General features: G+C 39.2%; 1 protein-coding gene across 4 annotated transcripts; it reads right to left on the bottom strand.

The window, feature by feature from the left end:
* Positions 1–29,901: 29,901 nt before the first annotated feature.
* mapk6 (mitogen-activated protein kinase 6) lies at positions 29,902–55,007 on the bottom strand. 4 transcript variants are annotated; one of them, XM_079620148.1, is made up of 6 exons: positions 54,843–55,007; positions 43,269–44,445; positions 34,107–34,251; positions 33,267–33,431; positions 32,811–33,012; positions 29,902–32,489 (listed from the first exon to the last, which is right to left on the bottom strand). In XM_079620148.1, exons 2-6 carry the CDS (start codon positions 43,821–43,823, stop codon positions 31,370–31,372), a joined length of 2,187 nt encoding a protein of 728 aa, XP_079476274.1. In that variant the 5' UTR covers positions 43,824–44,445; positions 54,843–55,007; the 3' UTR covers positions 29,902–31,369. The 4 variants fall into 4 exon arrangements, with proteins under 4 accessions (XP_079476274.1, XP_079476276.1, XP_079476275.1 ...); XM_079620150.1 differs by lacking the exon at positions 54,843–55,007 and adding an exon at positions 53,256–53,272; XM_079620149.1 differs by lacking the exon at positions 54,843–55,007 and adding an exon at positions 47,587–48,002.
* Between the last annotated feature and the right edge of the window lie 11,452 nt (positions 55,008–66,459).

The raw sequence follows: 66,459 nt of genomic DNA, 5'->3' as shown, positions 1-66,459 counted from the left end.
CCAAATAAATCAATAATTTGACACAAAATATTGATTTAAAAAGGAGTTTATTGATTTAAAAACGATTCCGTTAAAGAACACCGTGTCCATGGCAACGCTCTGTTTTTCATGGCAACGGTGTGTTATACTTAGCAGCGGTCTGTTATGTTGCCATGGACACGGTGTTCTTTAGCGGAAGCAATACAATCGTTTTTAAATCAATAAATTTAAACGCATTTAGTGTGATCGGGTTAAAACATATATATATATATATATATATATATATATATATGTATCAACCCGATCACACTAAATGCGTCTCTATAGCACGCAGTGTGTTTTTCGTGTAATTTATACGCGAAAATTTTTTTTTACGTGCATAAGATACGCATGGGTTGGTAAGGGTAGGTTTAGTAGTTGTGTGGGGTGCGTGTGTATTATACGTATGGGTAGAATTAGTGGTGTGGGGTGCGTGTGTATCAAATGCACGTGAAAAATGCATATCATATGCACGTAAAAACTCATTTTCACGTATAAAGTGCACGATAAACACACTGCGTGCTATAGAGACGCATATATATATATATATATATATATATATATATATATATATATATATATTGCACATAACTTGTCTGCACACTCTTGCAGAACTCTCCCTCATCAAAGCATCCATCTTTATTCAGTTGTGTATCATTTGGCATCATGCTTCAAATCATAACATCAGTTTTCTCTTTGAATATGTTCTCTAGATACCTGCATCAAAGTTCTCTTTGAGTTGTCCGTTGTCTTTTGATAGTATTGTAATAACTGTTTCTGCAAAGACATGTCGGTCCTGAGAACATGCTAGTTGCTGTGTGCTGTATATACACAAGAGAAAGTGGTATGAACTGCTATTGTTTCCCAGCATTCTGGTTCTATTTTGGTAATCAATCCAACACTCATTTCACCCAGATAAACGTTTTATTGCTCTGAGGATTCCTTTGAAGATTACTTAGAAAAATGTAAAAATAGACATAAATGAGTCTGATGATGACAGTAAGATTATGGAGCTGTACAATTGATGTGTAGCACATCAGATCATTTGGAGGAATTTGACGAGAAACATTTGAGTTCATGTTGACTTTTGTTTGCTGGCTTTGGTATGTTTGAAAATCTGAGCATCTGTCTCTAATGATTCACTAGTTGCAGAGTTTTTTTTTTTTTTAAACATTACTGCCCACTTGCAATACAACACCAATGTTTGATATTATTGATGTTGCATTGAGTCTTGTTTGTTGTTAGGGTGACAAATAAATGTTTCCTCAGTGGTCTAACAGCGACCAACAGTGTCAAAATGATTGAAATGGCCAATCAAGTAAAAAAGGCGTTACCGTTTACAGAAACTGAACCTAAAGAGCTGCAGTGATGAAGTATTTTCGGAAGACAATGTCTTTTTCTATTGGATTTTAGATTATTGCGGAAAATAATCTCTGAATAACAAACGTTTATGATTCTTACATTTCATCATGATCATCTTCACAAATTAATGCAACTTTTATGGATTTTGAAGCCTAAATTCTAGGGATGCACGATATATCGGCCACCATATTGGTATTGGCCGATATATGTTCATTTTTGATGTGTTGATCGTTATCGGAGCCGATAAATAATGGATTTCCTTCAGCTGAGGCCCTTCAGATGCCATGATTTTTTTTAATTGCTTGACATATGATTGGAATCGCTTGAAAAAAAAGGGAAAAAGGGGAAAAAAAGGGGGGGGGGAGTGTCATATAGAACATTTTAATGAGAACATTATAATTATAAGCTTAGGATATGGCTTTTAAGGGTGAGACTTTTGTTTTTGTAATCAGGCTCTCAAAAATTATATAAAAATTTGTATTCAGATTTATCGGCCAAAATATCAGTTATCAGCTTTCAAATTTAAGAATGATCGGTTATTGGTATCAGCCAAAATTTTCGTATCTGTGCATCCCTACTAAATTCAATAGCCATAAGTAATAAGATAAACGTCGGCTTAAACAGACTACACAACAGTCATGTTACTGAATCATCACCACCACTAAGCTTCCAACAACTCTTTCAGTCTTTGTTTTAAAAACAATTTCTCTGAAAGTTTGTTTTAGTTTGCAAGAGTGGGATTATACACACAACGAGGTTGTGAAAGCAGACCAGTGAGAAGATGAGTTTTCCTGTTTAGTGTGGTGATGTTTAATGTCCCCGAAAACCTCTTTAGTCTTATTTAGTTAGGAACTGTCTTTTTCAAGAATTAAAAAAAAATCACAAGGGGGTAAATACTGATGTTTAATGTGATAGAATAAAACTTGAACATATATTGAGCTTGTGCTAACCACATACCTTATTTTAGGCATTTAACCAAAACCCCATTTTAAAAAAAAAACATCGACTTCAGAACGATGGAACCAGAAAAGTTAAAATGCTAACGCATTTCCAGGTTTTGGCCTACAAAAATACATCATCCCTTGCAGAACTCTATTCAAGCGACACATCAGTTAATATAGTAAAAATTCAGGGGTAAAATATAAGTGGCTAAAAAGTTTATATTTATCATCTGTTTTAAGATAGAAATGTTAAATGGTAACAACAGTAACATCTAATGATGCAAAATATTTAACTTTTTTGTCAAATGTCGTCCTTTTAATTTGAATGTCAACTATTATCTAAAGTGATTCATAATTCATCACAGAACGGGATATGGTGAGACAAGAAACATTAAAGGGGGGGTACAATGGTGTTTCATGTATTCAGAGTTGTTTACAGTGTTAAAGAGATGGATTCTCATGCTAATAATGGCCAAAGTTTGAAAAGTTATTTTGAACGAATAACAGAGAATTTCTGTGCTGAAAATCATACTTCCGGGGTTGCAACACGTTTCGGCTGGTTTTTTTCGATCGTAGATCTAATGACGTAGACCAGAGTGGAACTCCTTATATGAGCATTGCTCTCGGAAAAGCGCGTTCACGCACACGTCGACCAGAGGAGAGAAAGACCGCGCTCATCGACGCGCTATACCGGAAATCATCATCAGCAGTGCTAAATAGGAATGGTTGATGTCAAGAATGTCTCCAAAAAAGTGTGTTTTGGGATGTGAGGGAAAGTTTACCTTGTTCAGCTTCCCAAAGAACCCAGTGTTACTGGAACAGTGGATGCAGTTTGTATGTTGTGGATGCTCCCGCTTGACTCTATAGCTCCGCCCACGCCCAGAATCAAGGACCTCGGCTTTTTCCGGATAGAATCGGAAAGCTGTATTTTTATTTTATAAATATGATGAAACTAAAGACTTTTTGGAGATATGAAGGACGCACTATTACTCTATAGGTACTCAAGATTAACATGAGATTGACTGAAACTAAGTATTTTACCCCCCCTTTAACAGAGCTATTTTTTTAGCATATCTGTCATATGATTAAGAGTGAATGTGTGTATATTTTGAAATAAATATATACACACAACTCCAAAAAATTAAAAATGGTTTGGTCCCCCTAATGTTCAAGACATGGTTACTGCCTTGACTGAATACTTCTTAAAAACTAAAAATAGTGAGTAATGTTTGCTAAGCCAAGCAACATGATGACTTTCTTTAGGAAAAGTGTGCTATTACTTTTTAAAGTGATCAGATTTGCTATTTTCACCTGGCAGATGATAGATAATAAAATGGAAGAAACAAATCCCATAGACTTACATTGTTGGTGGGACCATAATATAATAGAGACTCTTTTGACTTGGGTCATTAGGTAGTAATGCACTACCCATTCAAAACACCTACACCTTAGCAACACCCCAGCAACCACCCACAGAACACTAGCATCATGGCGTTCAGCTCAGTTGCATAAGCAGGTACCAACCACATTTTCCCCATTTAATACACAATTATAGTATGCCTTCTTGTAGATCATCAGTAATCAAGAAATATACATGCAAAAGTTCAAATATATCACATGATGTAAGACTGAATATGCTAGATCGACTAACAATTCATCATAAATCTTGTGTCAGACTGCACAGCTTACAGCTGCAGAACATCTATACTGAGCACTGTGATGTGGAGAGCCAGAGCGCTTTTTCCTGTTACAATTCTAAGAACTTCTACCAATTAAAGTGCTGAGCTGTATCCTGTTCCTGTGCTGCTTCTGACATCACAGATGTGTCCTGTCGTACACTTTCCTCAAAGATACTGTAAGTCCACTTATCTTACAGACACTAACACAAAGTATACACTGTCAGACCTTGACCTCTGAAGTAAGATGTTTTAAAATCTAATTAATAATCGTTTTGTTAGCTCTTCCTGTCATTTTCAGTTCTTTAAGACAGCATGTAGCAGCGTGTGAAATAAATGTGTCTGTCCTCTATTTAAAGGGAGTTTAATTATAGGACTTCAGGAAAGAACCAGAAGGACTGAAAATGAGCTGGAACAATATGAACTTGGCCTGTCCCTGAAATCATAAGACTTTATCATCCAGACAGGCTGGTGGTCTTATCAGCTCATTTTATGAAACGCTGGGTGGGCCCTTATCCTGACCGACATTCCTGCTGTATTTCTGTGAGAAGAACAATCTTAAAGATCTGCAGTTTGGACTTGTGGGGTCAAGAAGCTGGAGACTTAAGAGAGAACAGAAGTCTTGTGGGCACAGAGGCAGCGTGGGAATCTGTTCTTAGTGGCCAAACTGCAAATGCTTCAGACCATAGTAGGACATTTTCTGAGTAGACTTGGCGGTATTCTTGATAATGTGCAGCAAAACATCGCCGGCCTTTTAACAAAAAGTGCTAACCAATTCTAAGCAATTTTTCTTAAAATAAAATGAGACTGAAAACCTACTGCAACTTATCAGTTTTACATGTCTCTTTACAAACATATAAGAGGCTGTGCTATAATGCAAAGTGTAATACTGTTATTAGAATAATGACAGATGTATTTGATTACTTCTTTAAGCCGTTGGGAATTATTTTATTTATTTATTTATTTTAGAAAATGTATTTATTTAAATAATAAATCATGTTTTTAATGTTTACATAGAAATGTAGATATATAAAACTGTTTTGCAGCCATGATATAATTTAAATATCACCTTTTTATGGCCAAAATAACAAATGAATACTGAAGGTAAATCATTATCTTGGATAATTATAAATATAACTATGTATATTATAATATTATTTTAAATATCATCCAGTGATTTAATGTCTGCTAAATGTATTTTCTTAAAAGGTGGCGGTAACACTTTATTTTACAGTGCCCTTGTTACATGTTACATAAATAAATATAATAAAAAAAACGTCTGAAGACGCATCTTGTTCGTCAATACTTGACCCATTCATACTACACTTATTATTCCATATATCTATTTTAAAAAACTCATGTGTAATGTGCTAGACTAACTGGGACTGGTCACCGCACTTGCATATTGTTGCCCTATTGCTCTCCTCATGTAGAAGTCGCTTTAGATAAAAGTGTCTGCTAAATGATTAAATGTCAAGTCAAGTCACCAAAACTCCATCAGGAGACAGAATGGAGACATTTTTTATTAATTTGTTTTACTTACAGTTGTAATAACAGTAAAGTATGCATAATTACATGCAACTAACCCTTAACCAAACCCAATTCCTAACCCTATAGTAAATACACGTTGTTAATTAATATTACTCAGAAATTAAACGTATAATTACAATGTAACAAAAACACCTTAACCAAGGTTTTTCCGTTTTTTAGGTGGTTTGTCAAAGTTTAAAATCACCATATTATAGATGTTTTGGTGAACATTGTTCTTGCTTAAATTCATGATCTTCTCCTAGTAAATTGAGTTCTTATATCTTTAACCTCTCTTTTTGATATCATGTTTTGATAATAGACATATTGAAAGATAGCACATCTGGATCTGCTAGGTTATCATTAGTTGATCCATAGCACTGTGAAAAGCAGTGTCACTCCTGACACTCCTGCAACTTTCTGTCTACTGTTCCTTTAAAAATTAAACAGTATTAAGAGTGTCGATCTGTACATTGTACCTGTCTGGGACACTCTGTCCGTCTCATGAAAGGTGTTTCACGCTACAGTGTCATGTTCCTCTACGGATCTCTGCGTCAATCATTTACTGTCCAAAGACCGGAGGCTGTAATGATGATAGCGACACAATGTTCTATCCTGTGATTTTTATCACGCTTTGAAATGATAGCCAGATATGATGAATTGATACGCATTTGCTTCTTGTGCTCATTCCCTATAAGAAAATGTTGTTGTGCAGGTGTTTAATCAGCAGATGAGGCTTTTTGTGCCTCTCAGTTGAGCCTTTTGGCTACCAAAGAGCCCCATATAAGTATTTTAGAGAAAACACAACATCAAAAATAACAACAAAAAATCAGTCATTAGCATGTTGCTAAGCTGTAATAAGCATACATTACTTAGCACAGATAATTTTGGTAAATAATTATATTTGTTTTCAGAATCAAATTAAAAACATTTATACTCAACATTTCCTGTACTTCATTTGTTAGATGGATGTTTTTCACCAAGCTTGTCACTAAGCATTCTGGGATTAATTTATTCACAAAACAAACATGATGTTGCCTTGAATGTCGGCAAAATAAGGTACCGGTACCTTTGAAAGCAAACTAATTTTTTTTTTTTAGTGTGAAAATGTTGCTTGTGATTTGGAATTGCATCCTTGTGTTTATTTCATAAGTGATTCTTCGGGGGATGGTCAAAAATTCATTGACCTCATTTACGTTATTACAAACAACAGATGCTACATTATGAAAGAAGCGGGGGGAGCGGAACTTTCCTTGTTTTTGTAGGTTGAGGCATGGAGGACGCTGATCCTGAGCTTGTTAGCGGTGTTTCGAAGAGTGCTAAATTTCTAAGCTGCTCAAATGACCAATACTCTTTTAACTCCAACATAGAATATCGTGTAGCATCTTGAAATAAATAAACAAGAAAACTAAAATAATACAAAAACAATACAAGACAAAACATTTTTTTGCTATATTTACTAGGCCTATATTAAATAACAATATAAATTGAATATATAATCACCCAGCGATATACTTAAAGGAACACGCCGGCTTTTTATGACTTTAGCTTATTCACCATATCCCCCAGAGTTAGATAAGTCCATGCATACCCTTTTCATCTCTGTGCGTGCCGTAACTCTGTCTGACCGCTAGCCTAGCTTAGCTTGGCACAAAGACTGGAGGTAAACGGCTCCAGCTAGCATTCTGCTCCCAATAAGTGACAAAATAACGGTGAATAAGCTAAAGTCCCAAAAAGTCGGAGTGTTCCTTTAAAGTTGGATGTAGTACACTCACGTAAAACAGTACATACTAAGCAAATCTCTGCTGCATGATTCTTTATATAATCTATATTAAACTACATTATCGTGAAGCTCAATCTGCTAAATATGGAAGCTTGTTTTCACCACGGAATAAAAAGCAAAAAAAAAAGGTATAATGCGACTTTTTATCCAGCCCGATCTCATGAAAGTGCCTATATTGAGTGAATTGTATTTATCGTGCAATTTGTATGCAGAAATACGTTTTTACATGTATATGATACTCAGTTTTCGCGTGCATATGAGACGCACTTTATGGCGTGTAATACACCCGTATTATAAATGGCAGATTCTACGCTTACGAGAATACTTGATTAGTTGGTAGAAGTAATTATACATTAATGAGCACATATCATTTTGAAAGAACAAAGTGTTTTTTGCTCAAAATCAACTTGAAAAATTACACAGTGTAGCTTTAATCTAAAATCAGCATTAAAGTCATACGTTTGGCAGGTAAGGTAAAGGCGCATTCATTTCTTTAGAAAACCTTGCAGAGTTGAGTTCCAGACGCAATAAGGAGTTGTTTGTTGACAATGTGTTTCTAACTCATTGTGTGTGTGTGTGTGTGTGTGTGTGTGTGTGTGTGTGTGTGTGGGTGTGGGTGTGGGTGTGGGTGTGGGTGTGGGTGTGGGTGTGTGGGAAAGGGTGTTCTAACAAAGCAATTCAGAAACAAAAGCACTAAGTGTCGTTAATTCTTAAGAATGCATAGGGGACATCAGTGACCTCATTTCCTGGTGGAGCAATCATGAATAGTGTATTGTTGATAATGGCATTGTTGACACTGAGTGTTGTGGCTAAGAAAATTAAGGACATAAGCCCAATAACGTCACAATGCGTTCCTGTTTATGTCTATTTCATGAAGATATACATCTAAACATCTGGCCTTCATAATTTGCAGTCGTGTTTATGAAGTTGTTTGTCTTTGGGATTACAGAGATTATTAAAATGGGGGAAATTCCCAGATTTCCAGTAAAGCCTTTTCTTCACAACATCAGTGAGAGGCTGGAGGTTAAAATCTAGACTATCAGCAATTTCACCAGTAGCGGAAAACCAAAAGCATGCTTTTAAGAGACGTGTAGTCAGCTGTCTTACAGGTAACTGGGGTTACTGGGAGGGAATCGCCTAAGTGCTGGGAAAGGGAGGACCCAGACTGACAACGAACCCTGATATTACAACAAGCTCTGGCAGGACGATCCTTTATGACATCACTCTGGTTCCGCCCAATGAGCTCACTGGGCCAGCTGATCATGCTTTCCAGCTGTGAACAACAAGTAAGTGTAAAAAACTGCCTGGCAACATCTGTGACATAAAAAAGGTGATTCTCAGAGTGTGTTATTAATGAAACAACCCTCCCCCGCAACAAAATTAGTGATGAGTAAGGGATGAAAGTCTGGGAATGTAAATAGCTCACCAAAAGCAATTCTGTCATTGTATAGCCTACTCATTCTCCTTGTAGGTCCCCCTGTGGTGAACATCCACGCTTTTAATATTGTTTATATGTCTATGTGGTGTTTTTAATATGCTTTAAGACAAACCATGTGCAAATTCATAAGTCAACACCATTGCTGAGTATTTTCTCAACCAAAGACAGTCTCAAAATCGCGGTTTGAAATCGCTGGTTTCTGACGTCACAAACTACTTAGTAACCAATCAGGTCAATGTGTGATCGTCAACGAGTGGATCTCTGAGCTGGTGCGAGTGAAGTGGAGGTGGGGCTAATTTGCATATTCATATAACTAAGTGTACTAAATGAGGCAATTTTAAGGGATACAATCATTGACTACAGAGGGTCTTTAAGACACTAAGGGACAGATTTACTAACAGCTTGCCCCAGCACAAACCCTCTTTTGGTGTTAAAAATCTTTTTTTACACAGTGAAAAATTAGCTCAGAAAAGGTGTGGGAGGAGTATTTAAATGAATCATGCAAGTTGATTTACTAAGGTTTGCGCTAGTCAACTTACTGGTATTTGCGCCAATATATACTTCCCAGACGTTAATTTGCGCTCCTCTCGCTAGATTGCATTTGTCATAATGGAAATTATCTGGCTGCGTCTGTTTTCTTTCATTTGGACGTCGCCAGTAGATCACGCACTGAACTTTCCACTCCCATCGGCACTTTTTTTTGGGGGGGGGGAATTGCGCTCTCACAATAATTTGCCCTGTTTTAGTAAATCTGGCCCTAAAGGCCATTGCACACTGAGTCCGAAATTCGCATCCGAAATTTTCGCACGTTAAAAAATAAATACGACCTCACGTTATGTCAATCACGCTTGCACACTGCCTTTAGTCCGTCATAAAAAAAATCGAAACGGGTTCGATTTTCTGCGTTTTTCGCATCTGTAACAATCAGTTTGAATGGTGTTTGAATGGTGCTTTGACAATTCAGAGCCACCGAATCACGAATACGAAAAAACGCATACGAAAATGTCGGACTCAGTGTGCAATGGCCTTAAGAGTTTACAGCCGGGACAATAAAGGTCACAGTTCCAATAACTTAAAGAGACCTTTCTAGTGAACACCAGGAGAAAGATGTCCGGGGTCCCTGCTCACCTGCATGAACATGCAATAGAGTCATGAGGACTGCAGATGTGTGTGGTCAGAGCAAGAAACTGTCCATAATGTAAGACACCAAAGACAGTGCTACAGGGAGACAAGAACGACAGTTGATCATACCTGCAGTCAGTGCCAAACCAAATGTAACCATGATGCATCCCACCAGACTTGCAAATGCCTTGGTGGAAGAGTGGAGTAACATCTCACAGCAAGAACTGGCAAATCTGTAGCAGTCCATGAGGATGAGATGCACTGTTAAAGCAACTGATGGCTACAGCAGACACTGAATGCTTCTTATGATATTGACAACCCAAGACAAAGACACACTGAGCCTTCTTCTCCATTCTGTCATCTGATGGAGTTTTGGTTCCTTGCCACGATGACGTCACTGTTTTCTCCAGAGCGGCTGTATAGAGCGTATAGAACTTTTTTTTACAACAAAAATGAACCATCACTGAACTTACTTAAAGCTGTTTTGAAACAATCTGTATTGAAAGGGCTTCATAAATAAAGGTGACTTGACTTGACTTGACACATCTAAAATGTCCACACCCTTACATCCCAATACCGTACCAAGAAAACACAAATCATACATGTTATGACCTTCATTCATTCATTTGATCTTTTTTTTTTAAACTTGCCCATAGGTGTGTAATGCAGAATCTGGAATGAGATCGCGTCATGTTTGATTATGGGTGAAGACAAGTGTTTTCCTATCTGAGGGTTATTTCCATGACGTTACATTAAGAGGCGAGCCATATGTGAGGAAATGAAAACCATTGGAGGAGCTTCTCTGTGACTGATGGCTGCTTCAGACAGAGAGATCTGATCTGTCTCATCCTCACAATACACAGATGGTATGTAGGCCAACCATGCTTCAGCACGCTCCGTTTCCCTGTGATCCCTTTGTTCCTCTTTGTCTCACTGTTTTCTTCTCCACTCTTTCTTATTTTTCTTCTTCAAAAACATCGCTGTACCATTTGTCCCAGCTGAAAAATCCAGCATTGCTGGTTACCAGCAAAAGGTATGTTTTGCATGCTGTGACTAGCATGGGTGGCTGGTTTTGTGGTCCCCAGCATGGGAAGCGAGAGTGCTGTTGGTCCAGCTACACCTTGAGAACAGCATGAATCAGCACTATAGCACAAACCAGCCTGAACCAATATGGAATTCATGTTGGTTTATGCTGGATCTTTCAGCAGGAGTGATACTTACATGCACATTCTGTAATATCAATTAGAAATAGGTTAGATTCTAAATAATTTCATTATTTTACCATGTGTTGCATTCCACAAAAGGAGAACAGTACCAAAAAGTCCTTGTGTATTGTATTATACTGACAGTAAGTTTTAGAATGGCAACAGAAAATATTGAAACACATATAATCAATCTTAGAAATGTTTGAATGCCTTTGCATTAGATAATAAAGCATCAAACTAATTTGAAGTTTTTCTCAGAACTAACACCAGAGGCATTTCTGCGATAACTCTCATTTAGCTGGTCTTTTGCTGATTTTTAGTGGATATACTGGTTAAAGTCAGTTCTGCAACATGGCAGTTTGTATTTTACGTTTTACACCTCGTAAAATAGCTAAGGTTTCTTGAGGTTCCCCTTACGTTCACACAGATGTCTGAGTAACCCAGGCAGCAACATAGTGTCGGCCCAGATCCGGCCCACATCTGGTACGCGTAGAATTCACATGTACCGGATCTGGGCCGACACTATGTTGCTGTCTGGGAACAGGTGTTGTTTATCACATGAACTATCATGTTATTATTATCAACTAACTAGAAACTGTTCAAATACTTTGTCTTCATTTATTTCACAGTATATCTATTTATTTTATTTTATTGCCAACACTTTATTTTACAGTGACTACGTTTACATGCAGCCAATAACCCGTTCAAAACCGGGATATTAGCAATAACCCGGTCGCGCAGGGCCATGTAAACACCGGCAAAAACCCGGATATGCTCATATCCCGGTTTTTAAAAACCGGGATATTATACCTGGGGTACCCCTTTTCTAACCCGAATATTTGGTCTTGTAAACGCGTTTCGGCATATCCCCATCAAAATGTGTGTTCTGCGCATGTTCTATTCGCAAGGAATCTTGGTCTTTTGAGTAGAGACGGCGCATAAAAAAACCCCGCGTGCAGTATAGCGGAAGTAAACAAGTCGAGGTTAACATGGCGAGACGCAGCACAACACCACACTTTTGGAGCGAGGAGGAGACCAATTTCTTCATATGTGTGGCACAGCTCCAGCTACATTTCCCATCTCTTGCTCAATTTCTCTCCTTCTATTAATGAAGACCATGAGGCACAGTAGTGTCAAGTGCTGCTGGTGGATCAGTACCAGCGCCAAAGCGAAAACAAAGACTATCGCTATCTGCCCCAAACTATTCATTATCCGCGTGCTGCTGCTGTTGTTGTCTTTGGATACAGTAAGAAGAATCGGAAATGACGCATATTGCGTCTTAATGTTGTCCGTACGTCCAGACGTGCGTCGCCGTTTGCATCGGGATATTTGCGACTGATTACACAACATGAGTAACTCTCTCTGCTCACGCATGTAAACGGGTTATCCCGAATGTTTCAGAAACCCGAATAGTGACCTTAACCCGACCATAACCCGAATTTTAACAGCTTGTAAACGTAGTCAGTGTTATACACATCTTACATGTGCTTAGTGAGCTACATGTGAGATGTGTAACAAGGACACTGTAATGAAACGTACATATTATAGTAATAACATTAAATTATGCATAATTACAAGCAACTAAGCCTAAACCAAACCTAATAATTACGTGATGTTTGTTAATATTACTCAGTACTTATTTCTTTGTATAATTACTTTATATATAGCACTTTAAATTGTAACCCTATTTAGAACTTGAACATCATTTTGTGGAATATTTTAAAAATAGCAATTTTAGAGGTCAAATAATTTGTTTTAAATCTTTAAAAAAAATGGAAATTGGCAATATAATTGTTTCAAATGAACTAAATACCCTTATTCATTTTATTTCGTCTGTTTATGCCTGTATTGAATCATTCTTAAGCTCTGTGTTATGTGAAAAAGAGGTTTTAACAAAATACAGTTTAATCATTTACATCTTCACATGTTCTTATGTATGTATGTATGGATGGATGGATGGATGGATGGATATAGATAGATAGATAGATAGATAGATAGATAGATAGATAGATAGATAGATAGATAGATAGATAGATAGATAGATAGATAGATAGATAGATAGACAGATAATTTTATTAAAGACACAATAGAGGAATTAAACTTAGTATTAAATTGTTACATTCATTGCGTTTCTCTTTAGACCAGGCAGTTCCTATTGGCTCAGGGGAAGCTGCAGTCATGCTGTGGGATTTTCACTAGAGGGCACAAAACCTTCATTTATAAGACTAAGCTACTATTATAACACAAAGCCCAGACCAGCAAACTCAGTGGGTGAATGTGCTAAACGGCACTAACAATGTGGTATTTAGCACATATAGAGACTGTGTGTGTGTGTGTGTGTGTGTGTGTGTGTGTGTGTGTGTGTGTGTGTGTGTGTGTGTGTGTGTGTGTGTGTGTGTGTGTGTGTGTGTGTGTGTGTGTGTGTGTGTGTGCATTGTGTGTGAGGATCTCTGTCACAGCCTATGTCTATTAATGAAAGCTGAGAGGTTAGACACGTTTACCTTTCATTCACTCTGTGGAAGAGCTGTCCCCATGTGTTTGAAAAAGCTGATGGACTATAAATAGTCCCTGCCCTTACATGTTACGGAAACTGAGATGATTTACTCGTGCCGGTAACCGATAGTGAATGACTGAGAGCATGACACATTTCAATCTGCCAGCTCATACTGATATTAATATCTATGGATTAACACTGGGGGAGCTTTCTTTTTTATTAAATTTGAACAAAAGAAAAATCATGATAAAGTTCCAGAAAGATGAAGATGTTGACGTTTTTAAGCCCAATAACCAGGTGTTAAAATGGGGATTATTTTAATAACTGACTGATTGTACATTTTTCTGCTTATTAGATGACTACTTACCAAATAATTTACATTTACATTTATTCATTTAGCAGACATTTAGCAAATAATAAATCCATCAGCAGTCAATTACAGTTTGGTGGTCATCTATATCTGAGCGCAGAATGCCACTCTTGAGTATTTAGTATTTCAGATATTTGTGCAATAATAGTAGGCCTATATGTAATATTTTAAAACCAAATGCTAATTGATCATAGTTGAAACAAGGAAGGAACTTGTCTAAAATATGATGAATTGGGTGAAGTTAGCATAACATTAGCTGTGGACCCTACTTGCAGTGACTTTTCACAGCATCTGAGCTTAAAGGAATGCATTTTATCACCTACTGACCCCACACACATATTAGGGATATCTGACTATGTTCAGAATAGCATGCCTATATATATATATATATATATATATATATATATATATATATATATATATATATATATATATATATATATATATATATATATATATATATATATATAGTGACGGATCATCTGCCTCTCCCTTGTAATCAGCGCCACCTCGTCCCTTAATTCGCCGCCCTTCACCAGGTTCCTGACTGGAGTGGGTGTGATTGGACAGGAGGGGCGCTGAAGAGGAGAATTGGCAGCATGTGATGAGGCACACACCTGACGAGAATGAAGCCTCATCTGAGCGCGCCTCTCCTCGGGAGACCGTTCTCTTCCCTGTGCATGCACACTGGTGTCCTCGTGGGTCCAGAGAACACGCGTGACGCCACTGACGGGCTAGGATGCCAGGCCGCTATTCCCCTCCGTTGTCGGGGCCTATAGAAGAGGACTAGCCGCGATGCAGAAGCCGCCGCCCCCTCGCACCTCACGGTGCAGATCCACTTGTCCGTGCGAAACTTCTGTCGCGCCGCACTCCACTTTATTCCTATGAGTGACGTCATGCGACTCTGACGAGCTCGCAAAGCATTCCGGGAAGACGGCGCTGCCTTTGAAAAACTGCTGCGCGTCAAAAAAGCTGGCCGATGCCCAGCTTTATGCAAATTAATCCGTTGAACGCGACGCGACTATCCAATAGAAGTAGAGCAAATGGAGACGGGGGGAAGTCTCTCGCGGGTCCCTTGTTCAACATACTATGCTTTGGGACACTATTTTAATCTAACATACTGTTTAGGATGGATAGTATGGACATTGAGACGCATGGTTAAAGTCCAATAAAGTGAAACTAAGATCAAACATAACTAAATATCCCTGACAATTATATAGGCCTATTGCAGAAATAGGAAGAGTAGTTTGAATGTTATTCTAAAACAGGGGTTTTCCATGGATACGATCATACGAGCATTCTAAAATGTAAAAGGCAGCCATATTTTCATGTATGAAGACCCAATTAATACCAAGAACATTATATTATAAATATGTAAAATATTTTGTTTTATTTTTGAGATTATAAATGAAGGTCAGTAAAACACATTCAGTGTTGAGGTGTAAAACACAAACATTTATTTTTAAATTAATATAAAGTATTCTGTGTAGAACTTCTAGTATTATGAAGATAATCAGGAATTTTAATAGATTTACCCCAGTTTCACAGACAGCTTAAACCAAGTCCCACACTAAAATGCATGTTTGAGCTCTTTTAACGGAAAGCGACTTGCATATCATAAAACATGTCAGTGCCATTGTTTTGTTTTGTCTTAAGATGCACATCAGTAATGAATTTTTTTTCTGTGTTTATTAAAACTACTTAAATGTCCTAATTGAACCAAGGCCTAGTCCTGCCTTAATCTAAGCCTTGTCTGTGAAACCAGACCCTAATGTTCAGGCTTTTTCAGTGCTGAGTGCATATTAAATATTCTCATGCTATGTCAGAGTGAGTTGTGGGCTGGCTATTATTGCCTGGGTCGAGTGGCCAATGTCAACTGCCTCTATAAATATCTGCAGTTGCACTTCCTCACCAAAAGAGGGTACCCTCAGCAGAACTGTATGGATAAACTTTATTTTCACCTAGTTTCTGTTGAATTTGTTTATAGTCTCACTAATCTAATGATCTTCCTGAAGTATTGCTAGCACCTGCTGAATCTCTGAATGTTTATTCTTGTGTTGTCTTTACTGGGTTTGTTAATTGCTGTTTTTTTATTTTTTTATTGTTTTGTCCTTTTACTATTTATTATATAGGCCTAACCTGTTTGGTTTCCTAGATATAATGATTTTTATTCTGTACAAACTTTATATTCTGTCTCCTAACCCTAAAACGAATTACAGAAACTAAAAACAGAAAATGTTCATTTGAATTATATTTTGAGCCAGGTTTTATTTGACCCAGAATGTAGTCATTTAGCATTCTTGCCTAAAAATTCCTCTGAGTATTTCCTGTATTTGTCCACCATCCGTTATTTTAACAAGCTGCCCAGTCTGTGCTGATGAAAAGACTCACAGCATGATATCACAACCAATTACTTTTGAATTCTGGCTAAACAGTGCAATCCTCAGACCACAATATTGTCCCACATTGCAAGTGGGTCACTACTGTGCTTTTAGACAAACTCTATATTTGGGATCAGATGGTTCTGTTTAGGAGTTCCATAAAGGCACTTGATTGTGGTTGGATGGCACTTATACACTGCTGAAAGATGAACTGCTCGACTGGTGCAACTTTACTCTGTTCCTTGATACTGATATCTGCTCTGTCTCTCTTTGACCTTGCACACTTGCTTCTGATCTGCAAGAGTTTTAAAAAAACTTGTCTGAATAATTTATTGCTTCTACTTTCTGATCATGAAACAGTGCCTACAGCAGCCACAAAACGTTTCAATATAAATTTGTTTTACAGTTTTTCTCAATTGTTTACACACAAATACTGGTACTTGAGACACAATGACCACAACATGTAACTCATTTACCAACCCCCTGAACCAATTCTGCTAAACTACAAGCACAACTCCTGCTTTACACTCAAATTGCAGTTCTAAAACACACTTTTTTCAAAACACTACACACAATTCTCTGCATTTGGCACAATTTTCATGCAGAAAATCTCTTGTTTTCACAAGGCACACACTGCCATTCAAATATGCACACTGACTCATCACATGGGCAAACACCCGTCACACAGTTTTGCAATTAGCAATCAGAGCTTTAGCATAAAAGGGCAACAGGGGAGCTTTTCAATGGAACAATGGATGCCAACATTTTTTTTTATTTTATTTTTTTTACTGTAACTTTATACAGTAAATTCTTCTGTTGTTTTGTATGTAGACCACGATATGTACAACTTTGTGTTGGGATATACACTGTGTACATTGTTTTTGTGGGAAAAATAACATATATTTGTTACCGTGTATTTGTATGTTCTGAGAAACAATATTCTCAAATATTTTACAACACACTTATGTATGTACGGTCTGTAATAAGTGTAACACTGAACAAAAAAAAAGTCATTATGATGAATGGAGAAGAAGTTTTACATTGAGCAGATCAGTGTTCAACTGGTTCTTATAAATGTCTATTCATATGATGGTTTGTGTGTGTCATTTGAAAACAAAATACCATTTTGAGAGGAAATAACATTGTTTTGAATGTAAAGTTTCATTTTGCAGGAGAATTGAGGGGTTTTGCCTGTGTATAGTTTTGAGAATATGAGGCATGATTTCTGAAAATGTGTGTAAACAATCGAGAAAAACTGTAATTGATATGCTTAAAGGAATAATTCACCCCAAAATTATCATTCTGATATAATTTACTCACACTGTTGTCCCAAACTAGCAAGACTTACTTTATTCCAAGGGACACAAAAGGAGAAATTAAAATAATTGAGCTTGTTGCTATTCAGTCTTTCAAAAGAGATGCAAAAGAATAAGGAAAAACGTCTCAGGTTACGACTGTAATCCTAGTTCCATGAGAAGGGAATGAAACTCTGCATCAATGATGCTTTGGGAATGCCCCGCGTGATTGCGTCTAAAGCACGTGTCAACTAGTCCAATGGCGAGAGTGAACGTTGCGGGCAGGGGACGTCACGGCCAGGAAAGGATAAAAGCACATCCGGAATAACCGGCGTTAGCTTTGATTTAGCCGAAGCAAGTCGATCACAGGGATGCAGAAAGTATGGCAAAGTGATGCCCTTTTGAGGGAACCTGTGCTGCTTCAATGATGCTTTGGAAACAATACAAATACCTGTCGTATGAATACTGAGAGCAGCTATGACATAAGTACTTGTAATCCAGGGGCACCCAAGTCCAAATCATAAAACCGAACTAACGTGAGTGACAAGGACCAGCCCGCCACATAGCAAACTTCTTGAAGGGAGACCCCAGAAATTAAGGCCTTGGAGGCCGCCATACTCCTAGTGGAATGAGCTCTAATGGCCAAAGGTAATGGCTGGCCAGAAGCTTCATAGGCAAGAGAGATAGCTTCAACTATCCACTTGCTAACAGTCTGTTTAGATGCAGGGAGCCCTTTCTTAGGTTACCCAAAACAGACAAACAGCTGATCAGACATCCCCCACTCAGACGCCAAACCCACAGGTTCCATATTTCTGGTTGGGGATGGAGGATCACTCCTCTTGGCTGAGATAGAAGGTCCATCCTGACTGGAATCTCCAGGGTAGAGCTGTTAAGGAAGGATACTAGGTCCGAGAACCAAACCTGGCTTGGCCAGTATGGGGCTACTAGCAGTATACAGATTCCGTCCTGGCGGACCTTCTCCATAACTCCTGGGAGCAGATAATCGGGGCAAATGCGTACAGATGCAGCCTCGGCCACATCTGTACCATGTACATGATGTGTGAGAGAGAGAGTCACAGTGGACAGTGCATCATGTTCTGAGACACAAGCAGATCCACTGTTGCTTGCCCGTAAACCACTTATATATGCTCCACCACCTCGATGTAAAGTCTCCATTCCCTGGGCCTCAGCCCTGTCTCGACAGGATGTCTGCTCCTACCTTCTGATGTCCCGGAATATAAACTGCTCTCATGGAGAGCATCTTCCCTAGGCACCTCAATAGAATCTGGTGCGCCAGTTTGGATAGTGGACGCGAATGCAGACTTGGTGACTTATGCACGAGACCACTGATGTGTCACGGACAAGCACATGGTGGCCTCTCAGGTCCGGGAGAAAGTGCTTCAATGCCTTGAAGGCCGCCATTATCTCCAGGCAATTTATGTGCCACGAAAGAGGATGACTCCTCCATGGACCCTGAGCTGAGCGTCCTTCCATTAATGATCCCCAGTCGGTGAGAAAAGCATCTGATGAGAGAGTGACTCGATGACAAAGAGCTCCTAACACTGAACCCTGGGACAAGAACCAAGGTTTCCTCCATATAACCAAGGCACGGAAACACCGTTACGTGATCTTGATCATACTCGATGAAAACCCCTTGGTCTTGAGCCACCACTGCAGGGGCCTCATGTACAGCAGGCCAAAGGGTATCACGTTGGATGCAGCTGCCATCAGACCCAACAGTCTCTGAAACTGTTTTACAGTGTGTGACTGGCCTAGCTTTAACTCCTTTACGACTGAGAGGGTCGTGGCAACAAGACCCAACTTTTTCATATGAGCGAGAACGACATCTTGATGTCGAACCGCCTGTTGTTCCAACTCTGCTAGGATAAGCCAGCCGTCTATACAGTTCAGAATGCGAATCTATGCATCTATGCATTTTGTGAACATGCGGGGTGATAGAGCTAGACCGGACGTAAGAACCCAATATTGATATGCTTTGCCCCCGAATGCAAACCTCAGGAACTTCCTGTTTTTTGGAAGGATGGAGACATGGAAGTATGCATCTTTTAGATCTATCTTGACAAACCAATCCTTGGATCTGACTTGAGTCACGATCTGCTTCAACGTTAACATACTGAACTTAAGTTTCTTGACAGAATGATTTAGAAGAAGAAGAAAGGCTATTAAAGGACACAACCCTTCATCCTTTTGGGGAACAATGAAATACCGGCTGTAAAACCTCGAGTCTCTGTCGGGTGGAGGAAACGGTTCTATATCTTCTTTGGCTTAAAAATATTTTGCTTCTTGTTCCATCACCAGAGCCTGTTCTGGATGTTCTACTGTGAGTAATACCCTGTTGTATCGTGGTGGACGAGAACCAAACTGGATTCTGTAACCTTTTCTACAATCTGCAGGACCCCTTGAGATATGTTTGGCAGAATCCTCCATTCTGATAGATAATCTACTAAGGGAACCTCTCGAGGCTGGCCTCTCATGTAATTAGAGTAGCCACTTCGGTGACCTGAAGCATACCGTCAGGAAACAACTGATTTGACTGATTTTCGGCACTCCTCAGAGGGCACGAGCCTGACGCAGCGTCGTGGTGATGTTGAATCATGGGCTCGCTGGAGACTGTTGCCCCCCCAATGCACCAAGGGTGACGGGATTGTCAGAACAGCCTCCTGAGGGCACCGAAGTGGCATGGGCACCAGGGAATGAGGTGTACATTCTCCTCTGTTGTGCTCGATATGAGGAGATAGATAGCTGGGGCTGCTCACACCCAGCAGCCCCAGGGGCCTGGGGACGGCGAGGGAGGTAGCGCTTGAATACCTCCGCTTGTCTTTTAGCCTCCTGAAACCTCAACACTACAGTGTTTACAGCTTCGCCGAGGAGGCCAGGGGGCAATAGCGAGGCGTCCAGCAAAATTCTCTTTCTTTTTCTTTTATTTCTGACAGATTCAACCAGAGATGTTTCTCCGTGGCCACAGAGGCTACCTTAGACCGCCCGAGGGCGCGAGCAGTCTCTTTGGTGGCCCGAAGAGACAAGGATGTGGTCGACGCAGTTCCGAACCACGTCAGGCCCCACCCCCTCACTATCATCCAGGTCCCTCAGCAGGTTGGCTTGCTATGATTGTAAAATTAACATTTTACACCAAAATACTGGTGTAATGTATCTTTTAAACTGGATACATGCACCAGCTCGACCTGCCGCTGTATGCGCTTTTCCCACTAATGTAGATGATGTTTTTAGGGGCTTATTGGGAAGTGTCTGAGCCTTCATCGCCCCATAACCATACTCTTTTAGCATTCTAATGTCAGAAATATACGTGAACCTGAGGACTAAATACTTGTGAAGTGTATGGTTTACACAACCTCGATATCTCTTTTTGGAGGTCAGGAAAAAAAAGAAGGCCCTGTGGTGGAGGTACTGTGTTTGGTGTCAGAAAGCGCTTGCCCAGTTTGCTTTTAGGACGAGCGTTTTGTTTCTCGGCTGGCCATTTGATATTTAACTTTGACACTGCGTGAGAAACTACCTCTACCAGCTCCTCACATGCAGGGGAAAGGGATGGTGAATCCTCTTCCCCCGTTTTGGTGCTCACCACATCAACTTCCTCAGAACTAGATGGCTGAATCACCCGGCTCTTCTCCAGGGCAGAAGAAGCCGCAGCGCGGGCTTACGATCCCGGAGAGAGAGCACTGGATCTCACGGGTAAAGGCTGAGAAAGGGCAGGGCCCATCTCAAACCCCTCTGTGAGATCAATTTGCGAACCCCACGGTAGCAGAGGCGCCCCGAACTCTCCGAACTGAACTGTCCGAACACTCACCTGAACACCCTCCTCAAAGAGTGACAGGTGAGAGTGGAGCGTGCGAAGCGGCAGCCTCTCACAATGCTCACAGTCATCCCCCTCAAAGGCTTACAGAGCATGATCCGCTCCCAAACACATAACACACAGCTCGTGTGTATCCCCAACTATAAGGAAAAGAGGGCAGGGAGAAGCACAATCTGAATGTTTGTTCTTTGTTTGCCATAATTTCTGTATTGGAGCTGTACTATTTCGGGACAGACAACAATAAATAAGACAGACAGTAAGAACACAGAGCGCTTGCTGAGGCACAGAAGCTAACACCAGTTATTCCGGATGTGCTTTTATTCTTTCCTGGTCATGGCGTCACCCACCCGTGACGCTCAGTCTCGCCAATGGACTAGTTGACACATGTGCTTCAGATGCAATCATGCTGAGCGTTCCCAAAGCGCTATTGACGCAGCGTGAGTTCCCTCGAAAGGGAACCCCTCCTATGTTTTCAGAACTGGATCAGAACAAATAATTTACACTGGTTTTGGGTTCTAGACCAACTGAAAATATCTGACTCAACAGAAACATTCTTTCACAAATTAGACATTGCTACTTCTCTCAGGAATGAGAGTTAGGGTGGATGTTATTAACAGTCTTATCCAGCATCTGATTAATGATTTGTATTGTACATTGTGGTAGTTATTATAACGATTCACATATAGTGTCCCTCATATTGTAAGAGAGTAAGACAAATGTAAAGTGTGTGAGGGAGAGTCTTATGGATAAGGCTTTGGTGGGTCTGGGCGTTCTTTGATTTCTGGGAGTGATTTGTGAGTCATCTACTTAGTGAGTCCACAGTTAACAGGTGCCCCAAATGCTGAACTACCTGTTTAACAAGCCATGTCAACCTCCTGAGACTGCGTCATACCCAACCATATAAAGTCTTTCCTCATTATGTTCTTTGACTGAATGGAAACTGCAGATCTCTTGAGTCCGATCCAAGAGTTATAGAGCCTTCTGGAAAATGTGTCTACTTTAGAACCACATGGCCAATTAATTTGACTTTATAATGTTCTGTTAACAGAGTATAGAGTCATGAGGTTTAATAGTTAATTATGTCTATTAATTTCAGACAAAAACAAGTATAGATAAGGACTGTGTGTTCTAATGCATATCACATTAATAGTCTTTACTGTGGTGTGAAGTACTATTATATAACAATGATCGTCTGTGATCAGGGCCTTGGCCTGCATCTGATCTTCTTTATTTGATACCATTTCCATGACATTCGGTGTTTGTTTGTTTCATGTCATTGCTGAGCGCTTCAACAAGTGCAAACAAAAGATCTTATTGCATCAATAGGGCCACTCAACATGGTGCTTCAGTTTTAATATGTTAACACTGAACAATAACACTTCACTTCAGGTTATGCACACACAGAGGACAGAGAGAATATTATGTAAAGCCTGTAGGGGAATAAAGCGGGGATATTTGTTTATTTACTCAGAAAATGTTTAGCCTGAAACGTTGAAATTGTGCCTTTAACATCTCTGATATGTTAGCAGTCATTACCCGTGTTAATTAAATGTATAACTTGAATCAGGTGCAGTTACAGTAAAGTTAAAAAAGATTTTAATTCATAACACCCATTCTATGTAACTATAAATGTGGTATGTGATAAATATAAAATTAAATGAAAAATGTTAACTTATATGCTGTTCATTTTCTTTTGGATATGTATGTGTGACACTGCTTTTACACAATAGTTCAATAAATATTAAAATTTTCTGAAACTACTTCACAAAGCTTCTAAACCTTTTTTTTTTTTAATCCCCGAATCAGCTCTGTGGTTGTTTCAAACTCCCCAGGTCACGTGATTTTAGCAATCAAGGCTTAGTTTTGTCATATTGTTTCGAACTTTTTAAAAATGTTAGAGGATGCTAGCTAGAGGGATTATGAACGAGTGTTAGTGGTTTCATCTGATCTCAGGTCAGTTTTAGAGAAAATTTAAAGGAATAGTTTACTTAAAAATAAAAATTCAGTCATAATTTATTCACCCTCAAGTTGTTTCAAACCTGTATCAATTTCTTTCTTCTGCTGAACACAAAAGAAGATATTTTGAAGAATGTCTATGGTAGTCAATGGGGCCCATCAACTGTTTGGTTCCTGACATTCTTCAAAATATATTCCTATGTGTTCAGCAGAAGAAATTCATACAGTTTTGAAACAACTTGAGGGTGAGTAAATTATGACTGAATTTTTATTTTTAAGTGAACTATTCCTTTAATAGATTTTAATAGATATGCATGTATAATATGACAATGATTTAATTGTTTCTAATTTGAATAGTTTGCCAAGCACACATCCATAAATGAACACACATTACACAGACTCTTCGAATTTAATGAATTATTTGCAGATTACACTTAAAAGATTATAGTTTCATGAAAACATTTGTTATTAGTTTGGGAAATATGTCATTACACATGTTGAACTGTGTTATCCTTGCTTACAGCATCTTGACCAGCAGGTGTCTCAAACAGTGACTTGTTTTGCCAAGCAATTCAAAGTTGCAAAAAGCTTTGTTTCTCCCATCACTAATGAGCTTATGTTTGCTCCACTAACAACAATTGTTTCAAACTAAGTTGAAGCAGAATGAAACATTATGTCTCACACAGCAGTGGTGTGTCTTTACTGAATATAAATGATTCGACAATTCACTCATAAAGAAAAGCTGTCGACTGTTTAGTTCCTGAATGAATCAGAATCTGCATGAATCAGTGGTTTAAAAGCTTAAAAGTCAAAAGATTATTTGACTTGCTGCCTCCCCAGACAGCAACATAGTGTCGGCCCAGATCCAGCCCACATCTGGTATGCGATGAATCTACATGTACCACATGTGGCCCGGATCTGGGCCGATGTTGCTGTCTGGGTCACTGCCCTGCAAGGCAATGACTTTGCAGGCGTAGGTACTTCTCAAAATGGATTTCAGATAGGTTTCTGAGGTAGCATAAGGGTCTAATGCAAAACAAAAAATTCAAATAGAGAGAACTTTGGTGATCTAACAGATATTTAAGTACTATACACATACTAATTTCACACTAGAAATTAATGACAAGTTGAAAAAGTTATCCAGAAATATACATTTACACACAAACTGATCACCATCCGCAACTTTTAGATGCCATTTCATTTTTTAGCTACACCATAGCATCGAATGCAATGAAGGGCAATGAAGAATACATCTATGCTGCCCTCAAAATTGTATCAGATGAAGCAATCTCACTATAGACAATATATGGCACGATCATTGGATTTGAATGTACCTTGTTGTAAGAAACATTTTTCAGCTTTCGAGTGCGGCCAGTGACTCATTCATAAAGTCGCCCCCAGTGGTGTAACGATGTAACCTGCAGAAACTGAATAAAACTTCAGTGAAAGATCACTGAACAATCCCCACCACTAATGCACAGACCATGTGTTACCAGTTCAGCTCAAGGAGGATCACTATCCTGCAGAGTTCAGCTTCAAGCCTGATTAAACACACGTGATCGAATCAAGTTCTTCAGGATTAGTACAAATTTCCAGGCATGTGTGTCGGGGCGGGTTGAACGTTGGCCCTCCAGGAGCAGGATGGGACACCCCTGGCCCATACATACATACAGTCTGTCTGGAATGTGCAAACATGGACAAGTGAAGAGATAACAGTGAAAAGTAACTAACCCCAAAAAATAAAAAAAGAAGAGAGAACTGATATATAGGCTTATGTTGTCATTGTGCATGGACCCTCGTGTGGTAATCAAATCAGAAAAAAAAGCAACACGATTTACCAAAAATGTAAGGCAGGAAATATAAACCAGGAGCACTTCAGCATTAATCAGAACATCTCCGACAGTCCAACAAGTTTCACATGCTTTCAAAAAGCAGGTTTATTAATAGCACATTTTGGGACAGTATGTTTTAAAGTAAAGGGTCACAATGACACCATCGATACTTTAGGGCCATGCTAGCAGTGCCTGTGTTTGCTGGGTTCAGTGAGTATTTTGGGATGTGTAATGGCTTCCTCCCGCACACACTGCTGTAATTGTGATGCTGTGAAAATGAACGTCAGTGACCTTGAGTTAAGCAAGTGCTCCGTTAATCTGCTATCAGCTGACTACCTTCAAAAGCAGCTTATCCGTTTGTTCCCTCGGCTCGACAGCCATTATTTTTATCCTAACGCCATCTGACAGTCTGACTGCACTCTTGTGTGTGAATGACATAAACCTGGTTTGGATCGGACAGGCATACTGAAAAGCAAAGCGTACTCTTGCACGGGCTCAGTTTAACAGAGGTCGCAGACGAGGGGAGCAGATCTGCTGGTTTGTTGTAAAAGATCTTATTCAGTTATGGGGAACAGAAGCAAGTGGCGCTTCTGTCTCTGTTTACAACCTGTTGTTGAAGAATGTGGTGTGTGAATTTCAGCTAGCCACTTTAAAAAGGAAATATTATTATTCCTTACACTGGGATTAAAGATCTGAAGAAACCCTACACTATAGTAAACTTTGGTACATAACTCATCCAGCACAGTTTGTGTTGCGCACATGAATGATATCATATGGCTCGGCTTGTTGAGGAAGGTTGTGATATTTCTTTTCTGAGAATGTTTTTTTTTTCCGATAAATGTACTTGTCACCTAGCAACCATCCAGAAAATGTTAGCTACATGCTAAAAACCACTCAGAACCCATTAGCAACTATATAGCAACACCCTCAAAATCATGTAGGCACATTTTTTCCAGTCAAGTACCACTTACTATGGCAGTGTTTAGTACCATGCAGTGTTGTAATCGAAGCCAGCTCTTCAACTCTATGCTTCTGAGTTCATGATAAGCGGAACACCATGGTCTTGGACCCAGACTCAAGACTGAAGGTAAGTTTACATGACAACAATGTACTGAAAAGTTTTCCTTTGCATTTTTCGCGAACAGATGACAACATTGTCAAAACGATCCCCGTTCACACGGATCTGCGAAAATGAGCTTTATTATGATGCCAGGCCAGTAGTTGGTGACCCCACTTTGTAGAAAAACGACGTGCCTATAGACTGAACATGTAATACGCATACGCATGACGTCACTGAAACACAAATCCGCGTTTTTGTTATTTACACGATGACGATAACGTATCGGTTTCAAAAACTTGCATTTTTAAAAGTTTTCAAAAGCTTTTGCTTTCAGGCCCTCAAAACGCTGTTTTTGTGTAAATGAATGGCCAAAATGCATAAACGATTTAAATTTTTAAAAATGTTGTAGTGTAAACTGCCCCTCAATCCAAGACCATACTTGTCATGGGCGCAGGAGCATGTAGACTTGGGCTTGACTCAGACTCAACCCTTCTTTGGACTGTTGATAGTGTTTATCAATAAGGTGAATTTAGTCTTCGCTGCATCAACTGTGTTCAGCATTTCAGAAGAATGTCCCCTTTGAGGTTACTTTTAAAGATGTATTCTTATTATATTTCTAGTTTAATTTCCTATTGCTATGAATTTGTTGCAATTTTGACTTTATTCTCCTAATACTTTAATCTCTCAAAGTAACAACTTAGTTCTTTAGACCAGGCATAACCCTACTCATGGAGGGCTACAGTTCCAACTAACCCTTCTCCAACACACCTATGTGTAATTTTCAAGTAATCCTGAACAACTTGATTAGCTGGTTCAGGTGTATTTGATCAGGTTTGGAGCTAAGGGGCCGTTTACACGACAGATAACAACTAAAAAGTATAAAACGACAACGCATTTGGGGGCCTGAAATCGCAAACTTTCAAAGTGCACATTTTTTAAACCGATACGTTATCGTCTCCGTGTAAACTACAAAAACGTGAATTTGTGAAAACAGTGACGTCATGCGCATGCATATTACATGTTCAGTCTGTAGTCGTGTAGTGTTTCTTTACAAAGTGACACCGCCAAGCCTGGCATGCTTAATACAGCATTGTTAGTTATTTTTTCTTCTTCTTTCCAGATCCGTGTGAATGGGGGTCGTTTTGACAATGCAAAGTCTTTACGCGAAAGATGCAAATACATTTTTTTTCCCTTTTTTAGTACATCGTTGTTGTGTAAACGTACCCTAAACTCTGCCAAATGTATGTAACCCTCCAGAAACAGGATTGGCTCTAGATTTATGTTCAAAATGTCACTTTTTATTTTTTTTACTTTAAAGTGACACTAAAATGCCATCGCAACACACTATCTTAAGGAAATGTACAAATCTACATTTTCTCTACACACCCAGGCTTAGTGTAGTATGTTCTGAGGGCATGAAACCCGTCTCTCTCTGGAATGGAATTCATGTCAACATCCTAATGAATCCAGCTGATTAATGCGTGTGTAGAAGAACATAACTCCCTCCAGGCTGTGTGGACATGGTAACCACACGCATGTTTTGGCTGATGTTCCTAAGGAACCGGGCATAAGGCTGAAACTCACAGCTGGGTTGCTCTTCAGCTGAGTTCTGTGGTCTGATGGGAACCATCCCCATTTTCAAGCAGCTCAGATTTTATTGGAGCATATTGGGTTCATTTGATATTAGAAAGCTTAATAGTTTTTCACATTCTCAATTATGGCGGTGAATAGGGTTGCAAATTTCTGGGAATTTTCAAAGATGGAAACTTTCCATGGGAATTAATGGGAATTTAAGGGAATTAATAGGAATTTATGGGAATAAACTGGGAATTTTCAAAGTTGAGGGTTGGCTTTTCATTGGGAACTTAAATATAGTTGAGGAAAGTATATTTTAGCATAATCTTGACTAAAACAAACAGATGCCATTCAAATACACTTGAATATCCAAGCCATTCCTCAATCACATGCACATAGCACACTGCTTACTGCATGGCTATTGAGACCACACCCCCAACTGGCACTGTGCATGCCTCCATCACATGTACAGAAGCCCAAAGCACAAGACTATCGAAGGCACACATTTGAGCTTGTGGACTAACCAAAGTGAAGTTTTCTTACTTTAAGAAGAATATTATATATATATATATACACACACACATAATATATTAATATTATGGGGAAATATATTTATTAAATGTTTAAATTGCAAATATCACATACAAATGTATTAATCTAGTAGATAGCAAGCTGATAAGTTAGATGCTAAATAAGCTAGCATAACTTTATTTACCACATAAGGCAGATGCTAGCTACCTCATGTGGCTGTTTTTCTCTGCCTCCTGCAATATGTTTTGAAGATCATTCCAGTTGTTTAGCTAGCCTTACTATTTATATATCTGTTCATGCCATTGCATTAATATTCTTACAAGCTCTTGTCTTACTTTACAGAAAAATGCCACGTTATTTCCAAAATTCCCATGGAAATTTACCGTAAATTTTCTGCCCCTTTGCAAGCCTAACGGTGAACATATAAAGCATGTTGCTGTTTGTTAAGGTGTTCTGGACGGCCGTTGTCATGCAGTTGCCAGGTGGTTCCTTACTGGCCAAAGTCAACAGTCCAAAGACTCGACGATATTCTTGTCTCTTTAAAGTAAACATATGGGATCTTTCCACCATGCAAAAGTTGCCATTCAAATTACTTCGAAAAGTAATATCACACCTCTTCAAAACATTCCCCAATATTTGCATACATGTCTGTAGCACAAATTGAGTGAGAAATGAAACTATTATATAGTAGTGGGGTAAGTACCCAAAAAAAAGTTTCTGTGCCCCAGGGTCACAAGATCTCATTCTCATCATGGGAGACTCTTAAAACATCCGTTGCTATGAATAGTCAACACACATTATAGGAGCAACTCCTCCTAAATAACCTAAAAATGATTGTGTCATATCTTTTGCATCAGAGCTCTTCATTAATGGGGCAATTAAATGTCATCTTGTGATATTGTCTGTGAAATATGTGGAAATTTAAGTTTGCAATCTTATAATCTAACTGGAAGAAATCCATTTAGCTACAGGAAAACAATCAAGTCCTTCATTATTTGAATAAATGTTTTGGGTCATTTGAACTGGTTCAATGTAAAAGGTCCTAGCCCACAAACAACAATTTATCAGAGCTCAAAATTGTACAAGACAACTTTGCATGTTATTGGTATTGCTTGGATAGTCTTATGTAACCTAATGCGTTTAGTTTTACAGCAGCTCTCATAGCATGTAGGCTTAACCTGCTTATGGTACTTTGATTTCTCTGGGCTGGAGGCACCAGGTCCATAATCATTCGCATTTGAACAATATTTAAGACCAATAATTTTTTTAATTTTCCTCAATGACCCTGTGCATAATACTATATGCACCTATATCATCAAAGAGCACATGTGATAGTTGCTGGTACTAGATCAGTGATTATAAGGCTCATGAAACTTACCCACAGTAAATAATGATCAGTTAGCTGCATAAATGTGAACGAACAGAGGGAAAACCCTCCTCTGAAAAAGAATATTTACATATTTTTGCCCATGTATTAAAAAAATAAATGAGACAAGATGACAGTCATACACTTGCTGGCCATTTTATTGATGTTATTATACAGTGGAACCAATGATAACAGAATCGAAACCAGCAATTAAAAAGGCAAAATTAACAAAACAAAAAAACAAAACAAAAACAAAGAAAAAGAAAAAAAATATTTTAAGTATTCTACATGCTATATCTGAGCCTAATTCAATCATGCGCGCTTGGAAAAAAAATACTTTAATAAAAACATACAATTAAAATAAAATTAATGACTTAAAATATACTTCACCATTAACTTCATTTTAAATGTACCTTCCATTGGTTTTCTTCCATGCACAATTTCTAACAATATGTACGTATATATATATACATATATATATATATATATAAAAAAAGAAAACAAAATTAAGACTTTTAGGCGCATAAATGCCATAAAGCAGTATTCCACTCGTACAAAGCACCTGCAAGTTAAAAAAAATTCTTATGGTGAATCCTTATGAAAACAAACGCTGGAACTTGGGAGAGCGTCATGAATTTCTGTACAACTCAAACGGATGAGCGATCATCCACGGCTAAACGAACACAGAGCGCCAAAACAGACCAGAATGGAAGTCCAATGCCTCACATTGAAAAATTACAACGTTCTTAAAATAAATATCTCACATCTGCTAAAAATAAATAAATGATCTTAACACTTCACTATGGCAAATGCAAAATGAAAAATAGAAAAATCGCTGTGCACTACATTGTTGAGAGGGCAAGTGTTTCTTTAAAGCACTACAGTTGGGAGACGGAACCTTCTGCTGTTACCTTGAGGTAGATAACGCCTTTACGAACTTAGTTATCGCATTGCAAGCCTACGGTCGACGCTTGCTGTGCTGGCATCACGTTTGAGGAAGTTTACAGTATGAACATAAAATGACAAAAGGCTTCGCTTTTAAATGGAAATGAGGTGGAAAAAGTCAAATAAATACATTAGCCTTCGTTAAAAAAAGAAAACAGGAAGTAAAAGGCCAAGACGCACTGCTTATGTCTGTCCTATTGGCTGTCAGTCAGAAGGTCACATTATGATGTCAGTGGCAGCATCTCCCACTTAGTGCATTATTCCACCCTCTTTTTCTCTATTCCTTTGCTTGCAATGAATAATCCATCTATTTCTCTACTTAAACGTTGCTCCTCTGTCTTTCCCTAACCTGTTTCTGAATCTACAGTACACTGTGTGCAAATGTCATGCCGTTAGTTTTATATATATTCATATTCAGAGTTGAAACTGAAAATTAGAGGGCAAAAAAAACATGTTTCATGTGTAGGAAAACAGTCCAGCACTTTGGATGAACTTACGAACTGAATTCATTAACATTTAATCCACAAATTTAATATATATATAAAAAAAAAAAAAAAAGTTTCCTTAAAAAGTAACCGTATGTAAAAAGATAAATGATTCAAGTACAGAAATACATAACTCTATAAAAAATAAGCTGGACTCTGCTTGAACGGGGTGGTTGGTTTAATTTAAATGCTTGAAGATGCTGCTGTAGGTTTTATGGGCGATTTGTGGGGAGCGTTTAACAGCAGAGGGCGTTAGCGTGGCCTGGATGGACTTTAGAGGAATGTCAGCCGCTACTTCGAACCCCGGAATGGCCAGAGACTCCAGCTGCATGTTAAAGACTATCTCGCCGCCACAGGATATGAAGTCACCCTCTGGAGCAGACACCTCGACGGGCTCCGGGATCTCGGACTCCGCCTCCTCACGCTTGCTGAAGAGCCGGTCTAGGTAACTGCTCTGGCAGCTGCTGTTCTCCTTCTGGAGCTGCTCATCTTTGCGGACATCCCAGCAAGCCTCGTCGATCAGGCTGCTCTCGGCGACGCCGGTGTCCGTGAAACTTTCCCAAGGACAGGGTGTCCGAACACCGAGCTGTGCCAGGTTGACTAGACACTTCTCTTCTTTTTCCTGACTGATGGACTTGGACATGGAGCCGCAAGGAGCACGAGTGTCCAGTTGGGAAACTGAGGTGTTTAACTCATTTAGAAGGTCAACGTCACCGGATTCCGGCTGGAGGCTTAGTTTGATGGTGCTGGCGATAAACGAGTCAAAGTCGAAGCCCTGGTTGTGGTTCTGATGTTTTTCTTGTTCACGATCCTTCTCGGCCACGCTGTGGTTCTGAGACGCTTCCTTCAGGGCGATCTGGGCCTTGACCAGTCCGTTCTTCTCACACTTGCTCTTGCCCTTTTTGTCTAACTTCTCTTTGCTCTGTTGCTCTTTCCAGTTAGAGAGATTGATGATGAGTTTGGGCTCGTAGTAGTGGTTCACCTCACTGTCCCTCCAGATCAGATTATCCAGGTAGGATGGGGAAACGGCTTTGTAGTTGCAAGTGTAGCTGCACTCTTGGTCGCAGTACTTGTTCTCATGGTGATCTTCCTCTTGCCACGAGTGCTCTGAGAGGAGGTCGAATGATGGATCCTCTAGGAACTTCTCGCACTCTCCATCCATGTATTTCCGTGGGTCGATCTGGACCTCCTCCTCGTCTGTGCCGTCTGACATAGCTCGAGGATCACGCTGCACATCTTCCACTTCATGGGTGCTGTGCAGGTGCCAGTCTTGATCAGAGAACTGACTGTCATGGTACCTACAGTGGGAAAAAGAACAACAAATGTTCATTGATCTGGGTTATCGGATTTTATTGCGGATCTGAGATGTTATAAAACTAAGCTTGACGAACAGTTTTGGAGACTTCTGCTTTTAATCGTTCAATTATGTAGGAGACGTACGGAAATATTGCTTACAAAGAAAATAGCTGCCCAGAAGCAATCTTGCCATTGGAAAGATGGCGGACAGGAGAACCGACTTTCCTTTAATGGGATTTGCTTACACTTACTCTGCTCTTACCGAAAGTCAAGTCTCACAGAATGACGAAATGCTGGTATTTCTCCATTAAGGGTGAGCTCACCTGTCCCAGTTGTAGATGTGACTGTGACTCTCATCCATGAGCAAGATGTCATCCACCTCATCCTCAATGTGGAAGGGGTGCGATGACACTGGTTCGTCTAATGGGAATGAGTAATCGCTCATGTATGGGTGAGCAAGAGCCTCTTCCGCAGTGAGCCGGTCCATGGGGTTAAAGGTCAAGATCTTCTCCAGGAAATCCAAGGCTGCCGTAAACAAATGAACAATAATACATCAGATTTAGCCTGCTATTTATGTTTCCTTTACCAACACAATATGGCTTAGTATCAACAGTAGCAGAACTGAGATAATTTTCTAAAATCAAAGAGAATCCTATGGATTATTGAAAAATTGGGTAATGGGAAGAGAGAGAGTGCCATTCAAGTTTCCATGAATTTAAGCGTTCATAAATTGTTTCTATGAATTGCATGCATTCTGCAAATATGCTTGTGCAACTTACCCTCAGGGCTGACACCAGGCAGTAACTTGGCAAGCGGCGTGTGTGGTTCTGACATGTCGTTCCTGATAAAGACGGGTATTACACTTTGAAGCTCCAGTCGGTCTTCCTCATGGACTACCGGAATGGATTCCAGAATCAGCTGCATCTGTTCCAGCTCGTGAGCTCCTGCGCACACAAAAATGTTTCATTCAGAAAAATTGTGCCAAAGCAAATGCACTGCCAATATTTGGCACAACTTGTATACTCATAAAAATGGTCTAGTTTAGTGTGCATGTTTGTCAAGACTGATGGCTAATTTCAACCTCCATTTGACCAATGAATTTCCGTGACTTTTCCAGTTGTTAAGGATTATTGCATACAGACTTGTAAAAATACATTTATAGAGACTGAGCTCACAAAGAGTAGTTTATAGGCAATTACATATATTGGAGCTGAGTGTAACTAAAAAAATATATATATAGAATATATATATATATTCAAGAGGCATTTCCATGACCTTTTACAATTTAAATTTCAATAACTTTTGAGGGCCAGGAAATCATAATTTTAAAATTGCCAGATATTTCCTAAGCCTGCATCCAAACTAAAATACAACCAAAACCAACAGTTCTGTCCCAGTTTCCAAAAAGTTTGAGTTCACAGAAAGAACTTCTCTCTCTTAACTACAACGCAAGAAGAAAAACGTTGTCCTAGTTTATTTTAATACATGGCCACAGGAAATTATCTTCAACTACCTGATCAGTGTGTGTGCGCAAGATAACGGAAGATAGAGTCACCAAGATAAGAACAACTAAAAAATTAGGCAGAATACATTCATACACAGAGACAATGTTTTAATACCTGCAAAGAGTGTTTTTCCAGTCAGCATTTCAGCAAAGATGCACCCAGCGGCCCACATGTCAATGGCTTTGGTGTAGTTATTTGGGGAAAGGAGCAGACGAGGAGATCGATACCATTTAGTGACCAGTCCCTCAGACAGATGCCCCTATGGAACAAACATAACCAATGTTAAGACAAAGATCCTTGGAAATAACACTGAACAAAAATCCTCCAAAGGTTTGCAGAGAAACTGTAACTCGCATGCATTAAAAAAAAAAAAAAAAAAAAACTACTGCATGAGCTGTTCATTTATGTTCCTCATGTCTCATCTTGTTCATTGACGAGGTCATGCACTATATGGCATGTATAAAACACTCGGGACAGCTGTACCAGACATTTCCTGAGTAAAGCTGCCAGCACATGGCCCAGTTTCACATCTCCCCTTTAAATGAAAAGGCTTCTAACTACATGAGCATTTAATTTTCAGTCAGTTTCGAGCTATGCTACAGTCAGGCCCATTGTTATTTTCCAAAACATTTGAATGAATTATGGGTCACTAGTGTATACTAGTGTAAATTGTTGTCTTTAGTCAGTTTTTTTCCCTTTCAGGTCAGCTACCATTATGACAGAAATCAAAAACACGCTCTCAACATGCATCTACATAACAGCAGGTTTAATGGCACAGACATTTGAGTGTAACTACTGCCCCCCCCCCTTGAGTACTATGGTTTGTTACCACCAGTGACCCAATAATTCACATTATGCTCAACAGGACCAAGGCTTTGCCAAACGAATCATTGTATGCTTCTGGCCTATAGATCTAAAGGACACAAAGATAATGACTCAAGGGCGACACAAATGGACAGACAGACAGATCAGCAGTCCCTCTTGACAAAGAACCAGGATAATCCATCTAGTGCCCGACACAATGGCAGACAGACAGACAAGTCATTGACATTAGCCTGCACCACTGGGTCACTGTTCATTAGAGCTGAACAATTCTGTAATAAATTGTGATCTCAATTTAATGTTGTCATTTCAAATAGAGATCACAATTCTCCCACAATTCTAAAGACAACTAAACAAAACATGTCATTTACAAGAGGTTCTGACAAAATTTTTATTGCTGCAGTCTATTTAAAATTGAGTAAAAATGAATCATTGTCATTTAGGAATGAGATCATGTGGGTGTTTGATTTGTGATTTCTTTTTAATGATTAATCGTGCAGCTCTACTGTGCATAGTATCAAACATCCTCACACAGACTCAGTGTCCAGCCAGTGGCCCAAAACAAAAAATGTGATTCTTGAGGCCATTTACTAATCCACAGTTCACTGCAAGGGCTATTTCTGTCTACATCTATGGTCATGTATTTTTTGCAGGGGTATCAGTCAAGCTGTTAAAAACAGATTACAGCAGACCACGTACACAAAGGACATTGAAAAACCTTCTCTGGACCAACAAATACCAACAGACTATCATGTTACATCACAAAAAGACCTCAGTGACCTTTCACCCCTCTTAAAACAGCACAGATGCTTGGAAGAACACCAACTTAAAAAAGATTTGTCATAGTTTCTGTGTCAAAGGTCATGCGCAGGGTTGCATAATGCAATGAGAGCAGATTACCTGGAAGTAGATTACGAACATTCAGATCACGCTCTACTCGAAGACTGTGTGAAAGAAAGATCCTGCTAAAGGATTCAACTTAAAATCTCTCATGCTAAGACCAGACTGATGCTCAAATGAAAAAGAAAACCAATCGGCTGTAATGGCAATATTTCACTTTAGATTTGTGCTTGCAGGAAAGAGGTTCCTTGCTGGCCCAAGTCAAAGAAGCCCATCCACAAGTCTGTAGATCTGGCTTCGGGGTCCTTCCATCTATGCAGGTTCGATCTCTCTGAGTACAACTTTCCTCAACTTGCTGCAGGACCAGGATACCATCCTAGGGGTCCATTAATATGCTTGGTCTTGGTGCTGGTAACCCAATGCATAGGACAATAGTGATACCAGAATAAAAATATTCATGATTCTGAAGCTGAAAATACAGAATTATTTTAGATGAATATGCTTGCTCTGTCACTGACTAGATATAGGCTATTTAAATAATGTGGGCCACTTTTTACTAGTAACAATACATTTGGCATTATCAAGAACCACAAATATTTCCCTATTGCATTATATATGTAAGGAATAATTGACAACAGGCCGTTGAATTATTATAAAAATAATGCACACCCGAGGTGGTAATGCGGTCACGACGCGAAGCGGAGTTATTATTTTTATAATAATTAAACGGTCTGGAGTCAATTATTCCGCTTATACTACAGTTACCACACCTCGAAATATTGTTCAGATGATGTATTTCAAGACGTTTGTAAAGTTTTTGTCATTAAAACGCTCTTGTATGTAGGACTAATTCCTTGCGCATCTAAACCCATGCTCCATTGCTAATTCCAAAACATCATTTTAGAGTTAGTAACGGAGATTTGAGCCACTGATAGCAGAGTAATGCTGGACACACTTAACGACTAGAAACATTCTCTGACTGTGAATGCAGCAGATTTTAAACATCGCTGTGAACCGACTGAACGCGCTGAAAACGCGTGCATGATAGTCATGACTCATAACAAGTATCAAATTACAAATTACATTCATAACCGGCCTTAGAGAGAAGCATGTGCGTCAATATTATTATTTATTTATTAATTCAATTCGTTTTAATTAATTCGTTCATTCTTTTTTTCTATTAGTGACAGTAGACTAGAAGACTAATAAATGAAACACAAAGCCCTTTTAACAAGTAGGCTATAGGCCTATCAATTTTATTTATTTGTTATATTATCTTCAATAATTACGAAAACCCGTGCAACAGGACTATCAATTTATTTAAATATTCAGTTTAATTTTTTATTGATTATATAGGACATTGAAAATATCAGATCAAGTGCAGGGGCTGCAGTTTCTCTTGTTATGAATTGTATCCTATTGTCCGTTATTACAGTTGACTACGCGAAGTGATATGGAACTGTAATGAGGTCAAGACCTGCCTGGAACTACTTTAGCCGTGCGGTTCCCTGAATATAATTGCACACCTCAGAACGTTCGTCAACCAATCAGATTCAAGCATTCAACGGCCCTGTAGTATAAATATATATATAGTTTAATGTAGTACTGACACTAAAATGTACACCAATGAATCTCACACAGTACTTTTTATTTTGGGTGAAATATACACAATCCACGATACATATTGTGCATTTTTGTATTGCGACATGATATATTGTTACACCCCTAGTGCTTACTCAGGAACTGACAAGAGCAGAGTCTCATAGGGTCAATGCAATACAAATTTCTGTTAAACTTGAAATGCTTCTTGAGAAAGTCAAGCCAAGCTAGTCATGACACATTTTAGACAACTCATTTGAATGTTAACTGAAACCACCCTCGCTGGTTGCGTGAGGCGGCAGATGACTCATGCAGACCGTGAGATGGGCTCATAACCAAACAGCAGGAGGATTAAATGTCAGACACCAATCGCACCTCATATTTATTGTCATTTGCTAGGGCAAGCATTAACATAGCTCAAAATTAGGGGACTGTTTGCGATACTTAATATCACACAGCTTGAGGGAAAAGGGAAAATAAAAAAAGGGAAAATTATCCCTTATACAAAAAAGAAAAAAACACCTCACTTTGATCTTTCATGTGAGAAAGCGGTGTATTTTTTTTAGTTCTGAGATCATCGGAGACCACAAAAGTAGGTCAAATTCAAGTCTGGTGAAGGAGTGGAGTCCAGACCTCCCCTGTAAAATGAGTCAATGTCAGAAAGTGCTGAGAGGAGTGAAAAACACTCTGGGCCCAATTTATGCCTCAAAGTCCCCAGGTGTACAAGAAACAGCCTCTTTTCACACCACATTTAACATACGCACATGCGCACAATGAACAGAGAGGAGCCCCTCTGCAGGGGGGAAGACAGCCTTGGTAAACTGACAAAAACGAAAACCTCAAACAGCTGCAGATAAGAGGAAGAACAAGTCTGAACCCAATGACACAAGCAAACATCAAAAGCAGGACTTGGAGGAAGGCAAGAATCCAGAGTGCTAAGCCAAAAACAGACAAAGAGAAGAGAGGAGAGGGAGAAGGGAAGCAGGGGGTTGATCCGCACGTGAATTCCAAACATTCCTCAGACTGGGTCGGATTTCTAGAGCACAGCATAAAAAGACCCTCTAAAAACAAGCAGCTGCCCTTTAACACAGGACCCTTCTCACAATACTTAGTGTTCACTTCTACACTAAATATTTTCTCTAAGGTCTGCCTAATTTTAATTAAGTTTTTTGCATCAGAAAACAGTCATAGTTCTACATGATATCCCAGCTTGTTTACCCTTAGTAAACAGGCCATTTGCTACTGTACCTTTAAGACTTGTATGTAAAAGACTGCAGTTGCTGAATACTCAGTATGTAATAGCGGCTCCAGACTAACTTTTACAAGGAGCAATGTAGCCCCTTACTGAAAGGAGCACCATTGTAACCATTCAATACCAAAATGTACTACTGATAAAATGTTAAAATTACAAATGAACCCAATGTGTGCTTAGATTTTCTTATTGTTGTAGACTAACAGCATGCTCAAGACAAACCACGGCTGGGCGATATGGCAATATTATTAGGGCTGGAACTAACCATTTTTTTTCTATTGATTCTTTTTTTTTAATTAGCCTAATCAATTAATCTGACGATCTTCCCCTTTCCTAACACCTTACCTAATTAGGCATACACGGCATAAACCTTATCTTTTGTGATAAATAATATTATTAGGTAAAAGTTCATACATAGATTAGTTAGTCATTATTAGTAAATTATTGGTTATTTTTCATCTATAAATTAACCAAAAGGATTAGTTAGTCATTATTTATTAGTAAATTATTGGTTATTTATTATCGGTTAATTAACCAAAAAGAATTAGTTAACAACTTTGGTGATCTACGGAAGCCCTGAACCACAACGTAAAAAAAAAAAAATTTGATTAAAGTCGAAACATTTCGAGATTAAAGTCGAGAATACAGTCTTCCGAAGTTGCGTCTGTGCTTGCCGTTGTTTACATTGCCACACAGGCTTTCCTAACAGTGCGCGTCCACTGGCGCAGAGAGAGTTTCCAATAACCCAGTCGAATTCATCTTTCCATTTGGTTACAAATTTGTTATCTTGTTTTAATTCGTATGGTGCTGTTGGTGTAAGGTGACTTGTTTTTGGAGCTTTTCCTGGTGCTTGGCCAGGCTGCGGAGCCTGAAGAAACATCGCTCTCCACTCTTTGAGGCAGGTAAAAATGTTTAAATTGTTTATGACCGACTCCTGATTGGCCAATCAAAGCATTCTGAGTTGGATGCTAGTCGACAGATTGTGGGGAAAAAAAATGGGTTCGTTTCAAATCGGTAAAATTAAATCTGTAAAATAGACGTAATGAGTGGGACATAACGTGAAGTAACATGGCATTTTATTTTGTTTGAATCTTAACTTGTCCAGTGGGACAACTAATTTTCACTTCCACTTGTCCTACAAAAAAATCCACTTGTCCCAGACAAACGGACAAGCCTTAATGTCGAGCCCTGGTAGTGGCTATGGTTTGGAATAGTGGTCAACCAAAATATCTGTCGATATCTAGAATGATTTGATAATCAGCATCAGCCGATAAGTTGTTCTGTATTGCCGATAAGTGTCGGCAGTGGACTTTTGAAAATCCATATCATCGATCACTAGGCACAAAGCTCCTGTTATCAAAAGAGTGAAAAAATATGTATTTTGTGTATAATATATGTATGTATAAATAATAAATAAATTGCCTCTCTGATGCAGTAAATAATAATCCACAAAACACACACATCACATTCTTCTATACACAAAGAACATTCTGAATGTGGAAGGTTTCGAGTCAGAGCTTCCAGTCACGCATGAATCATTACCTCTAAAGGTCTGAGAAACCTCATTCAAACTAGGGCTGAACGATACATCGAATTTTCATCGTCATCGCGATATGAACTCCCGCGATGAACACATCGCAACAGACAGCCTGACACGATGAATAATGCCTGGTTCAGATTAGCACTAATTTACACGTTTTTGACTCCTAAAATCTTGTCGTGGACAAGAAACATGTCAGACTACACGTTGCTTTCCGACCAGTCATCGCGTGCCGTCACACACACACATTCACTCGCAAACAGTCACTCGCACGCACAGACACACAAACACACACACTCACTGTCCCTCGCTCACTCACTCACGCACGCACGCACGCACACACACGCTCACACTTTCACTGGCGCACACACACACTCACTGTTGCACTCACTCACGTCTCGCCTCGCTCACATATTCAACCCGTCGTGGAGGACCGTTAAAGAATTAAACATGCTATAGTCTTTCTGTCGTGAAGCATCGCAGCCGCGACGTAGGTTGTCGCCCACTATGACACACTATACGATGACACGATCGAATCTTGCGTCCCGACGCCCGTTGTTATTACGAATCTCCACGACACCCATACGCCAAACAGATCGTGCCAAAATCGTGTATTCTGAACCAGGCAGGTAATAAACCTTTGACCTATCACGCAAAGAACCTAATAAAGCACTAAGACATGGGAACAGTATAGTTAACAATCACATTTATCGCAAGTCATATCGTCATCGCAATATTAAACAATATTATCGCACATCGCAGCTTTTTCTCATATCGTGCAGCCCTAATTCAAACATTTCTTAATTACACTTTCTCCAGCTCTGACTAGTACTGCCATGCTCCAAACAATGTTTTTTTTTTATTATAAGCCAGAGAGCTTTGCTTATATTTAGCACTTAAACAGCCAGAGAGCTTTGCTTATGTTTAGCACTTAAACAGCCTGTTTGAATTATAGCTTGCAGCTAGATCTTATTTAGCTCTTCAAAACTGACCCCATTTCCATGGAAAGAAACTGTCCTACTGGACTCTGGCAATTTTCAAAACTGACTTCATTGGATTGTCTTTTGAAGCAAAACAACCCTTTAGTTGGATCAAGAACACAAAATTAACGAATAATCGTGGTGCTCTACCCTGACTGCTCTAACATCACATTTGGCATCAAGGTCAATTTGACGCGTGTAAGAAAAAAAAAGAAAATAGAGACTGGAATGGCTGACACTGTGTATACAGCAGACGCGAAACAATGTGACAAGACAAAAGAAGACACTATAATCAGTGATACTGTCTAGACTGGATGTGGTGCGCAGCGACAAATAGCCAACAATAAACTGATGCCAAATTATTTTTCTGACATACGCCAAGCACTTGCTGTCTGACAAGGACATATGAATTTGGAGTGGCCGCTTTGTCACGTCCAGTGTAGACTCAAGTCTTCTGTGGCGCAACTTGTCTCGACAACGGTCACGTCCGGTGTAAACACAGTGCTTCCCACAAACCTCCATAAGCCACCACTGAAGTGCTGACTGCAGGAAAGGCATCACACACACACGCTCTTCTCTTTCTCCATCCATCAATGCACAAAACAGCTTAAACAGGTCAGCAAAAGTGAGAACACAGCAGTTTGACAATACTCAATGCAGCAAAGAGAAAAATCGAGAGAAAGACAAAAGGAGGAATGGACAGAAGCAAAAAAAGTGAGAAAGTTTGCTTCTCAACATCTTTCCTGGCCTCTTCTACAAAAACATGACATTTTACTGAGAATCAGTAACCATAAACATAAACATCCAAATTAATATTATTTTGGTTATACTCAGACCATGTATGGGTTACGCAAATGTGTTACATGTGCCACTTTTAATTGGAATCCTGTCATTTCAAATCCTTAATCAGAATCCACTGTTTTTCTTATACCTGCATGTGTCTGAAAAACTACTTGTTTCTTATAGTGCTCAAATACTGTGAAAAGTTCAGCTATCAATGTCAAGATAACCATTTCTGGAGCAAAGAGGAAACAAATTCCTCACAAGATTACAAAATAAGGTACATAAATCATACACAGATGGGTAAAAGCATCAAGCCTTTCATAACCTACACTCAAATTCATTGCGCTCATGTGAATTAAAATGAATGAGCTGGTTAAATTACTGTGCAAGTGTACTAAAAATGAACTCGAATGACAGGAAAACAGTGCGAAAAGAGCATGCGTCAAGTTTTTGCATGTATACAGAATACTACAACTACTGATGAACCAAAACCAATTTTTTACAGAGACACCAACACTGAAATTAAAGGTCTAATTTAGCCATGAACTGAAAATTGTATTTAAAATATTTAAACTGCACATTTGGCAGTTTTTATAAACTTTTTCCATTATATTTCTTTTTTCCTCCAATTTGTTGTTGAAATAAAAGTTTAAACAGTGACTAATAAAAACTTGTTTTTGTGACAGATGTGATATATTCTCAAATCTTCTTCAGAATAATTTATACTTTTTTCTATGCATGTAATTTAAGCATGGTCAATGATCTGATTTCTCAAACTTTCAAGCTGTCAAGCTAGTAAAACAGCTGAATCAGTATTTACAGGACCAGAGGCTGATATCATCTCAATTTTCTTGTTCCCTGTAGAACAAACCCAGACCAGAGTATGTGTGGGGGAGTGACAGCAGCTATTCATAGACCCGAAGCAGGAACAGCTCGCTCTAAAAGGCCTTGGAGGAGGCTTGTCTGAGTACATGTGTGAGAGGAGATCTGGCTGGCACATGATCATGTGAGCCCATAGAGGAGAAATGAATACAAATTCGAGACACGTGTATGCTTGGATCCAGCCACAACCTCTAACATCAGTGAAATTACCCCTACATAACTACATTCAGGATGTGGAGAAATACTGGACATTCAACTCTGATTCCATAAAGGAACAGCTGTGTCATTCTTTCATAATATTTCTGTAGAGTTTGTTCCTTTCAAAGACACAAACAACCAGATATGAGGAAACTGCAGTGGAAGTTAACGTATTGGAAAGGATGTCAGAGAAACAGGAAGTTGGTGTCATTTCAAGGACTGTCGCACTACTATTCACTTCCTGTGAAACAACGCGTCAGTGAATGGAATTAAAGCTCATTCATAGCCAAGCCATACAAGACGCCATCTGGATGGCTTTCACTGAGATGGAACAGACTTCAAACACTGAAAGAGATAAATATGAGTGTGACTTTAAATACCTTATGGGAATAGTGTGGGTCCATGATACGGGCGAGTCCAAAGTCCCCAATCTTCAGCACCAAGTCCTCTGTGTTGACGAAGAGGTTGGCGGGCTTCAGGTCACGGTGAAGCACGTTTGCCGAGTGGATGTATTTGAGTCCTCGCAGCAGTTGGTACATGAACAGCCGTGCATGGTCCTCGGACAACAGGCCCTGTTCCAGAACTTTACAGAGGTCGGTTTCCATGTACTCCTGTACGATATACACAGAGTTGACTTCCGTCAGAGAGCTCACGTCCTCCGTAAGTCTCCGGCCACTGGGCCCCAGGGTTTCGAACACCTTCACGATGTTGTCGTGATCGAGTCTGCGGATGATCTTGATTTCACGTAGTGCATGTTTGACGCTCTGAGGGTCGGTCAAGACTATCTTTTTCACAGCGACCCTCTTGTCACAATCGGTGTCGACAGCGGAAAAGACCAGTCCGTTTCCCCCGTAGCCCAGCGGCTTCAGGTCCATGTAGCGAGGGCCCAGGTCGAAGCCGTGAATGTTCATAAGGCTCTCAAATTTCTCTGCCATTTTGCGGTCTAGAATAGCAGCTCTTTGCAGATGTTATAGCTGGAAAGATTTCTGATTTATCTGAAATGCACCGATCTTGAGTTGCAACTACTAGAGCTAGATGAGAAAGACAAACCTAAAAACACGAGACGAGCACTCGAGCGTCCAAAGACTGGAGCGCTTTCCCCGACCGACTGTAACAGCGTATTTTGGGAGATGTTGGGAACTGATTTGGATATGTTGCCAAGATATGTTGTCATCATACACAACACTTTTTAGCAGCTTTTTACAATAGTTTGTGGGAGATTTTTATTTATTTCAATGATTAATAGGGTACAATGGAATGAATTTGGAGGCCAATGATATATCTTTGAAAGCAACCGAAATAATTAAAGTCACTAACTATAAAACCATCGTCACAGTGCAGAAGTTTTCAGTGTATGACTGGCCCTGAGTAGCAGCATTATTAACGGTCCAAGTAAATGGTGTTAAATCTACTTTTTTCTTTTCCTGTTTTAAGCACCTGATGTGTGGAAACCAAAAGGGTTGTGATCTCAGTGAGACGATTCCTTCTCAATGATCAGGCGGCTCCAGCTCACCGCAGTCGCAATCAAAACTATCCTCCATTTTACACTGGGATACCCTGCAAAACAGAGAAGAAGAAAAACAACAATTAGCAGCAATTTACCATATATCAGAAGACCAAAACTCAAAGTTGTTTACAATTACAATCCTTATGAGCACTTGATCCTCATGATTTCCCTTTTCTATGGAGGAGACATTGGAAAATTAATTAATCTGATCCGTGTTCTGAGATCGTACAAAGGAATACGGAAGAGAATGTAACGATCTTGTCTGTATTTAAAACGTCAAGACCACGAGTACAGAGCACTGCTTATTCAGTTCTGAACTTTCTGAATTAATTTCCTCCGGTAAAACGACAGCCCTCTTAGGCAATGTTTCCTGTTTGTGTGATTGTTCATGAACCCCATCTCTGACGCGTCTACACTATCTGATGTCATGGGTTCCTATTTCTCCTCCCCAGACTGCAGTATCCACAGTGATCGTAACACACGTGTAATGGATTAACACGGGCCCCGGCCTGTGTCTGAAGACACAAAGGTTGGGGGGGTGATTCAGCCACGTTGCAGTAGTGTGTGAGGGAAATTATGGCCGACCGGCAGCCAACCATTTTGTTAACTGAATAAGGGAGCCAACAAACACTGAATCAGTCCTGTAACGTTACTAACATTAAACCAACATCTATAAGTCATATTTAAACAATGACAAAGTGAAAGTGTGTTTTAAATAATAAACATAATCCCACTGAACATGTTTCTGTTATGGACCCACCACATAAACTCCATTAAAGACATTCTATTACAGTGTTTACTGACATATGTAAGTTAACACTCAAAAAGTAAATGTTATGAATTTCCAGGAATACCTACATAGATTAACAATTCAACAATAAAGTGGATATGATTGAGGTGTGAGGGTTTTAGAACCAAAAAACACAATAACGAGGAAAACTACTACGGTGTTGTACAGAAGTGGTTTGTTTTTATTGCGGTTCAGTAAAGTTTAGTCAATCAGGATGTGTTTTTATTGGTCATTATCGGTCCTCCATTTTACTGCCAGGCTACATGCTAAAGCTAAAATTGAACACCGGCTCAGAATCGAAACACTGTTTCAATTCAAAAACTGTAAAACAGAATCAATAACCTAATAAAAACAAGAAGACCCTATATATAAAAACAGTATTAAACTGGCATTATAATAAAACGAACAATAAATAGCGGCAGCATTAACGTAAACACCAATTCACCTTAAAAACCAAATGTTGAAAAGATTAATAAACCAGCTAATGGTGAAATATAAACGTTAATATCGCATATTAATGGTTCATGTAGGAGTAAACGGTGTGTTCTAATGATGTGAGTGTAAAATCTGGATGTTTTTAAGGCGCTTCAACGTGTTACCTGAACAAAGAAGGTTATTGTGCCGCGGATAACCATCGCACCGCCTTTAGCTGTTAAAATAAACCCTTTAACCCATTAAAGTATCCACATTTACACCCCAGACACGCTCAAACATAAAACAAAGACATAAACTTAGTACTCACTCTTCTCACGGGTGTCATGTATATATTATTCCTAACCGTTCTTGGTCAGGTTTGTATGCGCTACCAGCGCGCTCTCTTCGCAGACTGCTGTGTGTGAAGCGCTTGTGTTGAAGCACTGTGAATAAGCGCTGCTACACATGCGCACTGTGCGCTTCTATTTCTATCCGTATGGTGTGTTGCTGCTCTATGAAGCGTTACTACGCATGGGCATTGAATGCTCTTTGCTTATTTTATTGCTATGGGAACCGCGGCGTTTTCAAGCTTGATTCCAAATCATTAAATTGAAGCTCACTGACCACGACATCTATAAAGAGCTTAAACTGTCAAACATGAAATTCTGGTACCAACAATTCAATCGATCACTTAATATTGCAACAGCTCATAAAAAAAATGAGCTTGGTTGGTTTATTTTTGTGCAGGCTACTACAATCCTGTTTTTTATAATATTGGAAAACATAAAAAAAAATCAACAACAAACAAATGAATTGTCATATAATTTAAGTTTACACTGTAAATTAACGCAGGTCTAATGCAGGTCCTGCTGTGGGGTGTCTGTCTTACTTCCCTGCTAAAAACAAACAAACAATAGAAACAATCACAGAAGTGCTAATGGTTTCAACACAACTACAAATACCATTACAAAACTATTACAAAATGGTTTCCAGTAGCATGTGGATGCCAAGTGCACATTTCCCAGCAGAACTGGGCTATTTTTTCCCACAGTAAAGTTTTGACATAAACTGTAATTTTATGGAAATGTTTTACATTCTACCAATGATAAAACTGCTTTTTGTGAGAGAGGGACTTTTTGAGCTATTTTATGCAAACAGACAATTTATGAATAGGCCTACTGGGATTTTCAAGTTAAAATTGTCTATAACACATAACAAAGACTGTAAAATATGTATTTAGGTATGGGTGTGGCACATATGTTGAGTTTTGATATTTGAATAGGGTCATGCTGGTTTTGGGCTATTTTTGATTGGCCTTTGGGCTGGTTTTGTTACACAGACCTGGCAATTAACCCTGTCCAGTGTGTTTTTTTGGCCAATATTCCATTCGGATTTAGTGGTTTAAACATTCCACCAATAGAAGGCAACAAATTACCACAGAGACCATTTCAGTTTCCATTAAAACCAACACAATTTGGTAATTAAACTTATTTGCTGTTTCAAGACAGTTTAATTCCAGATGCTGATTTTTACACATGCTCATGGATGATAAAGCAGGGCCGTTCTGTTCTGTCCTGGGGTCGGTTTAGTCTTTTAACGTCATGTAGCCTAATCCTCAATGAATAAATCGCTGCTGACACTGGATCTGCCAGTAGGGGCAGACTGCTTCAGATCTCAATGTCCCCATCATTCAAGATTTATTGCCATTAAGCTGCTGCCTGAATAGCTCTGGGTCTGTGGTGAAGTAATTATTTTGGGATGCATGTTGAACTTTCAGGGTAACTTACTGAATTTATTTATTTAAAGTTAGTTATTTCAGTTAGATCCTTTTCTTTTCACATTTTCGACTATACAATCGCATAAACAGCCCTTTAAAATGTAACGAGTAATAATATCAACAACAAAACTATTTTAAAAAAAAATCATCATTCTGGTTCTTATCTGATGTAGACAGCATGTTCTGTTCCAGCTGACCGGCTCTACTCACTGCAGTCGGGTCGATTAGTCGCTCCCTCCCTGTTTCGCCTCGCTTATTTCCAGAATGCAGGTTTTAATATTATCCCAATGTCTTCATATGGCTACAAGAAGAGGTCTGACCGCACGACGCATGATGGTGTAGTAACATATCCGCACCCGAGTTGTCCAAAAGCCATCTGATGCCCACAAGGCTCCACCAGACTGATATGATAACGGACACCGTGTAAGCACATTACATGCAGCAAAGTTGAGCTGCATGGACTCGAACAGAATAATCAGGACTCAATGCATGTCCTGCACCAGTGCCGGATGAATGGATGGATGGACGCGGTGCAGCATCAGAGGAGATACGCGCGCATGTGAATCCCCATGTGCTCGCGTCTATGCCGCACTACGACTGCGCAACACTCACACATAGCACAGTGTGTGTGCCCTACTCATCAATCATCATATATCACACAATGTATCATTAGGCTAGCCTACTACTACTACTACTCCTAAGTGACAGCAGAAAAACATTATTTTAGATTACATTCTCATTAAACCAAATATACGTAAAAAAATATTTTAATGCTTATTTATTTAAGAATGGCTGCTGTAAAATAGCCCAAAATAAAATAGTTCAATAAAAAAAAACGGAAATGGTCATTTATTCACCCCGATGTTGCTTGAAACATGCTGAGCATTAAAGGGAGTTAGGCCTAAATTCTAGTAAAATGTGCATGCTGCTCCTTTCCACACAATAAATGTATAGACTATATGGATTTCATCAACCAGCAAAAAAGACGAAAGTAGCCACCTTTGCGGTATATTCAAATTCTTCCGAAACTGCAGCTTTGTGGGGATAAGATTAAAATTTAAGTCATTTATTCACTGAAAATGAAGCTTGAGAGCAGACACTATACTTTCATAGAATGGAAAAGAGCAGCTTGGACATTCTGCAAGATGACCATTTTAATTGGGTGTACTATCCCTTAGTGCCATATGGTCCAAGAGATATTAACAAAAATATGTCCCAAAAAAATAACATATTATGCCCTCTGTTTGGTTTAATATGTAGAAATATTGTTGGTCTGTCTGTACCACACATTCTACCCCCATTACTGTCTGATTTTATGACAGGTTTAAATATGTACCACATTATAGGCCTCCAAGATTGGGGCTTAAGTCTAATATATTTGCTTGTGGAATTATTAAGAGGTTACCCTGTGGCAATGTTGTGTAACTCTGAGACGTATAGTGTTACCCCTTATTAAAAATTTATGATGGAAGAGTTTCACACAGCCCAGTTTCACACCAAACGCCTTGTATGTCAGCCATTCTAGGAGCCCAAATCAACCACACAACACATGCATGACCTATGCAAACCTTTGCGATTATAGAGGGATGCATTTGAATAAAAATAAACATACGCTAGTGGTGTGACTTAGTGGACTTTGTGTCTGCAGCATGTGGAAGGAGAACAGTAGGTGTTGGGTAACAGCTGAGGTGTGTCATTCACTCACACACGTCAAACATTGAGGTTTATGACCCTCTATGTCACCAGACCGTCTTAAACAAACAGATGCTCATAACCCACTTTCACAACCAAACATTTATCATTTATAAAGTGACGGCTTTTAACAGAAATCACAAATGAGGCTTTCCTTTTTCACCTTTGGATACTACCAGACAAAAAATGTAAACTTATCCCTATATTAAGCTTTTATTTAATATATATTTTATTGAATTAACAAGCCCCTCTATTACTTTTGGTTACCAAGGATGAGTAAAAAAACTAAAACTTGACCCAACGTATTAAACACCATTTGTGACATGGACATCAATATTACACAAATCCTGTTTATTAATTTTGTGAGTGGTTTGACTAATTCAATTTTTTTGTGGATAAGATCGTCAAAGAATCGTCTGAAAAATCCAGCCATGTTAAGGACTCTTTGCCTAGCAACACCCTAGTGACCATATAACCATTTAAAACACATATAGGCCTAACCATTATGCCACATCTTTAACACACACACACACACACACACACACACACACACACACACACACACATACACATACACATACACACACACACACACACACACACACACACACACACACACACACACACACACACACACACACACACACACACACACACACACACACACATATATATATATATATTTATTTAGCAGATTTTATAAAATGACTTGATAATGTGCTGTAGCCTATGCTATATTTATAACCCAATTATGTCAAGTCAAGTCAAATTGTATAGTGCTTTTTACAATACACATTGTTTCAAAGCAGCTTAACAGAAAATCATAATATTAATATTTATAATATCTTAATATCTTGTGTCGTATCTTAATATACGTATCTTATGGTCACATTTAACAGATTAGAGCTATATAGTTTACATTTAGCGACAATACAAGCAATTAAGCAGATTAGATATGCTAAATAGTATCACCCTGGTCAGGTATACTATATATATTGTACATACTTATACATCCAACTTTATATAAAGAGCTGGGTGATAATATTAACATTTTGCGACAAAACAACAAAATCAGGCAGGTGAGATTTGCTATAGTTTATATCACTTTATACAGTGGAGTCTGTCAGGAGTTAGTAAGCAGCAATAAAGCACACGAGACAGGAGTAGCGAACGTCATCCATCTTGTTTTACTCTTTCACTTCCATTCTCACACATTACATAATACACAACAGAACAAACTTCCTTTTTAAAATAGTAGTCAACAATATAATTTATTTATGAACACAATTTTTTTTATTATTAACTTATGCATCAACAATGCAAACACATCCATACATCGGATTTAAGTGACATAATCATTTACCAACTATATGCTACCAAACATCATGTTTAGGTCGTATAAATGCATGTGTAGTGAGCAGTGTTTTCAGGCGGAGTTGTTGGTTTGCATGGAAATACAGTGAGATGGGAAGCTATCCATGTCTTTCCATCACTAAGAAACTTTCTGTGTTGCTTAGGAACATGCAAGGAGGTCCGTACCCTTACCATATCCCCCTCCTGGAAACAAGGAGTGAGAGCACCTCGCTTAGCATCAGTGTACTTTTTCATTTCATGTTGCAGCTGAGTAAATCTTCGGCGAACAGTCATGCCAGTTGACGGGTGCACAGGAGCAGATGGCAAAATAGACTGCCTTGTGCGCATTTGCCTGCCATAGAAGAGCTGAAAGGGTGAAGTACCAGTTGAAGAATGTGGAGTGGCACAGTACACCTACAAGAAGTCAGTTACCACAGGTTTCCATGTTGCTGGATGGCCATTTGGATGGTGTGTTTGAGCACGCAGTTGAACCTCTCTACAGCACTATTAGCTGCCAGGGAGTAGAGAGGAACGATGGTGACGAATATTCCTTCCTTCCAGAAAAGCAGTGAAAGCAGCAGATGTAAACTGAAAACTGTTATCACTAACAATCCTCAATGGATTTCCATTGTGGCTGAAGACTGATGACAGAAACAAAACCACAGAATCCCAAGTGACAGTGTGAGTAAAGGAGACCTCAGGCCATTTGCTGTAATAGTCAGTTAAGGTTATAGCAAACCTGCAGTTGGATAAATACCAACTATATCTACAGCCACTTTCTGCCATGGTTCATCTGGCAGCGGCACCGACTGGAGAGAAGCAGGATGTGACTTGACAGTTTGGTCAGTGAGCTGACACACATAGCAAGAACATAAAGCACCATGAACCTGAGCATCCATCCCTGCTGGCCATCAATAGAGATCACAAAGGCGTTATTTGGTCCTCACCTGCCTCTGATGTTCTTTGTGCTCTAAGGAGACCAGCACAGATCGAAGAGCAGAAGGTACAATAAGCCGTGAGCCTCGGAAGATGAAGCTGACCTTAATAGACAGTTCCAAGCACAGTTATAGTTCCGCAAGTGTCCAGCCCCTTTTAATGTAGGAGGCCAACCATTGGAAATCTGTGTACGAAGTTTAATTAAAGCAGGACAAGAAGCACATGCGGCATCAACATCAGCAGCAGAAATAGAATTACAGGCAGTAGAAAGAAAAGCAACAAACTCCTCATCAACAGGAGCTGGAGCAACGGCTTTATCTGCAGGAGAAGCGTTTTGAATCGGCTGTACACGTGATTCATCAGGAATAAGACCTTCCACTGAAACAGTATGACCAAAGGACAGCAGGCTGGTTTGCCGGAAATGACACTTGTGTTTATTAAGCTGCAAGCCAGCAGTTTCTAGTCATTGTAAGACCGCTTGAAGTGCTTTGTCATGCATGTCAGATACATGGAATATAAAGTCGTCCAGGTAATTTTCAATCCCTGACAACCCAGTCAGGATAATGGTCATCATCTTCTGAAATGCAACGGGTGCTGAAGCCAATCCATAAGACACATCAAAAACGGAATAGGCCGTTGTGAGTAATGAAGGCTGTGAGGTCATGACGGTCCGCATGCAGCGGTACGTGGTAGTAAGCAAACAGTGGAACCTTATAGTACAGAGAGTATCCATGTCTGGCAATGGAAAAGAGTCCATAATCACTGTTTAATTTGGCTCTCTAAGGTCAACGCACATCCTAATTTTACCCGACTTTTTCTGTGTAACGACAATTGTTGACACCCATGCAAAGGCGTCGATGCGTTCTATCACCCCAACTGCTTGCAAACAATTACATTCCTCTGACACAGCAATACGAACAGAGAGTGGAAGATGGCCAAGTGTTTGCCGCACAGGTGACAGTTTCATCCAGCTTTACGCACTGTATTAGGTTTTTAGCACATCCAAACTCAGTTGACTCCGCAATAGTGCACTGAAAGACTGGCACAGGAGGAACAGGCACAGGAAAGGCATTGATTGTTTTCAATCCTCACATGCAGTGCAGACATTAGGTCCCTCTCCATGAAAAAACATAGCAGGAACTGAGTGGTCATGTAGGGAATTGTTCGCTGACAAACATCCAAACCATCGGAATTTGGACTTTTATGTCACAAGCCTAGCTTTGGGTTGCGATAGCACATAGTTACTAAAATGGCATGCATGCATACGTGCTGTAAGGCAGGAGAGATATGAAAGACCCAGAGTCAACCACCAAATCCACCACACAAGTCTGTGAGTCAGAAGATATAGTCACTGTGCTTGTAATGTGGGGCGTATGAGCTGACAATTCTGTGTAAAGTGCAGTAACTTCTGGGAATTCAATTGCGCTTGTTTGATTGTGCTGATCAGCAGAGTTTAGCATAATATCCAATGCTTTTACACTTCCTGCATGTTGCAGTCAAGCAGTTCACAGTGTTAGCTAAGTGTGCCTCCGGTCCACAGCAAAAGAATGACTTCCTCTTCCCCACCTGAACAGAATTAAGAGGTGCATGTGACGGTTTTTCACATTGTTCATGCATTTCACTGTGTGCTGCACCGCTTGTACAGTGGTGCAAACTTGGCGGCAATTTGAAATGGATTTAGCCTGTGCGGTAGCAGAATCAATCTGGCTTGATCGTAACAGCTCTGTCCAGTGGGAGATCAGTTTCTAGTAAAAGTCTCTTACGTATTGGTGGGCTAAACACATTCTCTACAAACTTATCGTGAATCATTTCATCAGTACGGGCACCAAACTCAAATGAAACAACAAGCTCTCGCAAAGCAACAACGTACTGTAAAATTGTCGTGTGAGGCGCCTTACAGTGTTTACGGAAGGCGTGGCGTTCAGCAACGTTGTTCGCTTTTGGCAAGAAGAAGGCTTTCAATGCATCCTCTCCATCCTTTTACGTTGTATCTGTGGGTAATGAGAAGAAAAGCCGTTGACCCTCTGTGCCAAGGCAGTGAAGCAGTACAGCTCTCCCTCTTTCGTCCGGCCAAGCATCCCCTGTGGCATCAATAACCTGTAGATAATTTTCAGAAATCCACAGCCATGCGTTAAACGGCATAGCTGGCTCACCGGGGCAAGGCAGGAAAAACTCGAGAAAGGCACGTTAGCAACAGCCATGACCAATGCTAGCGAGAAAAAAAATGCCTATTCCTCGTCACCAATTTGTGGTGTCTCTCAGGAGTTAGTAAGCAGCAACAATTTACACAAGACAAGAGTAGCAAACTTCATCCATCTTGTTTTACTCTTTCACTTCCGTTCTTAAATATTACGTCATGCACAACAGTTCAGACTTCCTTTTTTTAAATAGTAGTCCATGAACACACAACATACTGTATACTGTATGTCTGTCAGTTGGATATAATATACATCCGACTTTATATAAAGAGCTGGGCGATAATACATTTTACATTTTGTGATGATATAAACAATCACACAGCTGAGATTATCAATCCACAATCTGAACACAAATACTAAATAAATGTGTAATGTTTTAAACATTTGCACACCATTTAACATGCTTTTTTATGCAAAACTACTTCCAGTACAGTAGTTCCCTTGGGGGCAATACGGAGCCACTGATCAAGGGCACAATGGCCCTCTATAGTTCCTGGGTCACCGCTACTTGGCATCAACCTGCAACCATTGTGTAAGCCGGCCAGATCATTAACCAGTAGGCTACCTCTACAACACTGACACCATCACAGTTAATGACATAACCTTCGGGTGACAGCTCCATTCTGGAGAGATATTGATCTTAGTTGTCACAGACGTCACTGAGAAACTACTGATCAAAACAATAAAGCCGTAGAGGAATGTTCCATGATCTATAGTTTACATAATCCAGTGAGCCAGTTATTACGGTCTACTGAGCCTCCTACACCCTCTCACGACTCTCCTTGCCGAGCGCCTGCACCACACACTCCGTTTACTGTTTGTGTTCACATGCTGTCTGGAGTTGTATTGGGGAAACAGCACTCTTCAATTAAAATAGTTGATTTTTGTGCCCTATAATTACATTACAATGTACCCAGGGCCAACTCTATCGGCTACTTAATGATGTTCAGATGAAGCTGTGCTGTAAATGTAACTGTGCAGGTTTAGGGGTCACTGATGCACTTCTGATAATGAGAGTTTTGAAGCTTCGCTATGCACAACTAAACCATGCCAGGACCTTCCTGTCACTCCTAAATCCTGAAGCTGTCCGTGTGCACCATGTTTTCTGGGCCTTTTTCCCAACCTGTCATCATAAATCGGTCCCGAACATTCAGTGTCTATATTACATGTCCCCAAAGAGAGAAGGACGCCAGGAGAAAGGTCTCTGAAAGTTAGTCTTATAAGAGTCATTGTATTTGTAATATTCATAAATTAAGCAGAATAGTCAGGTAAAAACAGGTAACTTACCATGGCTGAATTCATCCAACAACAGTTGGGAGCACATTTTAAAGTCAGTAATCCATGTAATAGTATCCAAAAGTATCCAGCAGACAGAGGTTAAGAGCAGGTCGACGGAGACAGCCAGAGGGTGTCCAGAGAGGTTGTGTTGTGGATGAACACTCATCTGTTTCTGAACTCCGACTCCATAGTGGGCTGTTATAGGCTAAGAGAGAAGGGGGCGGGGCTTCTTCTGTGTATGGTTCTGTTGTTCAGCTCCAACTCTAGTCCTTTACAGGTCACTCTACATGCACTCTTTTAAAATATCTCTCTTGATCCTTCAATCCCTCCTTATTTCTACCACTTTCTACCCATTTAAACTACTGTGTGTTCAGTGCACATAAGCAAACTAGGAGCATTATATTTTCCTTTTGTAGACAGCAGCAGTTTGATGGCTGTTTGAGTTAGAGGTGAGTCAAATAAAACGAGGAATTATATATCTGTGAGTAGTTTTAGAAACACGACAGTTCACCATTGGCAAAACATTATTTCAGCTGATTGTTCTTTTTCTAAAGTAGCAACATTCCGACTAATGATTCATTTAACAGACACACCTTTTATGTGTCATACTGCATGACTAACGCTTAGTGCACACAATAAATTAGTCTAACAGTGCTTAGACAACATTAGAATCAAAATGAAATAAAAAATGACCCTATTTACTTTCTAATTAATACATGCCCATGGCCTTATGTGGTTGATTAATTATTCCAATTGGAAATCAAACAGGTTGCTCTATGTTATCTTTCCTTATATGCTGAAGTTACCAAGTGCTCTTATCCTTTAACCCTCCAATTCCAACCACCATAAAGGTCATAAAGAGACCACTTTTCATTATTCAATTTCAATCAGTTCCTGAGGCTTTACATTCTAGTTGGTAATGCTGTACTTTATGTTTGGCTTGTGAATTCGGTTCATGTTGACTTTAAATACAGATGCATGTGATACACTATACAGTATTGACCTGAAGGATCCTATTAATTATGTTAATAACATTCAGAAATATACAAATATAATTAGGCTGTTAAAATGTAAGTGGGGCAAAAAAAAACATTATTTATACAAATACTTTAGCTAAAGTAATATGTTTTTTAATTATGTCTAATTTAAACTTGTTCAAAACAATCACTTTAGCAAAGTTTGTACTATTTTATGTTTATCTGATAAATAAATGAGTTACCATACTTTGTTTTACCTTACATTTTTGTTACCATACTTTTACATATTCTTCCATTATTGAAAAACGGTAGCTTTTATTACCTTGAACAAAACTTAAATAATTAAGAAGACCTTTGTTTCAAAATATATTCAATAATTGTAGCGATTCTCATTTGCTATTTAAATCTATAACATAAAAAAATAAAATTAAATAAACACACACATCAAATATTAGATCAAATAAGTGCAGAATCAACTTTTTGGATCAGTCAAATTTCCATATGCATCTTGAAAAGTGGATGTTTTGGAAAGTGCTACGGCAAGTTTTTGTGCTATCTTGTTTTGAGGAAATTAAAATTAAAAGGCGCCCTTTACCCCGGTGCGCCTTTAGCCCCGACCCATACCATATAAACACACTGGTAATTCATGTGACAACTATTCAGTACCATAAAAAAATCGGATACAATCAGTGTACAATGGTGCCCTCACAATACGTTTTTGTAGGTTCCAACTCTGAGACTGGTGCTGTAATTTTGTTGATCACAGGGGCTGTATGTCCTCAGAGGGGGCTGAACGTCTGCCACGTTTTGAATGTTTACAGGAGAGAAATACTTTGGTGTGATAAAGTTACAGGTTATATGTGGGGGTTTGTGTGTCACGTTGCAGAAATCTATCTCTTTTCCTCTCTCTATCCCTCGCTAATCATCTGTCTATTTTTCTCTCCATTCTTGTCATGCCATGAGCTCTGCATGCATGTGTTAACTTTTGTATGTCCATGAGGTCAACATTTCCACTAACAGATGCTTGCATCAAGGGTGTGATGTTATCAAAATAAAAGGCTCTAAATAGTTGGCAGTGGGCCTGTGACATGAGTCTGTTAGTCTTATTACCACTTGGATTTGTGTTTCTAGGGGCACTGGATCCAGTCACTGTCAACCTGCTTATGAGTCCGTGACTAAATAAAACCAGGTAATCTTGGTTCCCTTAGTTATCACACACATTTTGGTGCTGGGCAAGCTAGTTTGCCAAGCTACACGCTAATAATTAAAAGTGGTTAAACTAAAATTACTCTTTTCAAACTACACAGCAATCTAATAAACAAGTCGCAACATTGAACTTAGCCCTGTATAGTGAAATACATTATAATTTAAACAAAACCTATGAGGAATATGTTTAACAAACCATGAAAAAAAAATCATTCCATTTGCTAATCTGAGTGGTTTAGATATTAGCACAATGTTAGCTGAATGCTAATGCTTATCTTTCATATAGGCCACATATTGACAAAACTTACAAAAGTGTATCACCTCTGACAAAATACCACAATATGAATAAATTCCATGAATAAAACTGTAGTAAGTTAGTAGGCCCTATTAGATAAAAGTGTAAAAGTGAAGAATTATTAGCTACTGTCACCAAAAACAGAAATGAATGGAACTGATTATTCTGAAACTAATACTAGTTTCTTGAAACAACAACTGGTGCAAGGATCACCAGTGTTTAAAGAAACAATTTAAAATGATAAAGTACCAATAATTGTAGTAGGCAATGTAGTTTGAGTTTTTGTTGTTGTTGTTGTCATTTTAGGGGCAGAGTCTATCAAGTCCCTGGACAAAAGAATTCTACATTTTTCCTTTTGTACAGAAATAAATTCTTACAGGTTCAGAATGGCATGAGGGTGAGTAAGCAATTTCTGTAGTTGTGTTATGCATTTGCATCAGAAATAGTTTGACCTTTCGGGACCCTGATGACATCGGTGAATCATTCATTTGCAGAGGCTGCATCAGTTTGGACTGTACCGGCCTGCACCAGCCCCTCATTACAATTCAGTCTGCTGTCAGTGATTCAAAACCTTGCTTAAGATAATTAGGCATTAGGGAACACAAAGCTTTCAGCAGTGAATGAATCTTTCACTGCAAAGACGTGGAACAAGCGCACGTGTGTGTGTGTGTGTGTGTGTGTGTTCCTCTCCTTCTCAGACAGAAATTCATAATCACATCCCGTGTATCCAAATATGCTGATAGACTTGAGGCCATAGGGATTTGAGTCAATGTTTCAATCTTAAAGTGTTTATCTTTCAAAGCATGCCGCTGCTGATAATGAATGACACATTACAGGTTCAGACGAACACAGACTTTGACTGATTGATAGGTCCCCAAGAATAAGACAGAACTTCCTTGAATGTAAGTGTTTTTGCATTCTTTTTAAGGAGGTCAAAGGATGAGTGAAGAAAAAACAACTCTAATGTATTTTTCTTACCATAAACTGGAGCAGAGGTCACTGACACAGTGTCATTTCTCAATGTGCTCAGATCTGCATGATGTATGTAGCAGGCATGATGAATATTTTTTTGTTCTTTGGTGAAAGTTTTGCCATGATACCTTACCGACCAATAAGATATATATTGTAGGTCAAAAATGTCTGGACCCACTAGAACTACACATATGTGACCCTGGACCACAAAACCAGTCATAAGTCGCACGGCAATTTGTGGCAATAGCCAACAAAACACTGTATGGGTCACAATTATCGATTTTTCTTTTATGCCAAAAATCAATAGGATATTAAGTAAAGATCATGATCCATGAAGATATTTAGTAAATTTCCTACCTTAAATAGATCAAAATTTTATTTTTTTGTGAGTGAATGCAGCACAATCGCCAACAGAAATGAAAACCTTTAAAGGCGATTTTCTCAATGTTTCGATTTTTTTGCACCCTCAGATTCCCGATTTTCAAATAGTTGTATCTCGGCCAAATATTGTTCTATCCTAACAAACCATAAAACAAAAGCTTATTTATTCAGCTTTCAGATTATGAATAAATCTCAATTTCATAAAATTGACACATAATGTGGTCCAGGGTCACATATCAGAGCTTTTGATTGGGCTAACACACCTAAATCTATTTCTTCAACCAGCATTAACACAGTAAAGATTGACATATGAAGTACTAGTCTGAAAAATCCATTTTTTTTTAAAGGAACAGTTTACTAAACTTTTAGAGAAAATGTTTAAAGAGTTTGCAAATGTGCTTTTGTTGAGTATCATGGAGCTTCCCTTCTGCAACTGATAAATGGCAGATCAGCTGAAAAAAGGGCAAAAGCTTTTTCAAAATTGCAAGCTCCAATATGATTGGTTGGGAGTTAAAACCAGTCCAGTGGGAAAATTTAAGATACATGTCTTCTACATAGATTTAGCCATTGAATTTGACAACATTAGCAAGGTTTATGTTATCAAATATTTGAAAGAAATGTAGAGTTTAGTTTGAGGCACTTATAGGGCATTTTGTAATTTTCACACCTGGCTCGTTTGGAACATTTGTTTCGGAACCTGGTGCATTTTCTCCTTTAGTTCGGTTCATTTAGGCATACATGAACACAGAAATCGCCCTTGGATCAGCACAAAAAAAAGGTCCAAGATCTCCTGAACAAAGTGGCCGTGGCCCGCTTGAAAACAGACTATGGCAGTTCGCTTGTGGTGAGAAAGCAATCCAACTCAATGGACGAACAAACCAGGCTGTATCAAAAAGTTAGAAAACCTGCAGTGTTTCTTTTGCTATTGCCTCTAAAAATTAATCATGGGTTAACCTGGAGCAAAGACGAAGTGAAATGCCTAAGTGATATTTGGTTGGACTAACATTTCAAAACAAAATACAAAGGAAGCCTATTACTGCTTATATGATAAAGCAATATAATGACAGCTACAAAGAAAGCCGCAACAATTCCTCACAGCTGTTCCATCCTGACGACTGACCACTATATAAGCAGAATCCCAGAACATAAACAGGTGCACTCTGACCAGTGAGGACAGTTTATTCGTACGTAACTTGGATTAACAAATGTTGATCGCTTTAGAAATGTTGCTTTGTGAAAGTCGAACCCAACCAAACAGAAATTGCAACATTGTAAAAATTGTAATCCCTGTTTGGGAACAAAGCAAACGATCTACAGGTGAGAAAACGCCCTTAGTAGAAAATAAATAAGATATAATTGAGAGCATGTTTCAACTTTGTTTGCAGTGTTATGTCCGAGTCCTATGTTATTGCGCCTAAATTGAACATAAATCGCTTTTATGTCAGTCAGACAGTCTTTTCCTGTCTAAATGGATGGTTCTTTACCAGAATGAGCTGCAAAGTGGACCAGATCCTGTGGTGACATTCAAAATTCTGGATTTTTGAGAACAGAGGATAATTGTGTAAGGGCAGGTTTGGGTCAGGGATTAGCTGTCTGAGCCTATAATATTGATGGTGAGACTCTAGTAAGGACAGATCTGGGGTCAGAGGTAATGTCTCGTTTAGTTTGGACAGAAATTGGGGCCAGTGAATTGTAAGAAAGAATTGTTGGCTGCATACTGGGTTATTTTATGTAACACTGTTGTCTGCCTGGGGACAGACATGCTGTCAAAACATGTCCTTGCGACGAGTGCAGTTTGGGATACAGCAGAAACTGGGTTTTCTGTGATGTAACCAGATTTGCACTCACTAACCGTGCAATTTATAAACAGGAATTAGAGGTAGCCAGTCCAGCTCCTTTAGCCTTTGGGCAATCCCCTTTCGGAGATTAGGAGAGCGAACCCTGCTGTAAGATTCAACATAACCCAGCATGAATTCCATGTTGGTCCAGGTTGGTTTATGCTGGTTAGGGCTGGTATAGTGCTGGTCTAAACAAACTGCACTCTGGTCCACCAGCACTCCCGCTTTCCATGCTGGTGATCAGCCAACTCAAACCAGCATTCCGTGCTGTCCCAGCATGCGAAACATACCTTAAGCTGGTGCCCAGCAATGCTGAATTTTTGAGCAGGGAACGCTTGACAGGGAGGCTTTATCTTCTGTTCCCCTCGGACTCCTGATTTGGTTGTGGTTGTTGTGAGTGTTTACCAGACAGCACTGCATGTGATGCCGGCACACCATAAGCTAGCTTAGCTTCTGCAGCTAAATCACATGCACTTACTTACAACTGCTTTATTGCTGGTACAATTTTATTTGAACTCTATTCCCACCATTGATTGTCCGTTCATTTATGAGACAACACTTCCCTATCATTGACAGAATTTTCCAGCTTTCCGTGTTTTCACTGTTATATGGTAGGGGGCGCTATTACAGATCTTCTGAAAGAGTTGAGAATTTCCGGAGGAAAACACAGGAAAAAAAGGAACAGAAACAAGTGATAAAAGTATTTGAAAAGTAAATTTGCTCAGCTTTTTGTTCAAAATATTGCCTTTCTTCTGAAATTTATCCACATTCAAGTGTTGATCAAAAAAAATTGCATCAAGCTAGAATTTTTTTTTTTTAAAGTCAAGGCTTTGTTATTTTCTTTTTCCTTTTTGTAAATTGCATATTTATATGCAGCATCCCATCCTAGTCCCAGTATGCTTACTTTATGCTGGTGACCACAAATGATGGAGGGATGGTAGGCAACTTTTTTAAAAATGCTGGCGTTTACAGAGTTAACCTCAATATGTTTTCAATATGTCAATTTAGAGAAAATCAATCAATAAATAACATAATTTTTCAAAGAGGCTAACCATGACACCTTCATTTTGAATGGCTAGCTCTTCATAATGAGATTTATTTAGTTGGTTCAAATGTTCCCAAAAGTGATTTTATGTTCTAAAATTGGATGCGTGAGTGGGACACTCCTACTAGTAATCTCTGACTTGATATCTCTGTCAAAAAAGAAATCTCTTGGCACACACAGCCCAATTGTGAAGGATAAAAGATGCTATACTAGTGTGCATTTTGCATCAGAACAACAGAGAGGGTAAGTTACGATGTTTCACAAACTGGTAAAACACTAGTGAAGGATTTTAGATATTTTTAAAAGGCTATAGTAGATGTAGATTCATTTTGGAAGAGTTTTTTTTTTTTTTGTCTAAGTGATATGAGTCTGAAAGAAGCTTCCTCACAGGATGCGGACTGATAAACTACTCAATTCACAGAGAGGGGACACATGATGCTCCAAGAAGAGAGGAAGACCTCTGAACATGAGCCTATAGCCTTCTGTCAGCACTCACATAACCATTACCTCCTCATAAACCGGCTTTACCTGACCACACAGGGCTTAAAATCAGCTTGGACACCAGTACACCCAAATGTGTTTATGGTGCGAGATGGATCACATGATTAACCTTTATGTATTTTGTCTTAAAGTCTGTAAGAGAGATATAAATAGAAGGTTTTGTGTGTTGTTATATGTGTGATTTAGGATCGGCCTCTCTATTTGAGCTTGAAACCTGTACGTAATTATGTGTGATGCTTGCAGCATTGCCGTGGTAACTGCACCAGAGCGCTCGCCGGTGGGCCGGTTACATAACTCTCTCTCTTTATCACTGTCAGGACAGCATTGCTCTTTTACCCAGCTTCCATGGTCTGTCCTTCATCTTTTAGACCCATTTTATTGCCAATACAATCATTATATACATGCTGTAGGGAAACAAACTCAAGTATGCCTGATTACCCAGAGTGGTTTGCTGGCTGAGGACTTGAATGAATATTGCTCAGATGCCGAAATACCAAAGTCTAACTTCTGAAATCAAAAGTCTCATGAGAACGAACAACTTCTGAATAAGAAAAAAAAGGTCTTAATTGGTAATCTTTTTAACCTAGTCTACTGTTAACATGTCCATTAGTTGTCCATGAACAAAACTTTTAATTTAGCTAATGCGTAACATTGCCTTAGGTGCTCTCAGAACAGTGCAGATTGGAATGAACTCAGTGGGCTGTGCAGTAAACACTACGGTCACGTCTGTCTGCCATCCATTAAAGGAATGTTTCACTGCCCTGAACAATATGTGACTGGGTCATAGCCTGGTATTCAGAGCTGTCTATGGAGAGCCTGGTGTGTATCAATACTTTGTATAGATTTAGATTATTTAAGCCACATTAACCAGGACAAATGGGAATAAGTGTGGTATAGATTAAACCAATAATTGAACAATGTGTTCTGTTCTGTCATGCTTTTGTGATGGTCTTTTGTGCTTTAATTTGAAACAAATCTGAACTGAAATGCAAACATTTGTGTTCAGAATCACTGTGGTTGGGATGAGCAGTTTAAATTTTGTGAATTTGGCAGCTATTTAATATTTTTAAAGTTTTAGGCAGTTAGGTTTGAGACGGCTAGGTTAAAGGGTTAATTACACCGAAAATTTAATTATCCCATAATTTACTCACCCTCAAGCCATCCTCGAATATGACTTCCTTCTTTCAGCCAAACACAATCAAAGTTATGTTTAAAAAAATATCCTGGATCTTCCAATCTTTATAATGGGAGTGGAAAGAGCCTCGGGAAAGAGCCAAAAGCGTTTTTGAAGCTCCAAAAAGTGCGTCCATCCATCATAAATGTAATCCATATGCCTATACAGGGGGTTAATAAATGCCTTCTGAAGCGAATAACTTTATCACTTTTTTAATAACTTTATAACTAAAGTTGATAAACTTTACAAACTATAATCACTGGCTTCTGGTAACAGCCGTATGTGAGTCGGCGGAAGAGTGACCTCTGATCTGAGTTAGGATGTAGAAGTAGCGTAAGCTTAGGTCAGAGTAGACGCCTCTCTCGGTTCAAACAAATAGTGTTGGGAAACAAACTCAAACTCCTCCGACATTTCTCTTTAAATATTCTTGACATGTAATTTGTGACCGGTGTTATGTTACGCACTTCCGTGTTCATCAATACGTCATGTGCTAAGATGGATGGATGCACTTTTTGGAGCTTTAAAATCTCAGGCTCTATTCACTCCCATTATAAAGCTTTGAAGAGTCTATTTTGTATCACTTTTTTATTTTATTTTTGTCTGAAAGAAGAAAGTCATATGGATGGCTTGAGTGCGAGTAAATTATGGGATAATCATTTTTGGGTGAACTAACCCTTTAAGGTCAGGGTTTGGTTTCATGTAGTCTGTATATGTAAGATTAAACTTCAAACAATGAAGCCTATCCAAAATCCAGCAATACCCATCAATTTCCATCTACGTATTTTTTTTCTTCTAGCAATTAAAAGTATTGAATAATTATTGGCTATTGATTAATGAAGCTCAACACCAAAGTTCCTCTGAAACCCTCCACCCCCTCCAGCTCCACTTGTCCTGTTACAGGATTTATGAATTCCTATTCATGTAGCAGCAGTATATCTTACACGCTCACAACAGTGTGTCTGTGTATATTTTGTCACTTGGCTAACATTGACATGTATCTTGGCTAAAACTATTCAGAGAGTTGACATGACCAAAATTAAACCACATGCCAAATCCTGCAATATTATGTAAAAACAAGGCTTTAAACTGCCCAGCTATTTATGGTTACTTACAAGAAATAACTGTTTTGGAAAATTTAGAAAAGACAATATGCACAAAATTTTCTAACACCCACTTTGATAGTTTAGTAGTGACTTGATCTAGCACTTTAGTAGTGTTTTCTTGGTGTTCCCCTCAGCGTTCGAAGTTGAGTTTGGCATGTGTTGTGTAATCTCAGCTACTGAGCCTACCTATTCTGGTGAATGCCACTTACGTCATGTATGATATAAATAGTAAAAAAAAGCACTTGTGTTAAAGAAAGAGAGTGTCATCTTTGACTAGTTCTGAAAAGGCTCTCTTGGAGTGAGCTGAGATTTCGTACCATTTGTTGCTAAATATGTGAATGTCATGCACATGCGCCTGCTGTGCTTGGCTGTTTTCTTGGTTTCAGCCTTTTGAAGTGCAGAAACCTCAAGTAATTATTACTTTATGACACTGTTGTGTTCTCCTGAAGGTCCTTCTAGATGTTCTCTTTTACACTCAGAATAACAAACAGGTTCAGTAGGTCATTTGCTTTGTTTTCTTCCTTTTTCATTCGACCTCATGTAGTGTTCTGAGCTTTTGCTTTTCGACTGTTACTAGTGTTGCACTCCACGGTTAATGTGATTTCACCAAGTAGGACATGTTCCTGGATCAACATCCAACATCCTTATAGTCCAGTCAGCCCAGTTTCACAAGGGAAATATTCAAGTGACGTATATCCACATACATGTGAAGTACTGTACCATATACTCTCACTCTGGTACAATTGTAACCTTATTGTCTAGGAGAAGTCTCTATTGCCTAAATCCTGTTTGGATGTTTAACTACTCATATACATTTTTTTAATTGTTCAGATGTACATAAAACAGCAAAAGCTAACATGAACCAGGAAAAAGTTTTTACAGTAACTTGACTTCTTTCTCAAAAAATCCACTGAAAGCAAATCCACAGGAGCCAAAGACATCCACAGAAAACTAAGATTTGACAGAATTCTCTATAACAACCTAATTTTCGTGTTGGGTCAGGTTTGTTTGACACTGTTTTAGCTGGTGGACCAGCATAGCTATATGCTCTTCATATAGCAACATGTAGATGGTGAGAGTAGTTTAGAAAAGAAGTCTTGCTGCTTTAGCTATAATCAAGAAACCTGCTAGGATGCGTGTATAAGAAAATGTGAACAGCATTCTCTTTCCCTTTCCGCCTTGATTAATGAAAAATCAATTTGCTTAGTTCACTGAACTAGGCCTACTTCTTGTGCGATTTTGAACATGACCAGATCAAAGTTACAACAATCCTGATTTCATGAGTTCGTTTGCCCATACAATCTTTAAGTTATTAAGGTTAAATATATTTGGCTTGCTGTACGCAGTGGAGGGGCTCGAGGAAGCAGCTTCAACTCGAGCTTAATGGGCGTTTGCACCAGAGGAACTTTTTCATAGTTCCTAGAACTATTGGCGGAAGTTCCCGTAATTTGGCGTGTTTGCACCGCAGGAACTAGGAACGATTTTAGTTCTGGGAACTCCTTTTGGAGAAACTAATTTAGCTCCTACTTCAGAGTAGGGTCTAAACCAGCACTATAGGAACTACCAGTGATGTTAGTGTACGCTGATTGGCCGAACGCATGCGAAACACCAGTACCCGCCATTTTTCAACAAGCTATGTAAACACCCTATGGTAAACACAGATTATAGCCTATATATTTACTCCAGAAACTAACTCTACGAACATGGAAAACAGTGATAGACTGTTATCATTTAACAGTGATAAATCCAAGGCAACTTTAAGGGGACCAAGCGAAGCATAACAATGTATTTCTTCTCAGCGAGCGACACTGGACATCAACCACACGGCATACGCTAATTAATTTTCATACAGTCTACATTTTACAGTATGTATAGCAGTTCTGTTAGACAGATCGTAAACTAAGCACTGTGTGCTCAGGCTCTGGCTGGCGTTCTCAGCACCATCAAAATAAAGGTCCACCGCATTGTCAAAATAAAAGTCACAACAACGTCACAGCGCGGCTTACGTCGCTTCCTACTGGCGGTGCAAATGCAACCAGGAAAATGTGCCTAAAGGTGCGTGTCCACTGGCGCGAAGCAAGCCGAGCCGAGCCGAGCGAGCGTTTTCAATTCATTCCTATGGAAGTCGAGCTTC

Source organism: Phoxinus phoxinus (genome assembly GCF_949152265.1).
Source record: "Phoxinus phoxinus genome assembly, chromosome: 8".
Classification (NCBI taxonomy): Eukaryota; Metazoa; Chordata; class Actinopteri; order Cypriniformes; family Leuciscidae; genus Phoxinus; species Phoxinus phoxinus.
The sequence above is the reverse complement of the archived record's forward strand: the minus strand, read 5'-3'. Positions and strand labels throughout refer to the sequence as shown.

What these genes read in the sequence shown, in the direction of transcription:
- mapk6 (XM_079620148.1), bottom strand. Translation starts at nt 43,823, where the DNA reads ATGGCAGAGAAATTTGAGAGCCTTATGAACATTCACGGCTTCGACCTG. An exon ending in GCCTGGTGTCAGCCCTGAGG is followed by an intron (nt 33,013 to 33,266) that starts GTAAGTTGCACA and finishes TGTTTACGGCAG; the next exon opens with CCTTGGATTTCCTGGAGAAG. An exon ending in CACATCTACAACTGGGACAG is followed by an intron (nt 32,490 to 32,810) that starts GTGAGCTCACCC and finishes TTCCCACTGTAG; the next exon opens with GTACCATGACAGTCAGTTCT.